This window comes from Mesoplodon densirostris, chromosome 2 (assembly GCF_025265405.1).
Source record: "Mesoplodon densirostris isolate mMesDen1 chromosome 2, mMesDen1 primary haplotype, whole genome shotgun sequence".
In the NCBI taxonomy this organism is placed as follows: domain Eukaryota; kingdom Metazoa; phylum Chordata; class Mammalia; order Artiodactyla; family Ziphiidae; genus Mesoplodon; species Mesoplodon densirostris.
Genome location: NC_082662.1, coordinates 118849694 through 118920522, shown reverse-complemented (window position 1 = coordinate 118920522; position 70829 = coordinate 118849694). Strand labels below are relative to the sequence as shown.

The 70829-nt window shown below is 47.2% G+C and overlaps 3 protein-coding genes and 1 long non-coding RNA gene across 6 annotated transcripts in view; 1 reads left to right on the top strand and 3 right to left on the bottom strand.

The window, feature by feature from the left end:
* The window catches only part of SLAMF8 (SLAM family member 8), an 8291-nt gene extending 2199 nt beyond the window's left edge, over nucleotides 1–6092 (bottom strand). Inside the window, exons 1-3 of one of the 2 annotated variants that reach the window (XM_060088314.1) lie at nucleotides 6053–6092; nucleotides 3138–3464; nucleotides 1–87 (exon numbers count right to left, since the gene is read on the bottom strand). The exon at nucleotides 1–87 is cut by the window's left edge and continues 219 nt beyond it. In XM_060088314.1, coding sequence (XP_059944297.1) covers nucleotides 1–87; nucleotides 3138–3464; nucleotides 6053–6092 — 454 coding nt within the window. The remainder of the gene's footprint in view (nucleotides 88–3137; nucleotides 3465–6052) is intronic. The other variant, XM_060088315.1, reaches the window with a different exon arrangement.
* Nucleotides 6093–14445: 8353 nt separating this feature from the next.
* FCRL6 (Fc receptor like 6) lies at nucleotides 14446–28868 on the bottom strand. The gene is given in 12 exon segments (XM_060120554.1): nucleotides 14446–14571; nucleotides 14648–14679; nucleotides 17246–17311; nucleotides 20552–20607; nucleotides 20651–20780; nucleotides 21190–21383; nucleotides 21424–21489; nucleotides 21562–21774; nucleotides 21776–21833; nucleotides 22365–22598; nucleotides 24234–24254; nucleotides 28838–28868. Coding segments are annotated over 12 exon segments (1227 nt in total).
* An 18805-nt stretch (nucleotides 28869–47673) lies between these two features.
* DUSP23 (dual specificity phosphatase 23) lies at nucleotides 47674–49169 on the bottom strand. The gene is made up of 3 exons (XM_060090793.1): nucleotides 49113–49169; nucleotides 48758–49026; nucleotides 47674–48125 (listed from the first exon to the last, which is right to left on the bottom strand). Exons 2-3 carry the CDS (start codon nucleotides 49022–49024, stop codon nucleotides 47940–47942), a joined length of 453 nt encoding a protein of 150 aa, XP_059946776.1. The 5' UTR covers nucleotides 49025–49026; nucleotides 49113–49169; the 3' UTR covers nucleotides 47674–47939.
* LOC132484338 (uncharacterized) lies at nucleotides 48622–62350 on the top strand. Of its 2 annotated transcripts, none has more exons than XR_009531169.1 (3): nucleotides 48622–48910; nucleotides 49885–49990; nucleotides 59763–62350. It is a non-coding gene; the product is annotated as an uncharacterized LOC132484338 (long non-coding RNA). The 2 variants fall into 2 exon arrangements; XR_009531170.1 differs by having other exon boundaries at nucleotides 48623–48854.
* The last annotated feature ends 8479 nt before the right edge of the window (nucleotides 62351–70829 follow it).

Below are 70829 nucleotides of genomic sequence, written 5' to 3'. Positions count from 1 at the left end.
AGGACAGGAACACTTGGCAGGTCTTGGAGGGCTGAGCATCCCCTGATACAGCAATGAATACTTGCACCATGGGCCTGGGCACTGCATCTGAGCAAGAACATCAGAGCCAGTGTGGGTTATAGGGATGCTGAGCGGAGCCCATAGCTCCAGCTCTGGGATCCATGCAGGGCTAGATGCCACCTCTGGCTAGGCCACTCTGGCTCTAAAGCCTCATCAGTCTCCCATTGCCCACAGGACAGAAGCTGAATTTCTAAGTCTGGTATTCAAAATCCTTCATTAAATGGTTGATGTCAACTTCTCCAGCTGTACCTCCTGCTGACCCACCCCACCCATCTTAATTAATTTCCTGTTCTCCCAAACGTGTCATGCTCTTCTTCATATCTTTCATATGGCTCAGATGTACACATATGCTTTTCTCGTCTCACCCTCCTAGAAAACTCCTACTTATCCTCCAAGGCCCAGCTTGGACACACTGCTTACTGCTCTGATTATGAAGCCTTCTCTGATATTCCAGGTATGGCTCTGAGCCCTCTGAGAACTCTCTGTATCCCTTGTCATCAAATTTCCTTGATACATGATACATCAGTCAGAGAGACAACAAACGTTTGTTAAGGTAAGCACAAAAACAAACACATTCCTGGACTTTTGGAGCTTTTGGAGTTTGGTGAGGAAGACATACTAACAAGTGATTATAAATAACTAAGAAAATTTTTACAAGGATGCAAAATTCTGTGAAGGAGCAGACCAGGGGGTAGGGGCTCTGCCTTGTTATCTCCATAACCCTTGCTCTCAAGGTGCTCAGCTACCTGGGCCATTGGACAAATTGGTGTCCTGGCATCCCAGGCCATGGCTGCCCTTTCCTACTTCGGTTGATGAGTAGATCATGAGTCTCGTGGCAAAGGGGGTCAGTGGGAGAGCATTCTGGCAACAACGGGAGGGCTCAGTCTCTGAGAGCATTCCAAAGTTAAGCTGAGTAAAACCTCATTAATGCCAGCTCAATCTGGTGGGATTTGTGATATGAAAAAAGAAAAGATTTGCTGGGTGCACTAATAGTATAAACAAAGATTACAGGGGAGGGAGATATTTACACTACTTAAGAGGACAAGCTGCTTCCAAACACGATCAGGCACAGTAGAAACACCCATTGACATTTCTAGTAACTGATCTGCTAATTCAAATCATTCTTATCTATTGTCAAAGCAGAGCTCCTAAGGACGGCTGCTTGGCAGCTTTGTGCAATTAGTTCTAATCACGCTACGCATTTGGAAGCAATAAAACAGCAATTTCCTTAAAATCTGTAATTCAGATGCTGAGAACAAGGCATTTTAGAGCTTAGTGGTGTGGGTGCTGCATGTATTATCACATTCAACGTCCTCATTTCACATATGTGGCAGCTGAGACTCAGAACGGGAGAGAGCCTCCCTAGCTGCCTGTATGGTTGTGAAGGCTGTCCACTGTGCAGGGGCACTGGGCTCAGAGGGTAACAGGTGAGAGGGGGGTGCTGAATTCCAGCCAGCACTCTTCTTGCCAACATGGTGCAACATGGATCAGGGTCATGTGCATCCAAAAGGACACACATTTAATTGTACACTGGCAGCCCGTGTGGCTCACCTAAGTGATGAGACAGTTATCTTCCTCTAGGTGTGGGAGGGTCTCTCTCTTTCCAGTTTGCTACTGCCTTTCTCTCCCTCAGTGTTTTGCTCTGCCCAGCTATCACCCCTACTCTCCATTCTTAAATTTGGACCTTTTCCTCCCCCTTATTCTATCTCAATTTCTGAGGTTTTACTGAAATAGGGGTCACTGACATATCTTTTCCAAGTCACTAGATACATGAATAGGAGCTCAAAGGCCATTTTATCTTTACCAGCAGAAATACGGTGGCAGTGGTAGAAGTGTAGGTGGTGATGGTGCTGCAGGTGATGGAGGGCATGGTGGTGGTGGTTGTGGAGGTGCTGGTTGTGACAGAAGTGGAGGTGAAGTTGCTGGAAAGAAAGACCCATCCAGCCTCCAGTGAATTCAGTCACCCCAGCTGAGGTGCTGGGAGCAGCTTTATGAATGACCCTAACAAACCTATGTAGAACAGAGGATCTGCTCAGCTGAGCCCTGCCAAGTCAGACTTGTGAGAAACAAAAACATCTGTTGTTTTTAACCAGTAAGTTTGGGGATGGTTTATTTTGCAATAACAAATAACAGAGGATACCATGAATGATGTAAATTTAAAATCTCTCAATACATCTAAAAGAGCTCTTTTAAGAAACATGACATAGGGCTTCCCTGGTGGTGCAGTGGTTGAGAATCTGCCTGCTAATGCAGGGGACACGGGTTCAAGCCCTGGTCTGGGAGGATCCCACATGCCGCGGAGCAACTAGGTCCATGAGCCACAACTACTGAGCCTGCGCGTCTGGAGCCTGTGCTCCGCAACAAGAGAGGCTGCGATAGTGAGAGGCCCGCGCACCGCGAGGAAGGGTGGCCCCCGCTTGCCACAACTAGAGAAAGCCCTTGCACAGAAACGAAGACCCAACACAGCAAAAATAAATAAATTAATTAATAAACTCCTACCCCCATCTTCAAAAAAATTTAAAAAAATGACATAAAAATTCTATACTTTAGTTACCATGAATTTTTCAATTAAAAACATTGTGTCATAGTTTAATTGCAATATTTATTTTTCTTTTTGGTGGTGCATAAAATAATGGCACGTCTTATAAACTGTTATCTTAGAATTGATGATGTCTAGGCCAGCCTCTATCCCAGATGCTTTCTCAAATGCCACTGATTTACCTTTATCGGGATTTTCATGGTAATATTACTATACTGTTTTTACAAGTGAGAAAGGTCAATATCAGGGAGTAAGTATTGTGTCCAAGGCCACTGAGATAAGAAAAGACCAAACTAGAGTTCAGACCAGGACTGTGGGGCGGAAAAGCCTGGCTGCCCCAGCCAGAAGCTCACCTGCGAGAACCCGAGGAGTTTTCTTACCTGTGGCTGTGGGGAAGCAGCTGTTCCCTGAATCAGCCATGAGGTCAGAGGCCAGAGGTTTCTAGACCCCAACTCTCCCCAGTTTCCAGGACCCAGGATGCCTTTGCGGAGCTTTGTGGGAAGAGGTGGGGCAGAGAGCCTGAGTCAGGCCCACTCACCATACACCTTGAGCTGCAGGGTCTGGGTCCAGGCTCGACCTTCCTTGTCCACCAGCAGCACGGAGAAGTTGCCGCTGTCTCCAGACTCCAGTGGCCGCAGCTCCAAGCTGAGGTTGCTGTGCAGCTGGGCTCGGCCCAGGAAGCGGGAGTGGTACAGCGTCTCCAGAGACCCCCGGAAAAACGTGGCCAGGAGCTCCTCTGAAGGCCAGAGGGATCTCCAGATGGCCTCTCGGATTTGGAAGCCGGGAGGGCGCTCTGCCACCAGCAGCGCCGAGCCCCCCACCTGGCCCTGAACTTGGGCACCGGTGACAATGAAGGGAAGTAGTGCTGAAAGGACAGAACCCCATCACTCTGCCTGCCCCAAACACCCTCATCTCTCTCCTGCATGCAGCTGAGCTGCTGCAGAGCAAGGGAGGGCCCTTCTCTCCACACTCCCTCCACCCAAGCTGAGAGTGCACTGCGCCAGGGACTTGGGAATAAAACAGTGAGGAAGGGAATCCAGTCCCTGTGCTCGTGGAGCTCAGACTCTTCAGACAGCAATTTACCATGACGGCAAAAATGGGTGCCCTGGGAGAACACAGGTAGGCTGATAGGGTGACCTTGCCAGGCCTTGAGGGACTCAGAGAAGAAAAGGTTAAGCTGAGATCGGAAAGAGGAATGGGAATCAGCCAGGCCAAGCAGAGGGCGGCCTGGAGTGAGGATGGGGAAGTGTTAGAGACTGAGTGGGCAGCACACACAAAGGCCCGGACGGTGAGAGAGCTCGGTGCACTGTGGGGAACTGAAAGTAGTTCTCTGCAGAGGGAGTAAGAAATAGCACTGCAGAGTCTGTGGGAGCCAGATCCTGCAGGGCCCTAAAAGCAACCTTGGAGTTTGGGCTTTATCCTTAGAGCGATGGGGGGCCTTGGATAGTCTTTAAGTAAGAGAGCGACGTGATTAGATCCATGGTTAGAAAGACAACTCCAGCAGAGGTGTGCAGGCTGCACAGGAGGTGGGGCAAGACTGAGCCTGCGTCTATTAATCCCAAGGAGAGTGGGATTGTACTTGTCCTGGAAGTACAATGGAAACTTGTACTGAGGAAGGGAGCAGTTGAGACAGGCAGAAGTGGGAGGAATGGAGAGATTGCTGTGTGTAGTCAGGGGGATCTGGTAACAGATTAGATGTGGGGAGTGAGGGAGCCAGGAGTCAAGGAGGGCTCCCAGGTCCTTGGGACCCACTGGATGCCATTCTCTGTGAACCAGAACAGGAGGAGAAACAGAATGGGGTGAGATGCCAAGAGGCTGTTTTGCTGGGAACATATTCAGTGTGACTTGTGTGGGTGACACTTCTGCTTGAAGTGTCCCTCTGACTCCTCTGCTGACTAATTTCTGCTCCTCCTTGAAGCATCACTGCCTCCCCTGGCCTCTGCCATCTGTCACTGCAGGTTACAAACTCTCTCCGTGTTCCCACAGCGGGCTGAAATCACCACTACAAATGCTCCTATCCCTCTATTGTGACCACTTGTTTATGAGTCCCATGAGACCATGAGTTCCTCTTCTCATGTTTGTACTTCCTGTGCCCAAACACAGTTTAGGAGTGGGATGTAGGAGAAGCTCGGCAGATATACTGAATGCATGACGGAATTGGCTGAGGACTTCCCTCGTACCCACCACAGTGGTGGGCACGAGGGTTCAGAGCAGAATAAAAGCAGTTGGAGAACACACCCAAGTGCTGGGAGTTTGGTTAGGGAGCCGTGTTCTGGATGATCACTCAGCCAGCTGCTGGTAACTCCAGTCTCCTGTCCGTCTCACTGCCCTGCCAGCCCCAGTCATCTCAGTCCTAACTGGGGATGGCTTCAGGGTTAAGGCACAGTGGAGACGTCACATAAAGAGAGCGTAGCACTGGATGTCAATCAAGACTCCTGTTCTATCCTGCCCTGGCTCTGCCACGAACAAGCTGTGCAATCTTCAGCCTACCTCTTCCCTCTAAAGGCTTCCGTTGTCCCATTCGTAAAGCAAGGGGGTGCATTCAATCAGTGGTACTCATCGCTTTTACCATTCAGAAAAATTATTTTTGCTTCCCATGTCCACGGATTTGAAAGATTTGTGAACCAAACAGATTCCCTCTTTTTGGCAGGATTTCTTCCCATGTTTAGAAATGATGAAATCTGCAGACTTTTGGAGCCAGGAACTCAGGTGGGGACACCAGACAAAATCATCTTGAAGTCCCTATGAGTTCCTGACACAAACAAAAGAGTCTGAGTATTTGCCACACCCCATGGCTCCCATCCCCTGGCCTAACAGTGCTGGCCCTTGTCATACTGGCCACTTGTTAACCAAGGGAGGGAAGTCAGGCATCGGACAGGAGGGAGGGGTGTCGCCCAGTGTTGAAGAGACCTGATTTGTCTCTTCTGACATCACACCACTATCGACCACCCCAAGTCCACAGGCAATATATTAACTTGCTTTTGTCTCTCCTCCCTCTTCAATGTCCACTTCCACAGACCTGCAGGGAGGAGTCTCAGCTCTCCCACAGGCTGTTGGAAAGACATCCTCAGATTGTAAGAGCCCTGTCCTCCCCTGCTCTCCCCAGACCACATTTAGAATTTGCATGTGTTAACACTGCCAGACCCTCACATTCTCACGACCATCTCTTTCGAAACCAATGGTACCACCAGCCTCAGTTTTAACCTCTTTGGGCCACAAAACAGCTTGTGTCTCAGGGACATGGAGGTTCCTTGTGCTGTCATCCTTCTATCCAAGATCGTGCATCTCTTTGCCTCTGCCTAGCTTTTAAGGTTGCCCAAGAACTTGCTTCAGTCTTCCCTACCCCTCCACAGCTCCTGGGTTCTCACTTGGGTGGGGGAGAGGATCCTGGCCGGATGTCTGGGGAAGGGACTTCAGCTCTCTGAGGCCAGGCCACCCACCTGCCCCACTTACCTTCCCAGAGAAGCAGACTCCACAGGGACCACACGGTCATACTTCAGAGAGGCAGGCAAAGTCGCTCGACAGCCAAATCCAGAGCATCCCAGGTCAAGTGGATGCATGGAAGGAGCTGTGGTCCTTCTGGAAAGTCCCATGGTTAGAAGGAGGAATGTTGACTCAGAACAGGACGCCCTGAAAGTGAAAATATCCAGAGGAAAGTGGAAGTTGGCCTCGGGTCTAGCTGGGCTCTTTCAGGAGCTGATTCTTGTAAGTCAGCCTCTTTCAAATGCCTATGGTTGGCCAATGCAGAGGGCAAGTGCCCCCCCCCCCCCCCCGCCAACACGAGCCCACATCCTCCTCGCTGCCTCCCGCCGGGCATCCCCGCATCCCACTCTGCCCGGCTGCCCCCTGCCTTTCCTGTTGTCACCACAGAGAAACCTCTAAACTGCGATTCCCATCATCACTTCTCTGCTTAAAATTCTTCCGCAACCTCCCACTGCCTTCAGGATAAAGACTAAACTGTTGGCTCAGCATACAAGGTTCTTCTACGTGCAACTCCAGCCTGCTTCTCCAGCCTGCCGTCCTACGTCCATTCCGCTCTCCAGCCACGCCAAGCCAGGACTGCCTCTTCTCAGAACTGCCAATTCCACACTTCCGTTCGTTGTACTTGTTCCATTCATCCTTCTGGATGTGGCATGGCTATGCAGGCTATGCAGCTGGCTGGACTCCCGTTCCAGGCTTCCTGACCACAGGCAGCATGAACCTTCCTTTCTGCGTGCCCAGCACATGCCCGTTCCTGTCATAACTCTTAGCACACTGTTTCACAACAGTTTTCTCATCTCCACAGACTGTTTGTTGCCAAGGTCTCATATTCATTTCTGTGTACCCCTCGGTGCTGGGCATGTCATGGATGCTTAATGGACGTTTGTTAAACCAGGGTGTGAATTCTAGAGATTGATGCATATTTTGCTTCCTGGAAGCCCTACAACTCTCCTCTGAGAGGATCTGATTATCACCCTGTTAGAGATGGGGGAGGTGGAAAACCAGAGTGAGGTTAGCACCTTTCAGAGGTCACAGAGAAGCAGAGCTATGAGCTGAGCTTCAGCCTTCCGAGTGTGGTCCATTTTGCCAGTCGCTCCATCCTAACTCCGTTTCTCTTCTCACTTGCGGTAACTTGGTTTCTTTAGTCAGGGAAGCCTTTGCGAGAAGATAAGGAACATCTCCGAGCTTCCTGAGTGTGGCTTGTGATGTCTAGTCCTGCAGAGCTTCTGACCTGTCAGTCAAACTGAATGCTCTGCTCTGGACCCAGCTGGGAACGAGGCAGATGTGGTGGCAGGTGAGCAGGAGGATTCCAGAACAGGGTTCCTGCCCTCCAGTCACTCACCACCAAATTGTAGGAACAAGATATGCCTGGGAAGGGAAGGCCCACAACAGACAGACACGGCTCTGTGCAGAAGAGCAGCACAGACAGTCAATGCTGCAGGAGGGCATGGGAAGAGGTCTCTGTGGATGTGGGCAGGGGACACTTCCTTAAAAGGTGGAATTTGGGCTTCCCTGGTGGCGCAGTGGTTGAGAGTCTGCCTGCCGATGCAGGGGACGCGGGTTCGTGCCCTGGTCCAGGAGGATCCCACATGCTGCGGAGCGGCTGGGCCCGTGAGCCATGGCCGCTGAGCCCGCGTGTCCGGATCCTGTGCTCCACAACAGGAGAGGCCACAACAGTGAGAGGCCCGCATACCGCAAAAAAAAAAAAAAAAAAAAAAAAGGTGGAATTTGAGCTGCATCTTGAAGATGGACATGATTTGGATAGGCTTAGAATATAGGGAGGGCCAGAGGTTGGGGGTGGACTCTGAGCATGAGGGGAAAGCTTGGCAGTGGGGAGGTCCCATGTGGGCTCTAGAGACAATGAAAGACCAGAGGGAGGAATCCTTTAGGGCTGTCTTGGGTAAAATGGAAAGGGAGGCTGGGGGTCAGATTATGGGGTCCTTGAGTACTGGGTTAAGTTTAGGCTTTTATTCTGGAGGCCAGCAACTCTCACCCGTGCTGAAAACTTGGATTCTCAGGGATTCTGGTTCAGTGGGGCTGGGCTGGGGCTCAGGAACCTGTAGTTTTAACAAGCACTGCACTCCAGGTGATTCTGAGCTAGTGAATGGAGGGAGGGCTCTGAGAAGCACTGCTTGGAGGAAGGGGGCTGCTGTCCATTTTGGGCTAACTTACTAGTGGGAGGACAGTGTGCAGGGATGATTGGGAGAGAAAAAAGAGGCAGGGGGGTCTGGGAAGCAACTATTGTGATTGTCCTGACTGGAGTAGAAAGGAACTCTCTAGAGAGAAAGGGGCAGAGCTGGAGTTGTGACAGAACTTGGACACCACCCGCCTATGGGACACTGAGGCCAAGGGAGAGGACTGATCTATGACTCCACTGTCAATTCCATCATCCATGTGTCAGATATTTATTGAGCATCTACTTACATGTCAGGTGCTGGGGACACAAAGATGAAAGGCATAGCCTCTGCTCTCAAGGAGTCTGCAGTTTAGATGAGAAGACAGACATGTAACCCAGTAATTACAATCAGTGGGGTCAGAGCAATGCCAGCTGCGTGCATGGGATGCTATGGGAGCCCGAGGGTGGATGGGTGAGGGCCAGGTGGGGGTCTAGGAGGCCAGGTGGGCCTCATGGAGGGGGTAGTGTTTGAGGTGAGCCTTAGGATATAAACAGATGAGGGTGAGGGTAGGACTTAAGAACTCAAGCTCTGGGGTCAAGCTTCTTGGGTTCAGGTCTTGGCTGTGAAACCTTCAGCAAAGTGGCTGCTCTGTGTTCGGCGTCTTCATTCACGAAACGGGGCTTAATAACAGTATCTACCTCTTCGTGGTGCCGTAAGGGTGAAACCACTTAAAATAGGGTCTGGTGCATAGTCAGGTAAAATAAAGAATGTGGCCCACCATCCAGTTCTACAAGTTATTGGCTACTGCAGTTGCTGACCTACGATACACCCTGAAAGGAATTCAGGGTGACAATCAGGATGAGGCATTCTGTGCTCTGGAAAAACAGACAGAACAGACCCTCAGATATTTTATGAACCCAATTTCTTGCATCTTCCCATACTCATAAAAGCACTAAAATCATTAACTAAGATAGCTGTGCCTCGTGACAAGCAGTAACCTTCTACCAAAATGTGCACTTAATTGCACGAACTCTTTCTCCAAAATCACGTATATGCTGGCCTCCCCCTAACCTCTTCAGAGCAGTTCCTCAGAGCTATCTGAGAGGCTGTCTCCTGGGTTCTAGTCCTCCGTACGTCCCCAAATAAAAAGGAAACTCACGTTGTGCATTTTAATTTCAGTTGACAATCAGCACTCAAAAAAATTAACCATTGTTACTAAGTGGCCAGAGAGAGAGAAGAAGGGAGAGCTGGGCAAATGCAGGTAAAGAGTGTTGAGGTGCCAGCAGCCCTGCTTCAACTCTCTTCTCCCAGTTCCTGAGGACGGGGATCAGACCCCCTTCATTTCTGCACCCTGTATACTGCCAAGGACAGGATTTCCAAGAGGTGGTACGCTTCAAGCATGTGTTGAAGTGGATTGAATGATTCTGAAATGTCAAGGCCAGGTCTGGGGTGGCCATGGAATGCAGGAGTCTGGCTGGTGTGTGAATGCTGGGAATACAGATGCTGAATTCCTTTGGAGGAGACAGTGGGTAGTCACACTCCCTCTCAGCAGAAAGGGTGGTCCACAGTGGTCCATCCAAGCAGGAAATGAGTTGCAGTCTTCTATGCACCACCCCAGCCCTTTTCCTTTAGGGGAATTTCAGGGAGGCTGAGAAAGTGGGGAGGGGGAGGTTGGGTGAGGACCTGAAAATATCCCACCCACCTCCCCCAAAAGAAAAACTTCCAGCAGGCCTGTGACAGCTGGAGAAGAATGGACTGATGAAGGCACAGGAAGGGTTAAGTCTGCGGTGGCAGGTTCCCCCCCACCCCCCGCCTCCCCCCAGGGCTAATTACTGGTTCAGACCACATTAATTACCCAGCCACAGGGGGAGTACATGGAGTAAATTAGCTAGTAAGTTCAAAGGGGCGACTCCCCACATTCCTTAATTAAGAGAGAAGCTGGCAGCAGGGGCTGTGCTCAGCCTCCCTGGGGCCTTTCTGGGAAGCCGGGCGCCTCTGCCGCAGCCCAGGCAGGTGCAGTAGTAGCCCCATCTGCCAGGCAGAGTGGCCTGCACCTGCCACTAGCCCACCTGCACTGCGGGCTGGGGTGGGGGTAGTGGGGAGCAGGTGTAAAATGTGGCCAAATCAGCATCTGAGCTCAACCCTTAGCCCTGAGAGCAGCGTGGTGCAGAGATTCAGGGCTGGGTGGAATTTGATGGGTGGTCCAAATGATGCCCTGTCCCTGTCCACTCACACTTGTTCTTGTTCCTTGGACTGGCTTGAGGGCAGAATGGGGCCTTGCTTCTCCTGGGATGGGGGGAAGTGGAGAAGGGAAAAGAAAAGGTGAGATGTTTGGGGAGAGAAGGGAGCTGGCAGAGGAAGAGCATCAGGCAGGAAGGAGGGGCCTTCAGTGGGCTTTTGGAAGGCAGGGGTGAGGGAAGAGGGCGGAGTGTTGCTGGAGGGTGGGTGGGCCTCTGGGTGCCACTTCCAGGGGGCTGTGCAGGGTGGGGCTGAGGGAGCAGGTAGAACCCCACCGGAGCCCCGTCTTTGTGTCTACCTTCACCGGCGCGGTTCCCATAGAGTGGACCAGCTGCCTGCACCATCTGCCAGCCGACACCATGCCAGCCCCAAAGGCTGCCCTGGGTGGGGGAGCCCATGTGCACCCTTCCCTTGGCAGCCAGCTCGGGCAGTGGTGCTGCCATGTGGATGAAGACTGGGTTTGAGGCAGTGCGTGCATGTGTGAAATGGATGTACCTTACCTGCCCCGGAGGACACTCTCATGTATGCACAGCCCCGAAGATAACTCCCTCTTCAATATTTGTGCCGGGGGCACTTCTCTTGCCTCACCCTCATCTTAGCCCTGCTGGGAGTAGGTAGAGGGAATGGAACCTTCGTTGGACAAGGGGCATGATGCTCACAGTTGGAAGGGGGGAAACTGAGGAGAGGGGAAATAGAAGGAGCCTATGAGATAGCTCATGGGAGACTGGGTGGGAGGCATCTGAGGCTTTGGTAGGGTCTGTTTTGAGGCAAAGACATACCTTCCCAGAGAGTCAAAGGAAGGCTGCACAAAAAAAGAAACAAAGCCACGACTGTGTTGTGTTGAGGTAGAGAGCCGGAGGCTGGAAACTCATTTCTTCATTCACTCACTTACCCAGCATTTGTTGGAGTCCCATCTTGTGCACACTAATGTACTGAGCAAACGTTTGTTGAACATCTAGCATGTGTAAGCCCCATGAGATCAGGAGCACATGCTGATGATGACGGTGATCACGCTCCTGACCATGAAAGGAACAGTCACTATTCATCTGTACGTCACATGGGAGAGAATTCTGGAAACAAGTACAACATAGGCTCTTCACTCACAGAGAGTGGTGCGTGCTGAGTGAGCAGCCTTAGTGATGCTCCAGGTCTGCTGGGTGCAGCTTCTTCTGGCCGTGTAGACAGAGATATGATATGGGAAAGCCTGGGTCTTTCCCGTGCTGTGCACCTTGTCTGTACTTACCGTCATCACAGTTGATACAAAGATGAAGGACACAGAGCTGTTTAGTGGATGCTTATTTAAATAAAAAGGTAGGAGATCTATTTCCTAGCCAAATTAAAAATAACAAACCTGGAATTGAAAGAAATTCCAGTATGTGCAACCTGCCTCGTTCAGGAAAAGGCCATGCTCCATTTTTATTGTTTGTATCTAAATGGTGTAGCCACATACAAGACAAAGATGGGTTGTCTAATGATATCTTACAAAGAACCAGTCCAATGAACAGATCAGACCACAGTGCAGGCTGGTGCTCAAGTCCCTGACTACCCAAGAGGGCCACCAGAGGGCAGCCTTGAGGCTGCTGGCTGTCCTCTTACTCTCTACCTTAAGGGGGCAGCTCCAGGCTGCCTCTCCATCCTCATCCCAGCTAAGAAGTTCTTTCTTTTCTTCTTACTATGTAAGTGATATGACCACACAGAGCACAGGTCCCTAGATGAGGCACAGCCAACTCACCTCTGCTGGATATGTGTCTGCATTTAGCTCTGACTTGGAGAGAAAAATGTTTCATAGCTCAGAGCCTTGATAAAGTGTGGAGGCAGCTTGTGTGCATTCCTGTGGGGAGCAGCACAGTGGCAGGCTGGGCAATGTGGCATCCTTTTTCTGTGTCTGCAGGGTCTGGCCCTGGAGAACTGTGAGGGTCCCATCCTCCCTTGGCAGTGGCCTGTCCTCCCCTGCCCACCAGCATCCTCTAGGAACAGAAGTAGCTGCCTGCTCTGTGGACTGGAGATGGGATTTAGGGCTGGGTGTGCTGATATCAGGCAAACCAGAGAGAGTCTGGGCTGAAGAGTGTGGGTTTCCTCTGAAAACTCTGTTTTCTTTATGTTCTTTTGGGGATTCTCTTTTCCTTTAATTTTCTTAGTAATTGTCCATTTTGGAAAATTCCAGCTCATTCTTTTATAAATTAAGGGTCTGAGGAGAGAGCAAAGTGTCTGAGAGACCAGGCCAGTAGTGTGTGAGTGAAAGTGTGTGTGTATGTGTGTGTGTGTGTGTAAGATAGGACTTCTCACCTACCTGTGTTGAAGGGCCTGTTTTTCTTTTTTATTTCCAATCCATTGTAGAGCTATACTTTGTAAAATATAATAAAAACACATTACCAAAAAAAAAATTAAAAATTAAAAGAGAGGTACCAAATATGAGCCCTAATTTTTATGATTATATTAAACAAACATAAAATTACTCTGTCAGATTGCTATAAAAGTTTCTAAATTTTTGCTTGCAATTGTTCTATTATCTTGCCTGGACTAGTAAATCCAATTCACAGACAGCCCCCAGTCCATGGACCAGGTGTTGTGTGTCTCGGGTGTAGGGCAGGGAGGAGGGAGGTATGAAAGCTCAGGAAGCAGGTGGTCTGTGGGGATGACTGGAGGGCTGGCTCTTTCCCAGTCTCCATCTTCACGAGCTGTCTTGTCTGTTTTCACTTTTTAGAAGGGGGCGACTCATTTACAGAGGGCGTGGTGGGGGTTTAGGGTCGGGGGTGCTTCCTGATTGACCAGTGAAGACCCTGTGCTTCTAGACGGTGTGTGCCTCTCAGTCATCCCGGCAGAACCAAGGAGGCAAAGGGGAGGGGACCCTGGTGTATTCTGACTGTGGATTTTGACTGGTGATGACAGAGACAGGAGGATGAGGAAGATGAAGGGTTGGGATGGGAGGAGGGGAGGGAGAAAAGGGAGTAGAAGACAAGTGAGAAAAATGGCTCGCAGGGGTTGCCTTATCCACTGTCTTTACCCAGAGCAGAACCACAGGCAATTAAGCTCCCGAAGGCAAGTGGACTGATTTACTTCCATGACATATGTATTTTGGAGGTAGACCAGGCTTTTAAAACTTTCATGTAATAGATAGCTAGTGGGAAGCAGCCACATAGCACAGGGAGATCAGCTCGGTGGTTTGTGACCACCTAGAGGGGTGGGATAGGGAGAGTGAGAGGGAGGGAGAGGCAAGAGGGAGGAGATATGGGGATGTATGTATATGTATAGCTGATTCACTTTGTTATACAGCAGAAACTAACACACCATTGTAAAGCAATTATACTCCAATAAAGATGATTAAAAAAAAACCTTCATGTACATGCAAATCGCCTGGAGATCTTATTGAAATGCAGATTCTGATTCAGCAGATCTTGGCGTCTGCATTTCTAATAAGCTCAAGGGGAAATGCTACATGTTTGCAGCTCTGAGGGGCCAAGAGTGCTCTGAACGAGCAGACTTCTTGCTAGGGGAGGAGGGTACCAGAGTTGCTAACTCGGACCTCACTCTCCGTGATTCCAGTGCAGGGGCCTGCAAGCTGGGGCCAGGGCTTCACAGGCGCGAACATATAATCCTTCACTGAGCACTCTGGCTGTGGACTGGACTGGGACTCCCCTCCCTTCCCACTCCCTGCCCCGGCAACTCTTCCTCTTCCTCACCCTCTCATCTCCCTCATCACCAGTCAGGTCCACAGGGAGTCCATTCTCCTTGAATAAACCAGACCAAATTATCAGGCAACCCACATGATTGCTACTGATGAACAATATGAAACAAATTGATACACCATTATTAACAAATAGATTCTACAACCATGTATCTTTTTAAACATGTAAGGGGTAACAGAGTTTTCTGACGTGCTCCACAAACGGGGGTTCTGGCTGCTGGGCTGGGGAACTGGAGGACCACAGAAGAGGCTGGGGTCCCCTGGTCTCCTGGGGAGCGCTGGGGGCTGCAGATGGCTGTGTGTCTTGGGGGGAGGAGATGCCATCACTAGCAGAGGACCCCCTCGCATTCACCAATGGTATCTTGCTGGGTCCTGCTTCTTCTATTCAGCCCCTTGGCTGGAACCTCACTGAGCTGAGGGCGTCTCACCTCAGCGTAGATGACAGAAATGTCCTGTGGGAGAGTCAGGTCAGGGTGAGGAAGCAGACGTCACACAGAGAATGAGCAAAGAGCAGGGGTGCTATCTCACCTTTTCCTGCTGGGCTGACTGGGCAGGCCTGGCTGTGGGGAAGAGCAGCACTAAGGTTAGGGCACTGGGTTCACGGGGTGTCCCTTTCCCACCTCCTCGTGGCACCTTCCTCCAGAGAGCACGGGCCGGCCAGGGTGGGGGGCTGCTCCCCCTTTTACTTCTCAGGGCTTCCCACCCTCAAGCTGAAGGCAGGTGGGCCTGGGAATCAGGAGACCCCAGCTGTGTGACCGGAGGCCAGTCACTTGGCCTCTGAGTCTCAGCTGCTTCAACCAGGAAAGGGTGGTGGTGTTGACAGTGACTGCCTTGCAGGATTACAGTGTGAAGCAAGGGACAAGAAGGTGCCCAAGATACTTCTAGAATAACTCCTCCATTAGACACCCACTCTGCACCAGGCAACCATTTAGGTGTGAAAATTATATAGCTGACCTATCTAGTACACAGCTAACAGAAGTATAATTCTGTATATCTAATCTCACATCAGTCCTGCCAAGTAGGGGGTATTGATGCCTTCTCACAGTGGGATGAGAAAACTGAGGCTCAGCCAGGTGAATCACTCTCCACAGTCACTTCCATAAGAAGCAGAACCGTAGGCAAATATTGAATCTTTGTGAACGTGAAGCATTCTCCCACTGATAAAAGCTCCAGTATCCCCTCTTCTATGCATCTTGGAACATAATGGCTCTCCTTACTTTGGGTTTCAGATCCCTGCACCCCCGCAACAGGGAAAGCCTGCTCAGAGCTTGAGCTGCAAGCAGACTGTCCCAGACGCCACCCCTGCCCTGAATCATGCCTTCACCCTTGTTGCCTGCTAGGATTAAAAGGATCATATTTTCTTTTTTTCCTTATTTTGCTAATGAAAACCATAGAGTCTGAGGTTGGCTTCTTTTATCCTTTCTTATGTTTAGGTCCTCATTGTGACTCTTCTCAGGAAGGAACTGGGCCCACGTGTGCTTTCCCATCTGCTTGGCAATGCTCTGGCCAGCAACCGGTCAGGTCCTGGGAGAAGTGCCCTGAGTCCAAGAGATTTCTTGGCTGTCCACTTTCCCTAGTGCCCTTTATGGGTGGAAGCAGAGTCCCTAGACTGACTCAGATCCATTTTATAGACCAGGAATTGAAATCTCAGCACAGGTAAGACATAAAACAAGCTTCCTATTTTTGAACACCTATTGCATACCAGACAATCTTTATGGATTCATGTCCTATTCCTAGCCATTTATAATAATCTTACAAAGTAGGCATTATCTACACTTTATAGATTAGGCTCGGAGAGCTTAAATAACTTGTCCACAGGCACACAGTGAGTACATAGAATCAAGTTTTGAACTCAATTCTGACTGACTCCCACACTCCTCCCATGATTCCACGTTGCCTGTTTGTCTCTTAGAGAGTGGACTAGCCTTCCCCGTGCCTGCCATCTTGACTCTGGTATCTGTGGCCGGGGTTCATGGTCTTTATGGCTCCCTCTTAGAGCTGAGACTGTCCTGTTTAGACTTACACTGAGGGTCAAAGACAAACTGTATCATTCTTTTTCTTTTTTTCCTTTGTTGCTCCACAGTGCTCAGAAAAGGGAAAAAAAAATTCCTCCCTAGTTGGGATGGTAACAGTGGAGATGTGGTGGATATGATGTAGATGATGGTGATTATGGTGGACATAGCGCTGTTTGTGGTGATGGTGGTAGTGAAGGAGGAGATGATGGTGGTGGTGGTGAAGGTGGCTGTCATGGTGAGTTGGTGGTCAGGGTGATGGTGGCGGTCATGGTGATGTTGGTGGTCAGGGTGATGATGGTGGTCATGGTGATGTTGGTGGTCAGGGTGATGACAGTTGTCATGGTGATGATGGTGGTAGTGATACCTCACCCTAGGCCCCAAATTTCCCCTTTACATGAGCAAAGATGTCAAGTTTGACCTGAGATCACTCACCTTTCACTCTCCTTTGGGATCGTAGGCGCCACAGCGTAGATAACGCTTTCATTGTTCTCATTCTGGCAATGAACTGAAAGAAGGAACGCAGGTGCAGCTTGAATAGGACCCACCTGCTCTCCCACCTCAGGACCCAGAAACACATATGGAGGGAAGCTAATCAGGGGCTGTTATGGTGATAACTGGCAGTGGGAAGCAGTTATTCATGTGGGATATCCATCTTGGCAGGAGGTGCCTGACCCCTGCAGAAGATTCTAGCAGCTTCCCCAACCCTGACATTGTTTAAACTAGAGGTTGGCAATCTTTTTCTGTAAAAAGGGTAGTGAATATTTTAGGTTTTGAAAATACCTGGCTCTGTAGTGTGATAGCAGCCACACATGACACATATACAATGCTCTTTACAAAAATACTTGGTGGACCAGATTTGACCCATGGTCAAATTTGCTAACCCTTGGTCTAAACCTCCCTCTTGGGGGCTGGGATCCCTTCCTACTTCCCTCTCCCACCACCAGCTCCATGCTCTGGCCCCTTAAGCTCTCCCCAGAAGCCATCTGTTTCCTTCCCCAGATGACTGATTCCTGAGACTCGGGGGCTCGTGAGGCCTTCTTTTTTATGACTTCCCTTAAGAGGCCTTTCTCTGCCTTTATAGACAGATATTGGTGCTACTGCAAGTCCTTACCATTGACATACAGTGGGTGTTCCTCTCCACCTACGGCTGGGGGCAAATTCCGGGGTGGAAGGGGCCCTAGGAGATGCAAAGGCACAATTCACTGAGAGCCCTCAGAGAGCAGACTGGATGGTGGGGACAGAGAGGCTGAGAGAAAGAATGTCAGTTACCTTTAAAAATTGTATAAAAAATTAAAAAATTAAACTAAAAAAAAAAAAAAAAAAAAGAATGCCAGCAGAGGTTGCTAGAGGTCTGAGGCTGGTTTGTTAATGAGGGTTAACTCACAGGTCTGGACACGGTTAACTTTTATGGGATGTTTCCTTTGAAAAATACCCCAGAGGGGAGGGTGGCTCCATGGGAATCACAAACTGGGAGGAAGCAGGGTCAGAAAGGATGGGTCACATCCTTGCATCGAAAGGGCCCAGACCCACCAGTCAGGCTGCTTTTCAGAAGGAGGAAAAGCTAATAACTTTGACAATATACCATGTGCCAGAAACAGGGCCAGGGAATTCAAATACAGCGTCTACTTAATAGCAAACCTCCTAACCCAGGGACAAGCACAGAGCTGGATGTCACTAAAGCCCACCTACCTAAATCTTCGGTGTCTGATATTCTTCACAACCACCTTGCAAATGTTGATACTGTGTTTTCCGTTTTTTAGATGAGGTGACTGAGGTTGGGAGAGGTGACTTCTTCGAGGTCACACAGAAAGTGGTGGAGACAGAATCTTAATCCAGTGTGTACACTTTTTCTCCACTAGCATGCTGCCTCTGTGAAATCAGGCGTTTCCAGAACTTTAAAAATGACCTCTTGGGATAGGAATTGGGTCACAGGTGGATATTAGAACACCTGGTTCCTTGCCTGGTGTCCAAGAAATATTCATTAGCTCTAACAGCAAGAAAGCATCAGAGTTGTCAGGTAGCACCTTTGGACATGGCTCCTCCTGTAAAACCAAGAGGGCATTTGTGGAGACTCAGAGAGGCCTCTAATGCTCATTTGTCAAGGCTGTGTTTCTGAGTCTCCATTCATGAAGAGCTCTGTGAATTTGATGGAACTGTGTTTTATGGGAGGTGTGACAGTGGGAAATGAAATGAATACTTTTAAGCAAACAACCAGAACTTGCACACTTAAGTAACTGCTACTTTGAAGTAGACCTCCTGTATGACCACATCCTTGTCCTAGTGATTCCATAATTGGTCAAAATGTTTTGAACATTGCCTTCAGAGATACAGTCTGTGGAATATCTTCAGTGGTGGCACATTTGTATTTGTTGAGGAATGGATATGCTGTCTGGAAATGGTTAAGGGTCTTCTAAAGCTGGGCATGGAGAAAAAAGCTGTTGGACTGTGTCTCTTGTGTGGCTATGGAATTGGGCCTGAAGGTGGTTTTCTGAGTGACATTCTAAGGAAGGTTGTGTGCCCCTGAGCTTCTGAGATGATAGGCCCACCACCAGGAGTCTTATTTTCATGAGAGACAGGTTCCTTAACAAAATGGAGCCCAGGTGCTCCCAGACTGGCAGTGGGAGTGGGGTAGGGGAGTGGGAATGGGTGGGGAGGCAAAATTGCCACATGAAGAGGGACGCTCCTTTGTTCCCTGTGAAAGGCATCTTCCTCTTGAAGATCTTTCACCAGTGACTGTTCCTCCGCCATCTTGTTTGGGCCTGGTTGGGAGATGGCTGTACTGTGTTGCTTTGCCTTTAACTCTCTGACAGAGGTGAGTGGGCAGAAATACTCATGCTACTGAGACCAGGCTGGCTTTATGACAGGTGCAGAGGTGGTAGAATTCACAGATCTTCAGTTCATGGTCCCCTACTCCAGCTGCTTCCTCATCTAACTCTGGGCCTGCCTCCATCTTTCTCCCACTGCACAGGTATACCTTAGAGCAACTCTGGCTTGCCTTGATGAAATCTAGACTCAAGACTAAAGGAAAGGAGAGATGAGAAGTTAGATGGACAAAGGCTGCTAAATTAAAAAGGGGAGAGGAAGTCGGAGCCTGGCTCAAGCCCTAACTGGGGTGCCTGGTGACGTAGTGGGTCTCGGGCTGGGGAGAGATGCTTTCAGGTATCCTGGCTGATGGTCAGGGAAGACTACTTGGATTGCAGGACTGGGTGGTCTTCCTCAAAGAACAGTCTGGCTTAGCTCTCAGAACTCATCACAAATTCCTTAACTGAGGGAGCTGCAAACTTGAAAAAGCAAATCTAGCTGGAGGTCTATGAGAACAATTACTTTTGCCCTTGGCAAGTGGAAAATAAAAATGTTGCCCCCAGGGAGGAAGAAGTAGGTTGATTTGAACTTCTGTAGGTGGATTTGAAGCCCTAGGAATAAACTGGCACCAAATAGCTTTGGCACTGGGAGCCATTCCCTTCAACATAGCCCCAGGCAAACAAGGGTTAGAGTTGGAATAAACCCGTAGCCACCAAAGGTGATTGCTTTGAAAGCCAACATTCATGCTTCATTATCATAACCATGACAGGAAGAAGAGGAGAGTCTGGAATTTCAAAACCAATAGGTGAGCTAGCAATGCCATTTATCTGATTATTTTCACTTATTTCTCCCTATAGAATTCTCTCCCTATAGAATTTCTCTCATCTGAATTTTAGCTAAACTTTTTATGACTCTGATCAGAGGAATTACAGAATGGATAACAGGGGCAAAGGCAGTTTGGGAACCTGCCGGGGTGATGTGCTCAGGACAGAAGAGAATGTACTGAGCACCCACTCAGTGCCAGGCTAATACATCAGGTATGAGACAGATGTCACCTCATTAACTCAGACCTTACAACATCCCAAGAGGGAGACATTTAGTGAAACCTAAAAGGAACTGGCCCAAGGTCACTGAATTAGTAAATAGCAGTGCTGGGACCGGGCTATTCCCCAGTGCTCTCCACCACACTTCCTTCCTGATGAGTTGACAGACACGGACTCTCACCCAGGGCACAGCACGGCACAGAAGTGTGTATGCATGAGCATGCATGTGCACTGGAGTTCTCATGTCTTCTTTCTCCTCCACTAAGCAGACCAGAGCTCTGCTGACTTTAACGAGAGAACTGGAGGCCTTGGGTTTGTTCAGTATATTCACAGCCACAGGCTGTCTTCCAAACGTGAAGGACACTGATCTACACCTCGTTTGGCTTGAAAGAATTCCTGTTTGTGCCTTTATTCATGCCCCAGTGTGCAGTAGTGTGCTTGTGCGCTCTCTGGGTGGGTGAGTGGGCGTGTGAGACACTGTGTCTGTGTGTGTGAGTTCTGGAAGCTCTAAGTGTCCCCCCTGGGGCCCCTTTGTATGACGTGTGAAGAAAAATCCCTCCTCCTCCCAATACCCAGAAGTAAGCAGTTGGTCCTGTCAGGCTCTGGCTTTCCAATGGCTGGGCTGTGCCTGGCATAGGGATTCGGCAATCAAGAAAGCCAAAAAGAGTTACTGATCAGTTTTTCTCCAGGGTCTGAAATACCCTAGAAGTGCAGCAGCAATGACCGTCATGCCAAGCAGGCTTGCAGGCAGCCAAGGAACCAGCCAGTTGATGCTAGTGGGGGCAGATAAGACCCGAGGACCTGGGGGGTGAGTAGGGGTGACTGTGAGCATTGAGGATGAAATTAACAAATGCACCCCAGACTGCACAGGAGAGGCAGAGTGGTTGGCATTAGCGGGAACCACCTGGCCTGAAGGAGCCTTGCCAGTGGGAATGAGGGACGGATCAAAGGATGTCAACATGGATGGGCAATTCCATGGATGACCATGTGGCCCTCCCTCCACGGTGCCCCTCGCTCTCTGTGGACTTCATTGTTTCCCTGCCAGGTTCAGTGGACAGATTCCCCAAGCGGGCTCCATGCTCAGTCAGTCATGCAGTGCCTGCTCTGGGCCCAGCATTGTGGGAAGCATGGCGGGAGGAACACAGAGGAGTGAGATCTGACCCTGGCCAGCTTGCTGGGGCTCACAGCCCAGTTGGGGGACAAGACCTACCATCCACGGAGAGTGTCTCAGGCTTGCTTGTCTCTTTGGAGACACTGTTCTCAGCCTTGCAGGCGTAGTTCCTAGCATTCTGCTCTGACGTCACCGGGAAGAGGAAGGAGATGGCTCCACCATGGGGAGCCATGTGGTTGCGCAGGGTGTCCCCATTGAGGTAGAATGAGGATCGGAGGGGAGGAGCTCCACAACTCGGCTGGTGGGTCTCAAGGTGAGCAGAGGACAGGGCACAGGAACAGGGGCAGCATACAGTTGGAAGGGTCAGCGGGACCCCCCAGGCTCCTCCCTTGGGGACCCCTCCCCACATTCCCAGGGGACCCCACTGCCCAGGCCCCTGGGGAGGGTCTCCCCATCCTCCCCTTACCCCACACCCTGACCTCCAGCTGGGGACTCTGTTTCTGGACCCAGCCACCCTCAAGGGCCGCGTAGCACCAGTAAAGCCCGGAGTCTCCCTCCTCGGCTGCTGGGATGCAGAGTTCTGGATGGAGGCCCCTGTCCTGCAGGGTGTGGCCCTCCTTGTGGAAGGAGAAGAGGAGCTGCCAGGCTGACCGCGGGCTCCCCTCACCGAGGAGTGGGCTCCGGGCTCCCCCCATGGAGCTCACGAGAGGGGTGGGCTGTCAGCACAGGAGGCAGGAACAGCTCTGGGAAGAGGCCGCCCAGGGCTCAGGAGGGGAGTCCTGGACAGCGAGGCCCCTAGAGTCTGAGGTGAGGTCTGAGCTTCAGCACATCCCAGGCCCTGCCCTGCGCCGTGTGGGAAGTTCCGTCACTGTCTCCCAGCACCTGGCCTCTCATCCCACACACCAGCTCTGAACTGACTCCCACAGCCCTGAGCCCCTCTGGGGTCCCAGAAAGCCAGTGACAGAAGGGCCTTAAAGGTCACCTAGTGCCCAGAGGAGAAGGGTGTGGCTCAGGGTCTCAAGGGGGGAGCAGCAGGGCTAGTTCTTCCCTTTCCCCACAGGGCATCTTCCCCCCCTTCCCTGGCTCCAGACATGCCCCGTGGGGGGGGGCAGGGCATGTGGACAGCATCCTGGACATCTCAGGGCCCTGCAGATTGGTCCAGCATCAGGGGAAGCCAGAGAGAAGGACGCTGCCCAGAGAGCTGCCGACCTGTAAGACCAGACCCCTGAGCAGCACCCTTCCCGCTCCCCCCAGCCCCCCAAGTTGTGACTCACCTTGGACTTGAACCATGACAGTCCTTGAGGTTCGTCTGCCCACATATTGCATGTATGTCACCTGTCCAGTGCAGCTGTACCGGCCGCTGCTGTTCACTGTTGCTGTTCCCATGGACAGAGGCTGGTTGCCCTTAGAGAGATGGAGGAATTTTCCATCCCTCCATCCCCAGCATCGCAAAGTCAGGATATCCCCTTCAAACACGGGGTCTGGCTGCACTTGGAGGCTCAGCCAGGCTGTGAGACACAGGAACAGGGTCACCCTGGAGCTGCAGGTCCCTCAGTCCATTTTCTCCCTCTGTCCCCCAGCCCAATGCCTCCCCCGCAGCCTTCCCCCCAACCCCTCCCCGGGATGGAGGCTCCTGGTCAGCTCCTTCACAGCTGTCACTCTCTCCCAGCCCTTCACGCCAGACCAAGGCAGGGTTTCTGCTTTCCTGCACCCCTCCTTCCTCTCTCCTTCCTCTGCCCTTCTCCTTATTCCCCCCTCCCCTCCTCTCCTCTCCCTGTGCCTTCTCTCTGGCCTCTTTCCCTCCTACCCTCCTTGTCTCCTTTTTTTTTTTTTTTTTTTTGGCTGTGACCAGAGATCTAACCCGTGCCCCCGGCAGTGGAAGCGCGGAGTCTTAACCGCTGGACCTCCAGGGAGGTCCCCCTCCTTGTCTCCTTTTATACTGCATTTTCCTCCGCCACCTTGACAAGCCTGAGTCAAGTTGGATTCCTTCCACCTATTGTTCTGCTTCATTCCTCCTTATTAGATTCTCACTCCCCTAGATTGGTTTCTTTTCCTCTGGTGACTCCAGTGCAGCTCTTTCTTCAGCGTCCACCTCTGATGGTAGCTGCACCCCTGTCCACCAGAGAGGAGCTGGAGGGGTGGGTGTTGTATGTGCCACGGCCTGGGCTCGCTCCCTCCTGCTTCCCTCATCAGGCTTCCCCAGGCCCAGCCTCCATCGGCACTCCCAGCAGTGAGGTTCATTTCCACCACAGTCATGGTGCAGGATCTGTCATTTCTGTCCTCATTTCTAAAATGCATTTTATGTCCTGACATGGACAAGAAAAGGGCTCCTGGGGACCCAGCATCACCGGCAGGGCAATCCCAGGCTGGCCTGGCCCCAGGACATACTTCTTTGATCCCAGACAGCCTCAGGAGCCTGGGAGTAATGATGAGTAATCAGATAGGGAGCCCTGAGGAGAGCCCCAGAACATCCTGCCTTTGCCTGGATCCACCTGGATCCCTAGAACCCATTACCCTCCCCCTAGACTAGGTAACGATGCTCACATCATAGCTGAATAATGGGTCTTTCTTCCTTGGCTGCTCTTTCTAGCATCACTAACTATTGGTTTAGATTTCCCTCCCTGGTATACACAGAACATGTCCTTGGAGGTCAAGATGTTCCTAGGCCAGAGTTTTCACCTACTTGACAGAGGCTCCATGGAGTTCAGTGGGACAGGATGGGCGGGAGGGCAAAGGTAGCCAAGGGAGAAATAAGGCAGATCCACAGAGAAAGATGCCTGCTTCTTTGAACATTAGAGGGATGGAAGGGAGTCCAGAGCCTTGATGAATGGAGATTACAGGAGCTCCAGAGCCACACTGAGAGGAGGAGACTGAAGCCATTGCTACTTGTAAGGGAGCCGGATAGTGGCCTAGAGCCATTCTTCTGGGACTTGAGTCACCCTATAACTATCCTCAGCCCGAGAGAGTAGAGTGCTGGCTTTCTCCTCTTCCTGGGAATTAGTGAAGACTCCTGAGGAAGAAGGCTAGGCAGGTGTTGCTCTGAAGATGTTTCTGGGGGACCCAATGGTCCTGACTTTTCCCTGTCCATTAAGTTTTGGCCCAGAGACACACTTGGAGATGAAAGAGACATAGACAAGACTCACCAGTTTTCCCAACACAGGGAACTGCAAGAGAACAAAGTGATAGAATTCAATTAAGAGCAGAAAAAAACTTTCTGACAAGGAGGAGGACTGTCACCTTATAAATGGGTGCTAACATCCATTCAACCAGTCAACCACCCAGCCCCCTAAGCACATAAATATCTAAGCCACCCAACTGCTCAGTCACCCAGCCACTAAACACCCAGCCACCCAACTATCTAACCACCTAACCACCCAGTCACCCAGACATCCAGCCACCCAGCCACTCAGTCACTCAACTTTTACGGTGGACCTGCTGCCTAGAATCCTTTACCCTATCTCAGTTCAAATGCTACCTCCTTAAACAGGTCTTGCTGGGGGCCCCCAGTCAAAAGAGTTCTCCTCCATCACTATTACAATACCCTATTGTATTATCATCAGAGCACTTATCACCGTTTGAAATTATCTTATCATTAAATTGCCTACTTGTTATCACCTGTCTCCCTCTGTCTAGAATGTAAGCCCCATGATCGCAGGTACTCTGCCTGTCTTGTTTACTGCCGTATTACCTATGCCTAGTGCCTGTGCCTGGATCATGGTCTGTGTTTAACAAGCATGTACTGAATAGGTGCATGAATGCTTTCCTTTGTGCCCACTCATGCGGGGCAGGGAACAAAAATAGAAAACATAGGACTAGATTCTTACACTAATGTGCTGAGGGTCTAATTTATACCTACAGAAGAACTCAGACAGCAAAGGCAGGACCTGATTCCTGTGGTCCATCTGTCCACAGAGCTCTGGGGAATAGAGTACGGGCGTGATCAGAGGAAAGAGGTGAGATTTCCCTGGAAGAGTAATCATTAAAAGGTCCTGGGACATGGACGGGCAGCTCGGACAGATGAGAGAACTATCAGCAGGCCAGCGTGTCACACACCGTGTTGCACTTTGTATGCATTGCACTACTGCTTCTAGAGGAACCAATGTTTGAGGAGAATAGGTGGCCAGGAAAGAGAGGCCAAACCACAAAATGATGACAGATGAAGTGAGGCAGGTGTGATCAGCCCAAGGGATGGAGGACCCTAAACTTAGGGGCACAGTTGGATATAAAGCAGTGGAGCATATTCTGGGCTTTGGGGCAAGGGGTGAAATGATGAATGGTGTAGGGCTGAGTGCAGTCAGTCCAGCCTGTCCCCAGGCATTTACCTGTGCCCTTCATTGTTGGGTGCTGTGCAGAACCCTGAGAAATGCAAGAATGGCCTTGGAGGGGGTGGGTGAAGACCGCCTCAGCAGATGTTTGGCATGTTCATTCACAGGCTGTCATCCTCACTGTTCACATGACCTGGGACACATTCTCTACCTACTCAGGTCAGGGTTAGCTCACCTGCAGGTTCTCAGTGTGTGCAGAATCTCTTTCTTACCATCCCTCCATCCCTCCATCTTCCCCAGGCCTCCATGCTAAACACATCTTCTTCTAGGAGCTTGGTGTAATGGAGAGCATGCAGGCTTTGGAACCAGATGACCTGGACTAGACTCATGAATCCATCTCTTTCTATGTGACCTTGGACAAGTTGTTTAAAGTTAAAGAGCCTCCAGTTCCTGGTTCTGTCTGTATAACAGAAAAGATAATAGTCTTTTTTCCCTTACAGAGTAGTTACATAGATTGTATCAACCCTCTGCCTGGGAAAGTGGTTACCACATTAACTGAAAGCAGAAAGAAGGCCTGACCTCAGAGTGACTAAGTAAGACCTTACTGGGTAGTGATGCCTCCCCTTCCTTTCTCTTCTCCCCTGGAAAATGATTTTGCAGCTACAAAGCAATGAACAGACAGGGTTGAGGGGACTGACGCCTATAACAAGAGAGAAGGCATCCAGGGAGCATAGGCACTTCAAATGAGCTCATGTTCCCAGATCCTGATGACTTGCTGTCCAGGGCACTGCAAGACCTTGGGATTGTGACTGCAGGACCACTGTGTATAATCAAGACAGCCGCCAACTGGAGACAGAGTGGGCGACACCTCCTTACAGCAGTTCCTATAAAGAAGACCCGAGGGCCTCAGTGAGCTGTAGGCTGAAGATGAGGTGACAGTGTGATGAGATAGCTGAGCTATTGTCACGCTAAGTCACACAACAGAATCCCGAATGATTCAGGGAGCAGCTCCACTGAACTCGGCACTCAGGCCACTATGGGAGGGATGAGAAAGCCCAGCTCCTGGCCCACTGACAAAGCCCATCAAGATCAAGCAGACTAGCACAATGAACAGAGTCTAGAAACCATTTCCTATTAGAGGGATTGAAAGACATTTATCTGAGAAAGACGAGAAAGAGTACACAGGGATACACAGTGGCCTTCAAATACTTGATGGGCTAAGCTTAAAGGAAGGGAGAGACTTGTTACTTCATAGGGCAGAAGTGGAACTAATTCACGGAAGTTAGATCAGAGAGGCAGGTTTCAGTTCAACATGAGGAACTATGCCACGGTCGAGTTCTACCACATTGGAACATGCTGCTTTGTCAAGCTGTGGCTGCCATGCAGCTGGGAGGGTCGTGTGTCACAGATGCTGTGTTTGCACATGGGGGGTGGGTTCCAGTATTGAGAGTGAAACTGGCTAATGCCCAGCTCAGAGGAAGATCAAGGTTCATCTCCTAAACTTTAAATACATCTTTAGTGTACAGCCATGTACCAGCATGTCCAATGTCAGGGCTTCTAGCCTCTTGAATCCCTGATAGCCAATAATAATAATAGGCACCATTTATTGTGTGACCATGTCCTGCCAGGCACTTTAAATGAATTTTATTTTCTAGTTTTACCTGATTAGAATCCAACTATACCCAGACTAGAGGTAGTGAGGTAGAATGGAGAAAGCATGGGGTTTGACATCATACGAACTTGGGTTTGCGTTGTTACCAGGGTAACTTTGCTCTTGTTAGCAGCATAATTCTAGGCAAGTTTCTTAAACATTTTTGAACCTCAGTTTCCTCAACTGTTTAATAGGGATAAAAACCCCCTGCCCTATAATGTCCTGAAGGTTAGATGAGATAATGTATGTACTACAAAGTAGGCACTCAGTGTTTTGTTTTCTCTGTCTCTCTGTCCACATCTGAGAGGAAATAGCAGCTCTACCTTTATGGTAACTCTGTTCCTACATATTTAGCCATGGGGTCTGAATCTTAGGCTGGCTTTCTGGGGTTGTGAGCATCAGGTGTGACTCAGTCCTGCCTGGGTTCCCCGTACGCTGTCCACTAGTCAGCCAGTCACTGACTCTCCCTCCCTCTTCCTTTGCTCTCTCCCATCCAGATCCTGGGGTACACGCTGGGAAGCTCTTAGACTTTATCTAGTCAAGTTCAAGGGCTGTTCCTTTCACAAGGAAGTGATTTGCCCTTGGCAACCTCTCCTCTGGAGTGTATCTGGGCATGAGGCCATCCTGTCCCTGCACTAACGTGAGCACTGACCTTCTCACTTGTCCAAACGGCCATTCATAGAACACACAGGGCAACATGGTGATGTCGGGGAAGGAAGAGCCCTAGGTGGAACAGGTATTGTCTTCCCAGGGGATAAACGCCCACAAACGCTGTCTAGGAAGCAAGTGTATTTAGGAATGGTTTTGCTTTTCTGGTTCAATGAAAACAAACAAGCTTCTGGGACCAAGTTTAAAACAAAAAGTAAGTCAACTCAGAAACCGTAAAGCACTATATGCCCAGACTTGTTCCTTTTAAGTGTAGCAGGGGACAGTAGCTGAGCCTGAGCCGAGCTTGAGCCGAGCCTGGGCCGAGCCTGGGCCGAGCCTGAGCCGAGCCTGGGCCGAGCCTTAGCTGAGCCTGGGGGAGCCAAGTAACTCACCCCACAACAATCCTCTGCCTGGAAACCAGTCCCTGCAGTCATTGGCAGGGGTGACTGGTCCGAGGGTGCTCAGAGCAAGGAGACTGGTATAGATTCAGAAGAATGGATTTGAACCTTCATATCGGTCCCCATGGACCAGTCAGACCCAAAGCAGAACACCCCCACCACCCTCCACAATAGACAGAGGATGTAGGCAGAAGAAGAATGGTCAGTTTGAAGAGGGCTTTGGATACTTAGAGCATAAACCTCTTGACCAGGTGTGAAGCCCAGTCATTGTTGACTGGTTCTAAGAAAAAGCTGAGGCTTCATAAAAACATATCTCCTTGTAAAACCCCATGTTTTGCTCCTGTTGCTGACAGAAATGCACGGAACTGCTTTCTTCCCATTTCCCTGATCTCTTCTCTTACATTCTGGCAGCCTCCTTCCCTTCTATAATATCGTTTTCCTTTCAAGATAGCCCTGATGGATATTTTAACCCGATTTCACAGGGTAAAAGTGTCATTGGGTCTCAGCATGTGATTTTCTGCCTCCCTAAATTAGCTCTGATATATCGAAGGGTTACCCTTCCAGGAGCCAGGAAAATGGGATAGGGAACACCAGGACTCCCCTATGTCTCCATGCCCATCACTCTCATCCCCGTCACTCTCAAGCATGCCCATGTGCACGCACTTGTCTCAAGCTCCAGCCATAACCCACTTGAACTAGGAAAGGTGAAATAAGGAACTTTGCGTCTTAGGAACGACTTACAGTCTTTGGTGCTCAGAAGAGGATGCTGGCGCTTGGTGACTTACCGAAGAGCAGTGCAACTGTCCAGAGCAGCATGGGGCCTGGCCTGGCGTGGAGGAGGGAACCTGGGGCAGACTGAAGGCAGGGGTGAGACTGGGAGGGACAGCATCTAGGCCACAGGCACAGGGGTGGGTGGGTGACCCCCTCTGACGTGGGTGGTGTTAGTGCTTGATAATCTAAATACGGGAAGTGGGGAAGAAACTTTAAAAGCTCAAATTGGTATTTCTTCTTTGGTAGAAGGAGTGTTACACCAATGAATTTTCTTGACCTTAAAGCATAAAGGAGTCAGGTAGGCGACTAGCAAGCACTTTTGGATGCTCTCTCTGTGGTTTGAAAAAGCTCATGCTAGGAACTAGGGTGGGACAAGGCTATGGAAAGACACAGAGACTGCCAGGATTTGCTTGGCCTCAGCATCACTTAGCCTGGAAGGTAGCACAGCTCTAGAAACACTAAGATCATCCACTCCCCACCCCGAGTGACGTCTAGCTCTCCAAGGTACCCTCTTCTTCAAGGAGAAATGTGTCTGGACACTGCAATGAAGCAAAGAAGTGGAATCCTGAAAAGAGTTCACAGGACTGTAAGCTCAGGAGAGAATCAGGGATTGATGAGGTTGGGGTAGAATGGGGCTGGAGGATTTGAATCTGAGGCTTTAAGACTGTCAGGTTATTATTTTGAGAAGAACCATTCGTTAAAAGACACCATTAGGAGAGTGAACAGGCAGGCCACAGGGTGGCAAGGTATTTTCAATACATATGGCTGACAAAGGACTCGTATCCAGAATATAAGAATTTCTACAAGTCAGTTAGAAAAATACAGACCACCCATTAGAAAAATGGGCAATATTTTGGATCGGTACTTTACAAAAGCAGATATCCAAGCACCCAATAAACACAGGATAAGGAACTTGACTTCATAAATCACCGTGGAAATGCAAACTTAAACTGCAGTGAGATACCACCACAGCCCCCATAAGAATGGCCAAAACTATAGACAAACAAGTTCTGGTGAGGATGTGAAGCAACTAGAACTCGCGTACACTTCCACAGGGAATATAAATTGGTACAACCACTTTGGAGAACTGTGTGGCAGAATCTACTAAAACTGAACACATAGATGCCTGATGACTGAGCGTTTTCACTCCTACGTATATGCACATGTGTGGGCACCAAAAGACAGGTGCAAGAATGTTCATAGCAGCATCACTTGTAACAGATTAAAAACTGGAAACTACTGGTCTCTCAACAGAGAAGGAGGCCAACTCCCCAACCCACACATCCTCTGAGCACTGAACATGTGAGTTTAAGGTGAAGCATGGAGAGGTGGGTAACATACCAGGAAGCACTTTCTGACAGTAAGCTTGTTCCTGGAAGTCTTTGGGTGAGAAGTTTCATATACTGTAGTCTGGAGTTTTCTGTGCTTACTGCTGAAAGCAGGAACGGACAGGGTGAATTTTCTAAGTTTTCTTGCCCGAGATTCTCTGATCCAGTGGAAATGGGAAACCAATCTGGCACTGCCAGGCAATTCTTTTGAGACTCAGTTGATTGGGAGAGAGGTAAAAGGAGTGAGGAAGTAAAGTAGGAATCGAATATCTTGTTGGCTCAGCTCAAGATGTTAACATTTATACATTTTCCTCTCGTTCTCTTTCCAATGGATCTCCTGACTCTAGCTGTCTTTAACTTTGTTCAGCTGCAGGTCTAGAGGGTAACGTGGGCTACAGCTAAGGTAGGAGACGGGACAACCACAAACGGTCTAGCGTGCAAGCACTTGAGGTGCTTTGCAGGCAGAACCCTTGAAGCCTCAGCCGCTGGCTGCTTCCACTTTCACTGGGTTCCACCAGCTTGAGTGCATGAAGCCCCCCCACTTCTCGCTGTACCCCTGCAGAGTAAGATTTGGTTGCACCTTCAGAGGTGTTAGTGAAGTTGGCTCTCTGAGCTGAACTGGCTGCACATCATTTCTTGGGGACGAAAGTCACCCGAGGGAAGTAGGGCTGCTCCCAGGTTAGGATTCTTCCCAGACCCAGGCTCACCATGAATCAAGACGGGGATGGGCTGGAGGGATTAAAACCCGTAATACTAATACTTTAAGGGAAATAAGGGGCTAAAAGGAGGTGGGGAGGATAACAGAGCGGGGGTTCTCAGCTAGAAGGGGCTTGAAGCCCAGGGGCCCTCATTCCTCAGGGTGAGCTGGCAGGAGAGCAGTGGTAAGGGACAATGGCTTCTGGGGAATGGGAAGATTCAGCCCCACCCCTAGGAGGTAAGAGGGAAGGGTGGGGTAGATAGCAGGGGTTAGGGGCAGCTCTGGGCGTGGAGACAGCATGGTGGGCCCCAGAGCCTCCCACCTGGGCTTAAATCCTTGCTCTGGGTACTAATATGCTGAGAGCTTGGTGAAGGTTTTTTTTTTTTGCCGTACACGGGCCTCTCACTGTTGTGGCCTCTCCCGTTGTGGAGCACAGGCTCTGGACGCGCAGGCTCAGCGGCCATGGCTCACGGGCCCAGCCACTCCGCAGCATGTGGGATCTTCCTGGACCGGGGCATGAACCCGTGTCCCCTGCATCGGCAGGTGGACTCTCAACCACTGCGCCACCAGGGAAGCCCCTAAGAAAGCAGTTTTTAATGATTCTCTATAATATTGGAAAATTTGGCAAGCAAAAAAGAAAGCTTTAGCTTATATTTATAATTTCATTATTTTTTAATTTATCATAAAAGTAGTAGGAGTTTGTTCAAGGTGATGATGGACTGACTGAGCAAATGTATACTCTTAATTAATTTTTAAAAAAGTACTGAACTCTACCTTTCAGCTCAATTTGCTTCATCACTTGGCATTGAAGAGCCCTGTGTTTTTTTTTGTTTGTTTGTTTGTTTGTTTTGCGGTACGCGGGCCTCTCACTGCTGTGGCCTCTCCTGTTGTGGAGCACAGGCTCCGGACATGCAGGCTCAGTGGCCATGGCTCACGGGCCCAGCCGCTCCGCGGCATGTGGGATCTTCCCGGACCGGGGCACGAACCCGTGTCCCCTGCATCGGCAGGCGGACTCTCAACCACTGCGCCACCAGGGAAGCCCTTGGTGAAGTTTTTAACCTCTCTGTACCGCAGAATCCTTAGTTCTAAGGTGGACGAACGATTACTCCTGAGTCATAGGGGTGTTAGGAAGTTTAAAGGAGATAAAACCTTGAGAAACACTTAGACAATGCTGTCTAGAACTTTCTGCGATGGTGGTGATGTTCTCTGGGCTGTCCAGTTCAGTAGTTACTAGCCACATGTAGCTACGTGTGGTTGGCTAGTGAGGCTGAGGAACTGAAATTTTGTTTTTAATTTTACTTAATTTAAATAGCTAGTAAATCAACTATACTCCAATAGAAAATAAAAATTAAATTAAAAAATAAAAATAAATTTATATAGCTACATGTGGCTCGTGGATGCCTTGTTGAATACTGTAAGCTTAGCATAATGACTGGCAAGTGGGAAGTGCTTGATGATTAGCTACTGTTGTAAGGAAAGGAGTGTGGAAGCCTTGAGCTACCAGAGCCTTCCCCTCAACCTTAGTTTGTACTGGAAGGGCCCAAAGAGGTGAAGTAAATTGTGTAAAGGTTCTCAGCCATGAAGCCTGCTGGCATTGGAGCCACATCCCTAGCTGGGACTGGAGGCCCAGGGAACTTGACATCATTTCTCTGAATTAGGTTCGAAAGAGAGAACTGAGGAAATTTATCAAAAGCCTAGAATTTAGGACAGGAGCTGTAAAGACCAGGAGTCCCGTGAAGATGGAGCCAGACTGGGAATGAAGCTCTGGGCCTGGCTGCACTATGAGGCATCTGATCAACCTCTTTCCCTCTCCCTCCTAGAGACCTGGAGAGAACTTGGAAGGGCCAATGGGAAAGTTTGTGTCAGGTCTGCAGCAATCCCCTGTGGCTACATGGACAATGGCCCTAATGAGAGCATCTTTATTAATACCGAAAGGTCATTCTCTGTCCACCTACCCACTTATCCATTAAGCTTTATTTTTTATGTTTTAGCTCTTGCTCAATGCCCAGTCCATCTGTGCCCCTGGGAGCTTAGGAGGAGACAGGCATACACTCAGTGTGGTCTTTGTGCTTTTTAAACCATTTTTTTCATGCCTCCATTATCCTATTTCATCACACTGTATTGTATTTCTCTTATTGTCTTTCTCTAATTCCAGTTTGTGATCTCCCCAAAGCCAAGAGCCAAGTCTAATTTATTTTTGTGTCTCCAGGCCTAGCATAGTAAGAGCTTCAAGGTATGGCAACGTATAATTGTTAGGAGTTCTGGAGTCAAAGAGTTGGGTTCTAATTCTGGCTCTGCTGCCTACTAAGTGGAGGATGGGGGGTGGGAGGGGTCGCTTAACCTCAGATTTTAAATCTCTAACTAGGTAATAATGATCTTGATTTCTAGTATTGTGGAGAGGATTACACTTTTGGGCACACAATATCTTGTACACTCATCCTTCCACCTGAAATTGGGGTCTACACTTATATCTTCTCAGGAGACTTGTACCACCAATGCTACATGAACTTTTCTCTCCCATGAGTACGGTCACACCATCTCAACTGGATCTTTCTGAAAGATGCTCTGAAAGATGCTCAAGTCTCTTTTGTCTTCAAGCCAAACCAAACCAAACCAAACCATTCCAGCAACCCTTCTCTTGACTCCACACTCACCGTAAGCCCCATTTACAGTCACTCTTCTTCAAAGAGTAGAAGATGGCGGCACTTCCCAGTTGGTGTTCTAAGACTCACTGGTGTATCTCAAATGGTTACAGGTGTTATAAGATATTGATCTTCTCAGCCCTCAGGGCAGCTGGGTGGGGCCACACTTCCAGTGGGGAGCAGCCTTGCTCAATTACCCAAAGTTCCATTTAAATATAATTTTCTAGGGCTTTCCTGGTGGCGCAGTGGTTAAGAATCCGCCTGCCAATTCAGGGGACATGGGTTCAAGCCCTGGTCCGGGAAGGTCCCACATGCTGCGGAGCAACTAAGCCCGTGCGCCACAACTACTGAGCCTGTGCTCTAGAGCCTGCGACTGAAGCCCCCGTGCCTAGAGCCCATGCTCTGCAACAAGAGAAGCCACTGCAATGAGAAGCCCACACACCACAACGAAGAGTAGCCCCCGCTCGCTGCAACTAGAGAAAGCCCTCACGCAGCAACAAAGACCCAACACAGCCAAAAATAAATAAATAAAACAAATTTAAAAAATATATAATTTTCTATATGTGCCACAAAGTGAAAGGGTTTGGGAAGCACCGACATGCATTCTGCCATCCCCCAGTCTCCATTTGCTCCCCTCCCAATCACCCCTCAACCTTCTCCAGTTTGGCTTCTGCCTCCTTCATGTCTCCAGCATTTCCAGTGGGTGGGGTTTTGTTCACATTTTGTTTGATTTCATGCTCACATTGTTACTGCTGATTACTCCCTCCTTCCCTGAACACTGGGACACCAGGAAACTTCTCCCGGTTTTCCTCCCCACTCACAGCAGGCTCTGCTCCCTCCTTCAGGGTCTCTGAAAAAGTTCTTTCGACCCCAGTCCCAGGCCCTGTTCTCTGTTCACTTTACAGTCTCTCATTCAATAGTCTCATCTGTGCCCATGGTTTAAATGATCACTTCTAACGCAGACTCCCATATTTGTCATTCTAATGCAGGTCATAACCTTGCATTTAAGATATGAAACTGCTGGGGGAGGGATACATTGGGAGATTGGGATGGACATATACACACTACTATATATAAAATAGATAACCAATAAGGACATACTGTATAGCACAGGGAACTGTACTCAATACTCTGTAATGGCCTATGTGGGAAAAGAAGCTAAAAAGAGGGGATATATGTATAAGTATAATTGATTCACTTTGCTGTACGCCTGAAACTAACACAACATTGTAGATCAACTATACGCCAATAAAATTTTTTTAAAAAGATATGAAACTGCTTACCAGAGAGCTCTGCGTGGAGGTCTCAGAGGCTTCATATGCACAGCTGTCGAGACTGAACCCAGCCCCTGCCTTCGAACCTGGTCCTCTTCTGGTGTTTCCTGTGTTAGCTGGCAGCACCACTCACCACCCTGCTGTGCAAGTCAAACACCTGGGTGTCACGACCCTGATTTGCCCCAAACTTTCCCATACTATGACCCTTTTGGATAACTGGTATCGTGCATGTGTGCATGCTTTGTATTTCTGTTGTTTATCACTTCCCCACTGCCAGTCTGCCTGAATCCCAGTTGTGTCTTAGATTTCAGTTTACATAACCATTCCTATGGAAGCTCTTCCCTGACCACCCCCCATCCCCCAGCCCAGGCTGGCTGAGGGGCACATACATCTGTCTCAGCATTTAGCACACCCATCCGGCATTGTAATCGCCTCTTGTGTGCATTCCCTCCACAGGACTGCAAGCTCTCAGAGGGCATGGGGCAAGTTGGTCTTGTTCTTTGCTGTGCAGTCAGTGCCTGGTTCAACAGACATGTGTGGGATGGAGACTGAGATACAGCAGAGGCTCCCCTCTTACTGGTCCTGCTTATGGCCAGTAACAGCCAGCTAGAGGGCTGCTGAATTGTCACCTGATCTGCCCTTCTTCAGGTCCTCTCACCCCCACTTCCATTCTCTTATTCATGAATAAGTGGGTCTTAGGGTGGGATTGCCCTACCTAAGGTGCTTGGCTGTCTCTGAGTTAGCCTAGTATCCAAATAATTCAGTACCTCTATTCCTTCCTTCCTGGCTAATGGGAGATCATCAATTTCTTTGGTGGGGGGTGGGGCTTCCATTTAATCTATGTTTCTTTGAATCACAGCTGCACCCCATCTGTATTTCCTTACTCTTGATTGTATACATACCCATTACATTCCTCCTTGCATATATTTTCCTAAGTAGCATGTTAAAGTTTTTTTTTTCAGTTGTGGTTCAGATAGGGCAGCCTAGAAGCCTGTGGTCACCAAAAGCAGTCTTAGAATTAGGGAATGGCTCCATAGAAGCGGCTGAAAATGGAAGGAGGTACATTCTTCCCTGGAGATTGAGGAAGAAAAGCATATATAATTAAAGCAATAAATTGGGTTTTTGAGGTTGTCTGTTTACCATTGTCAAATATAATCTATTTCATGCATTTATCCAGAATGCATAAAATAGGTCAGATTTCATTTTCTTCAGTTTGCTTATTTTCTCCTCCAGTTCCCTGCGTAGACACAGAACCCAGATGGAAATGGGAAGACTGTTGACTTGTGTACTTAGAGAAGGTGGTGGTAAAGGATTCAGTGCACTGGATCCTGGGAATTGGATGCCTGTGAGCAAATAAAAACTAAAAAGAGGCAATGAGGTATCTGGGAAAGAGCATGGTGTTCGGAGTCAGACAGATCTGAGTTAGAATCCCGGCTCAGCTGCATTCACTGTGCAGCTTGGATTTCACTCTCGTTCCTGTCTTCCCTGCATTCACTCCGTGCGGTCCTCCCACCACCATATTCTCCCTCCACTGGGTTCTTTTCATCTGCATATGGACATGCGCAAATATCATCTCAAAACAAACAAACCTTGCCCTCTGCCTTCTTCATCTCCTTCAGCTTCCACCCAGGCTTCTTCTCCCTTTACTGCCAAGCTTCTCAAAAGAGTCGCCCACACTCCCCGTCTCCTCTTCTGCAATCCCTACCCACTCCTCAGTCCCCGATGATCTGGCTTCGGCCCCCACTGCACCACTGACCTGCTTCCATCACAGTCACAATGACTCCTGTGTGGCCAGCCCCAAGGACCGTTCCTTACCCTCTGGTCATCTGGCTACTCAGCAGCATTTCCAACAGTCGAGCTGCTTCCCTCTTGAAGCAACTTTTCTTTCTTGGCATCCATCTCATCCCCCTCTCCTGGATCATCCTCCTACCTCTCTGGCCTCTCCTTCTTAGTCTGTTTGCTGGATCCTCCTCTTCAACCTGACACTGAACATAGGGGTCCTCAGAGTTCAGTCCTGGGGTCCCCTCCCTTCCCCTTCCCATCACTTCTCTTCACTGGTTACACTGTCTCCCTAGTCCCACGGCTTTAAATAGTGGACGGCAACACCAAATCCTGACCTGACCCGACCTCTCTGGTAGACTTCGACCCGGAATATACAACCATTGGCTGTCCTCCTCCACTGGGGTAATCCACAAATATCTCAGACTTAACTTATCCAAAATAAAATCCTTCATCCTTCTCCTTGGTGGGAACAAACTACCCTTCCACTGTCCCTGCCCTCCTCCCCATGTTTTCTCATCTCAGTAAGCACCACCACTAGCTACTCAGATAGAAACTTCAGAGTCATTCCTCACAGCTAATCTATTACCCAGTTCTATTGGTTCCTCTCCAAAATATATCTCGAATCCACCTGATTCTCCACATCTTTACTGTCACCATTATAGTGGATCTTCTGATATCTTTTGCCTCCATTACTGTGAAAGCCTCTTAATTCTTTTCCCCGCCTCTGCTCTTGCCCTCCCATGCATTTCACACAGAGATATGACCTACACAGAAGATAAAAAGACCCAGCGTAAACACTCCTTGGCTTAAAACTTCCAATGTCTCTCTTCATTGCACTGAGAATAAAACATAGCCCTTTCTATAATGCCCAGCAGGGGGAGTCCTACCTCTCTTTCCGGCTTCCTTTGAAACCACCCACTTCTCTCACCTTGCTGTGGATGATCCTTCCGCTCTGCTAACGACCACAGCTCCTCCCTCCATGCAGCCTTCCTCTGCTGTTCTCTTTGCCTCAGAGGCTCTGACCCCACCCCACCTCTGCCTTCACTCTCTGTGGTGTGTGTATGTGTGTGTGTGTAATATTAAACACTCAGAAAAGTAAAATTTTATTGTATGTAAATTATACCTCAGTACACCTGATTATCAAGAGAAAGAAAGGAAGCAATGCATAATAGATAACATAAGAAACATCTGAGTACCCACCACTCCACTCTATTTAATTCTAAAATGTCATATTTGCTTCAGATATTGTCTTTCTTAAAGGAATAACGTAGTACACAGTGAAGACACCCCACCTCTGGATTCCTTCCCAATTCTATTTTCCTCCCTTTTTTCCCAGAAGTAACTCCTGAATTTGGTATTTGTTTTTATATTTTCCTTACATGTGTGTGTATCCAACAACAATACATAGCATTGTTTGCGTAGTTACATTTTATGCAAGTAGTTTTATTGTGGGAGGATTCTGTAACTCACCCAGTTCCTCAGCATGCTTTGTGAGATGGATGGATCCACATTCACACAGGTGGCTCTGGCTGTCATGTCCACAGTGGCATAGTATTTCATTGGATACCTACATCTAACCTGATTTATTCTCCTCAAGATCGATAACGGTGCCATTTTCAATTTTTGACCATCATAAACACTGCTGCAAAGAACATCTGTACACGTCTCCTTGGGCACATATTTGAGAGCTTCTCTAAGGTAAAACCTTAAAATCGGAATTTCTGAATAATAGCGTACTTGCCTCTCCAACTGTACTAGATAGCGCCGGATTGCTCTTCAAAGCGGTTGAAGAGTTTCCACTCCCACCGCAGCGGGGGCATTTCCGGAGCTCCTTATTCTCACCTACAGAGGTGCCGAGCTCGGTCTGGCCTCCAGGGGGCGCCGCGCAGCTCGCTGTGATTCTGGGCGGCCGCGCCAAGAGCTGCTGGACGCAGTTCTTTTCGCTAGTTCGCGGTCCCTTGGCCCCGCAGGTAGTCATTGTTGAGGATGAGATCCCAGAGGTGCATTTAGGGCAGGCTCCAGCCCCTGGGTTGCTGGGAGATGTGGCCTTAATCCTCCTCTCCTCCAAACCTTTTCCAAAATTTGAAAGCAGTACAAAACAAAAACTTCTCCATCTTGAATTAAAACCAAAAAAGGACCTAGGTTGCTAAAAGAAACATCTGTATGCTTAACATGCAAAATATAGAATGCTAACATTTTAACCTATATGTTTGCTTCAGATGTTTTCTTTTTAAGAAACAAAACATTCCAGTTACACTTGAAATTCTCCTATTCTTTCACCTCCCTGCCTTCCAGGTGGCAGTTAAGATCCTGAGTTTGGCTGATATCCAAACCATTTATTTGTATAACGTATGTATCCATAAACAATGTATAGTATTGTTTGTTTTTATTTACACAAATGCTATTCTGTACGTAATACTCCTGCAGGTTTCTTTCCTATGCACACAACATTGTTTCCAAGATAAATCTACCTTGATGCCTGTATATCTGGTTCAGTGTTTATCTGTCCTCCTAACAATATATTTTTAGGTTGTTTTCAGCTGTTGGCTATTTAAGCAATGTTGCATACACACATCACAAGAGATTTTTGTTTTGTTCATGCTTACTTTTGAGTCCCTAGAAGTGTGCCTGGCACAAAGAAGTTGCTCAGTAAACCTGTGTTGAGTTAATGAATAAACGAACAGCCTCATACATGTTTCTAGGTTGCTCACATGCAGACTTTGCCCAGAATATACATATAAAGTGAAGTGGCTGAATTTTCAAGTGAGCTCAGCATATTACTCTCCAAGGCTATTGTTCCATTTTATACATCCCCCAGCAAATCTGAGAGTTTTCATTTCCCCTTAGCTTCGCCAACCTTGGTATCTTGAGATTTGGTGTATATGTGCGTCCAACCTGATGTATATCAAATCATATCTTCTTGTGCTAATTTGCATTTCCCTAATTCCTTTCTATCCCCCCACCTCCCGCCACCAATTGACTTCCTTTGTGGCTTCCAGGTTATCAGATTAGCAGAAGTAGGTTGGGGTGGATCTAGGGTCACTCTTAAGCTCTCAAGGGAGCAGCCTGACTCCTGAATGGGTCTGGACCTCTCCATGTATTTCCAGCCTCCTTCCTATCCTGGAAGGTTTTGAATACATGTGCCAGATCCAGGACCTCGGGACTGAAGAGCAAAGTTGGAGACCCAGGGCACCCTCCCCACCCAGTCCCACCTTGAGCTCTGAAGCCTCCTGTGAGGGGTGGGAGAGGGCTCTCCGGGCGCCCATGCGGGTCTGTTATTCTCCAGGTCTCCAGCTGGAGAGTGTCAGCCAGGAGAGCCTGGGACCCAGGGTGCTCTGGCATTTGTAGCAGCCTTGATGCCTCTGAGGACCCTGCATGTTCCCGTGGTGGGAGCTGTCTTTGGCGTCCCTGGCACTACCCCTCCTGCGCACACACCTTGACCTCCACTTAAGGAGAATATGCCATTTGGTCTGTTTGGCTCCTCTGTATTTGACAAATTGAACACTATTTGGAGAAAAGAAGACAAGTTCAAAGGTAAGGGGATAGATGTAATGGGAGAGAGGGCTGGGGAGCAGGGGTGCAACTGAGGAGGAAAGTTTGAACTCACAGGGTACCCCTTGGCCTTGGGACAATAGGGAAAAATACTGGGCCGCTGGGCTGAATGTAGCACTGGGAGTCACCACCCCTGTAGGCCTTTGAACCGGATCAACAGCCCAAGGTGTAAAATGTGGCACCAGTGGATCAGCCAGAACAGTGGGTGTGCAGGAGCCACTGCCAGCTGCCATTGGAAAGGCCCATATTTCTAGCATGTAGGGATGACACGCACTTGAGATCCTTTCCCATTTGAAAAGCATTAAAAAATCATAACCTGCAAGCCCAGAGAATGAGCACTCTGACTTAACAACCCTTTTACTTTCTTTTGCAAAGCATTAAAGTCATTAACTTCCAGCAAGCAGGGACAGGTTCTTACTTAACTCTTCTCTTCTGAAAAGTCTTAAAAATCAGCCGCGGTAAGACCTTGTCTCTCACTGGCAATGTTAAACCATAAAGCACTGTACTGTTGCTAAGTAATGGGGCCAATCTGTCTCTGTGTAACTTAAGAAAAATGGAATCTAGTGACATGTCTTCTGCTCAGAAGCCAGTGGTGACTCCACACTTTGGACCAGATATGATCCCATTGGTGTGAGGTTCTGCTGCCCTTTCACTGCCTTAATCTAACCATGTGTTTTCTGCTACCCACTGGATGAGGTTTTGCCCTCATCCATGCCAGCTGACTCCCTACATCTTTCCCTCTCCCTCACTGCCACCCATTCATCTTGCCCGTCTCTCTCTCTAAGCCCCCCTATGTGGACCTGACGTATAACATTCGTATTTTTAATAACATCCAAATTTGTATATTCCTTTAGGCTATCTGACCACACCCTCCACATCTCATTGAAGGTTCAACTTTGTGAATTCTACCAGATGCACTCCTCTTATCTTTTTAATCACTCCATCATTAAGTATTTATACATTGCATCTTTTCTAATTGTATGTGTCCATCTTTGCATGCACACTTAGGGGTGTACACGTGTAATGTATTCCCCACTATATTATACAACTCCAAAGCTTATTCTTTTCTTCCCATTTCTGCATCTATGTGCAGATACCCAGGCAGGTGACGGCATGTCAATTAGTCAGTTGCCACATGCTTATTGAGCACCCAGGGGCCAAGCATTGTGCTGGATGTTATGGGTATGGGCACAGTCCTTAGACTCTAGTAGGAAAGAGAAAAATTAAACAACTGTGTGAATTATTATAAGTGAGCAGAGAGCTGCAAAGTAGAAGGACAGATGCTTTGGTAATATGTATGAGTATATGTGGAGGTGGTTGGACGCCATTCCCCAGGAAATGATGTTAAACTGAGACCAATAGTAGGGGTAGAAGTTGGGAACTAGGCAGAGCTGGGGAACAAATCACTTCAGGCAAAGGGAATAGTATGGGTCCAGACTGTCATGCAGAGAGAGCATAAAGTACCTGGTAACATGCAGGAAAGGGTTAATTCAGCTGGAGGGGGTTGCCCCAAACTTATACATTCCAAAGGTCTTCAGGACTGCCCCTGGACCTGCTCCTGCAAGATGGCCTCTGAGCTCTTGGAATATCCTGCCTGATAAAAATGCCTTTGTATATCTGAGACCTTGGGCCAGGTCAGATAGTCTATGCTAACAAACAGACATTGTGAATCCTTGTTTTTATATGCTGAGGCTGTTTGGGGCCTTCCATATCAATTTGAACTCTGTTGGGGCTGGAGACTGAGGAGATAAGGTCAGTTATACAGGTGTTGACTACATGATACATGATGATCCTCAACAAAAACCCCGGACACCACAGCCCGGGTGAACTACCCTGGTTGGCAATATTTCTTATGTGTTGTCATACATTGCTGCTGGGAGAATTAAGCACTGTCCATGCAACTCCACTCAGAGAGCGTAACTGGAAGCTTCCACCTGGTTTCTCCTGGACTCTACCCCACGTGCCCTTCTCCTTTGCTGACTGTAATTTGTATCCTTTCACTGCCTTAAACCATAATGGAGAGGATACCAGCTTTTCTGTGAGTCCCTCTAGCAAATCATCACAACCAAGGGTGGTCCCGGGGACTCCCAACACAGGTAGAGCAGAGAGAACAAGGGCTGTGGGGGGAGGGGAACGACTGAGGTGAGGAAAGAGATGGAGAAAGAGACTGGATTCCTCAGAGACTTATAGGTCATGATCGAGAATGACATGGTTCTGCCTGTGGGCTTGATTCCAGAGTGGTTACTTTATTTCATTCTATTCCATGGTCCTAGGCTGCTTCCAGCCCTACAGAAAACATGCCAATCAGTGAATTTGCTTGGTGTGGGGTTGGGGTGAGCCCAAGGGCACATAAAACCTACTGGAGGAGGTGAGCAGTGTCACCCGTCCGGATGGCTGCACCCATTATTTCCTGTATGGCTCACCTTGGGTTTGGAGCAGTTACTACTCAATATATATTGGTAAAGAAGAAACAGTGGTGTGTTTATTATAACAGCTTGGGGGAAAAAAATCCAGAACTGTTTTCCATACTGAATCCCACATAATGAAAACTCAGAGGTGACATCACCAATCTGTTTCATGATCACATATCCATGGTGACAGAATAAGTCAAGGGAAAAATAGGGTGAGAGAGTGGTTGAAGCGAAGTAAGCAATTTGTTGGCACAAAGGACTCAGTTATCAAGGTTGCAAATAAGTCATCAACTTCAGGCATGGACGGGCACCAAAGTGTTTCTCAAATTTCTGCTTGCTTGAACAAGCATGCTGCCTTCTCAAGAGTACGCCTTGAATCCTTAATAGCCGGAGAAAAATTTTAAAGTAATGGAAGAAGTACTTATGTAACTCATTTCTAAATCAACAGGGGACTATACTTTTGATGGTGCAGGAGGCTTGAGGCAGAAGCCTGTTAGGGATGATGCCGGTGCCTGCGGCCCAACACTCCCAGGTCAGAGCGCTGCGCCCGAGGCTTGGGGCAGCAGCAGGGGGTGGGGTAGCCGTGTGATCTCAGAGCCACACTGATGGCCCCATAAGCCAAGTGCCTCGATTCTGGAGAACACAAGATGCTGTTATGCAATTTCTAATTACAACGAACTCTCTTCTTTCTGTTCGCAAGAGGGAAGGCAGTTTATACTTAAACACAAACCGAAGTTTGAACCCTGTTCTAGCTATGTAACTTTGGGTGTTATTTAAACTCTCTGGGCCTCAGTTTATTCATCTGTGCACTGGTCATTATAAGAAGACCTTGTTCATAGGGTTGAAGACTCGATGAGGTAATACCTATACACAGTGCCTGGCATGCATTAAGGGTTCAAACAACAACACCACAACCAGAAAGGACGTTAAGGTGTTTAGTAAGTCCTCAGACATAAAAAGACATTTTCGAGGGCTCGATGCCAGTCACGTGTGCCTCAAGATTGTCAGGCTGGCTGAGGACATCTACATGCTCTGAATTAGATACTAGTGGATGTGACAGACGTGCCCTAAGGAATCGGCTTTACTATGTTGTCCTTCAATGCTTGGGCGGCATTTTAAACAGCAGCCCGTAACTCAGGTGCTGCTGGCTTCAGGGTCAGATGCAGCGTTGTTCTTTGGCTTCCTAAGATGATGAGGAGAATGGATGTCGGAGGCTGTGCTGATAAAATGGCCCTCGAGGTAAGGTTCTGATCATGAAGACAGACCCCCGTGTAACTGGAACTAGGGGGAGGTCTTGGCAGGTGTGATGTCTGGTGGAAGGAGAATGAGTCTGGAGTTACCACTTGGGTTTGATCCCAGCTCCTTTACTACAAGTGTATGAAGCTCCTACACTGCAAGTATGAGGTGTTGGGCAAGTTACTACTGGTCTCTAAACCTCAGTCCCTTCATCTGCACAAAGGGGAAAATCCTTGACTTGCAGAGTGACTCTAAGGATAAATTGATACAGTGCAATGTACGTAAAACACCTGCTATCTGGTAGGCACTTCATAAATGATGATATAAGCAAGCAAAGTACAGTCACAGCAAAGCATGAAATGCATTAGTGGTAACTGATATTGTTTTGCGACAAAGCAATCCTGTGAGACCAAATTAGTTTCTTAGAAAGAACAGCAAGATACAGACAGCAGGGTTGATGTGAAGCTTGGCAGCTGAGGGCAGTTCATTCTGGGAAATGGCTTATGGTTTGGATCAAATCCCTGCCCCGGGTGACATGTTCATCACTGCCCTGGCAAGTATCTGGGGGATCATGGGGGACAGATGGAGAGGGTCTGCACGAGGACCAGACCTCTTAGCCAGTGACGAGCCGTCCTATAAGGATGATGACAAAGCACAGCTCCAAGAGAGGTGCGGGGAGCCGCAGTGAGCGCGCAGGATGTAGCCCTATCTCTGCAGCGGGAAGCTGTGTGCTGGGACACGTGGCCTGGAGGCAGTCATGGAGCTTGCTGCCCAGAGAGCAAGCGGATCCCAGTCCAGGTGCGCTGCTGGTGAAGTGGAGGTGGGGAAACAGGCCAGGGAGGAATGGTCTCAAAGAAGGGGTCCTCCTGTCCTGACACCAGTTGCTTCTGCATCAGAACAGTTTTCAGGGAGAGGGACCCAAGAGGTGACGAGGGCAGAACCCAAGTGATAAGGGGGATGTTTTCCACACAGAAAAGCCTCCATTCAGCAGGGAACTCAGATCACATGTCAGAGAATAAACATGAATGAAACTTTAAAAACACGGGGGTGGAAGCTGACATTACAGCTATGCCCACCAGCAACTCACTGAGAATAAAGCCCTCCTGCGTGTAGAAAGTTAATGGTGTCTATCACCCTCTTGGAAACCCAGCCTGGGGAGAGGAGAGGGACTGGGGACAGGTACCAGACACTGCTTGAAAAGGTAACGGTGTGTGATGGGGTTCGATTGGCCCTTTCTCCCCTATGAGGATGTGTGCGTCCACAGGTGAAATCCCCACGTACGCTCCCACCTCTACTCCCATAGCAAATGAAAGCCTATGGTCGCATGTGGCGCTTGTTGGTCTGATGAAGTGGTTTTCAACTGGGGCCGATTTTGTCCTCCCAGGGGACGTCTGGCAATGTCTGGGGACACTTTTGGTTGTCACATTTTTTGGGGGGGGGCATGCTACTGGCACCTAATGGGTAGATGTCACGGATCCTGCTAACTACCTTACAGAGCACAGAATGGCCCCCCACAGCAAAGAGTTACCCAGACCCTAGTGTCAGTAGTGATGGCGTTGAGCAAACCTGGTCTGATGCGATGTGGAGGTTCTTTGTCAATGGAAGTGGCTTGTTCCTCTCACCTGTCATCTCAGTGTGGGGTAGAATGGGGAAGGGTCACAGCTAGTCTGCAATCCCTCTTTGGTGGCCATATACAGAGGAGGGTGTGGTGCGAAGGCAAAAATTTGGGGGTGGGGTGGGAATGAGCCCAAAGAGAGACTCAGGCTAACCTCTCAAGGTAGATGGAAGGCCAAGGGCAGAGTTTTTCATTTCAAGTCAACTCTTATTTAAAAACCAATTTCCTTAAGCACATAATTGTACGTTTATTTCCCTGAGGAACTCTTGAGGCAGAGGAGACCTGCTGAAATTATGGGGATGGAGGCTGCACACAGGGTTTTAACGGGGTTAGAAAAAATTTTCCTCTCCTTTCAAAGAGGGTTGGGAGAAAGAGAAGGGCAGGTTCCTGTCCTGCAGGGCAGAGGATGTGGGGGGATGGAGTTAAGATAGGAACGGAGGGGCAGACAACGTGAGGAACGGTTGTGTGACCCCAGCGGGTTGGGATCGGAGACAGAACTCCGAGGTGCAGCTTCAAGCCTGCTTCTTCTCTCCCCCAACCCTGGTAATTGGAGGGAAGGGATCAAGGAAGTGGGCTGTTCATACCCTTCCTGCCCCACCACCTTCGCGTGTACACACAAACACGCACGCACACACACACACACACAATCAAAATACTCCTTTGGAAGATGCTCTGGTTTGCATCAGGAAACAGAATGGGTCATGCTGTTGTGGGAGGAGTGGGTGGGTGGGCAGGGCAGAGGGGACTTTGACGAGCAGAGGGTAAGGGCTTCAGTGCTTCCCCTCTTCTGCTACTTCTCACTCCTCTGTTTTAGACTGAATGCTTGGAACTGTAGGCTCTTCTCTTTGAGAGATGTCCTCACCTGGGTAAGCTGGGTGGAGACCAAGGGAACAGAATGAAGGAACTGATTATCCAGATTCGACACACAGAGGAAAGGAGGCAGGGGCGGCGAGGGCACTTTACAGTCTTTCTCTCACTGCTAGATTGGCAAGACTCTGGCTCATACTCCTTTTTTTTTCCTTTTGTGCGGTACACGGGCCTCTCACTGTTGTGGCCTCTCCCAATGCGGAGCACAGGCTCCGGACGCGCAGGCTCAATGGCCATGGCTCACAGGCCCAGCCGCTCCGCGGCATGTGGGATCTTCCCGGACCGGGGCACGAACCCGTGTCCCCTGCATCGGCAGGCGGACTCTCAACCACTGCGCCACCAGGGAAGCCCAGGCTCATACTCCTTTTGTCTAAGAGGGTTGGAGGGGGGTTGAGTTGGGTGGGCGGCAGAGGAAGGAAGATGTAGTGGAGTGGGTGGCCTGGAGCTGGTGGTGGCCTGGGCTAAAAAGGCTGGGGTCTGCAGGGGGGCCCTTGCCTCCTCCCTCCATGTCTCCATTGGATGTGGAATGCATGTCTGCCATGGTACCTATTCTATGTGGTTGGACTCTGTTGGGCTCCCCACCTCCAGCAGGCTGTGAATCATGTCCCCTTCAGCTGGAGGGCCTCTGCATCTAACAAAGCCTGGTATACAGGCACTCAGTACACATTTCATGATGAATTCCTACCTTATCCATCCCGGCCTGCCATTACAGAAGAGAGGACAGGAATTCAGGCAGGAGTTATATCAAAAAGAGTCCACCTGGCTAGTCTATCCCATTCATCCTCTCTCTCGAAGCTGCAGGTGTGGTGGTGGTGCTGGTAGGATGGCATCCAATGGGGAAGTGAAGGTAACATCTGAGAAACATGGCCAAGGTTCACAGCCTTGAATGTCTTCATTTAATCATCAAATATCCTCTGCATACCTGCCCAGAGAGGCTGGGTTCTGGCATTCCTCAGCCTCAGGCTGTGGGGCAGCATAATGGGCTGGAGGTCACAGGTGAGCGGAGCAGCCTGAGGCTGGGGAGAGGCACCCAGCCCCTGGGAGATGGAGACAGTGATTATCTGTGAGCACAGCATCCAGGCCTTCTCTGTCTTAAGAGGGCTAAAGGGATGACACACGTGGGGCATGCGGGCCTGGACTGAGGACACAGGGGTCCTCCTGGCCTGCGAGCATCAGAGACCTTGGGCTGCCAGGGATTTGTTTCCTTTTCATTGACCAGCTCCCCAGAAGACACATCAAGTATTATTAGAGAGCAGATACATAAGAGTTTCAGCATCTTTAAAAGGCTGAAAATATGTGCTGTAGTCTTAGCCCATACTTCCACTTTCCAGAAGTGTAACCTTGCGCCTTTCTGAGCCTTGGCCGCCTCATCCAAAGAAGGGATGGCCCTTCTGTCTTCCTTTATTATGGGGCTATTGTGAGGCGCAAAAAAAGTCGCAAAGTGTGGGAGCACTTTGTAAACTTAAAGTGCTATGCAGTGTGAGCTGGTTCTTTATTTATTCAAGGCAGTGGCAGAGGGACACCCCACATTGGTGCTTCTCCAGCCATCCTCCTACCAGGGCCTGCCTGCAGGGAAGGGCTACTTCTGTCTTTTGAGCCAGCCAAGCGAGCGCTGGAGGGCTTAGCACTTTTAGTTCACTTCCGCGTCTCTGGCCCCATCTAACACACAGGTCAGGGCCGCGGGGGGCCTGGCAGAAGAGTGCTGAGGTCCCTTATTTCCTTCGCTGGTAGAACTGGAAGACCGCCTTCTCTTGCTCATAGGTCTCGATGGAGCCGGGTCGAAGGCGCCGGATCTCAGCGATGGCGTCCCCTGCAGCCAGGCCCCGCTCCTTCACCAGGTAACAAGCCAGCATGGTACCCGTGCGGCCAAAGCCCAGGGCACAGTGCACTCCCACCGCCTGCGAAGGGGGAGCTGGGTGGGGAGGGGCTCAACGCCCTCCCAACACTCTCCTGACCCTCACTTGTAAAATACGGCCAGGTTTTAAAGATGTAGGACAATGAAGAATATAAATATCTGGTTAAGAATTTATTTTATATTGCTTATGTGTTGAAATGATATTTTGGAGTTACTGGGTTAAATTATATTATCAAGATGAATTTCTCCTGCTTCTTGTTGACCTTTTTAAAATGTGGCTCCATTACATTTGGACAGAACCTTGCTCTGGAGACTGCTCAATACCCCCTGACTTCAACCCCCATCTCTCCCAAGTCTGTTCACCCTTTCTCCTTCTCAACTCACAACATCAGCTGGTTCTTCGTTGCCTTTCCTCGAGCCCAATTCACACTGCAGGGCCTCTTCATACTCCTCCCCCTTGAACCCCCGCCCCCCCGCCCCGCCCCCCTTACCCCCGCCTCCGCCCCGCTTTGGCTTTCTGTTCTGGTTGCGATGGTCTCCTGGCCCCGCCGTCTTCCTCCAGTCTCTCTCCCGGAACCCAGCTAAGTTATTCCTGGCCCCGACCTCCCCAGCTCCGCTTGTCCCCGCTGACCCCTCCCAAGTCCCTCCCTCCCGGCGCTAACCCCGCCCACTGACCTCTCCCCGGGCGTTGGCCTCGTCGACAATCTTCACGAAGCGCTCGATCTGCTCTGGGCCCGGCGAGCAGAAGTCTGGGATACGCAGTCGGTGCAGGGTGAGGCCGGGGCAGCTGTCGCTGTGCGGGGGCCCGCGCTCCGTCAGTGACACCAGGTGCCGCACACCCTGGTCCAGCAGGAACTGGTAGTGGGCGGGGAGCCGGGGCAGGGCCAGCCCCGCCAGCCGGCCGGGGAGCACCCACGAGAAGTTGGGGGGCTGCACGCCCATGGCTGACGGAGGGCACAGAACAGCGGGTCACCGGGGGCGAGGCCGGCCCGTCCCGCACCGCCCCCGGGCCGGGTAACCTTCCACCTACCTAGCACTGGCGCCTCCTGGGGCCACGTGGTCTTCGGGACACATCCTGGGTGTCGTCCTGCTCCGCCTCAGGGGATTGGCCGAGCCGCCTGGGGGCGGGGCTAGAACACCCAATTCTTGGCTCCCAGTGACTGTCGGAGCGTTCTGGTCCGGCTCCAAGCAGAACACTCGTTGATTGGTTGGATAGTCAATAATGGGCGGGATTACTGCAGCCGTGTGCACGGGGATTGGTGGACCACGCAAACAGCCAAGACAGAACACCTAGAAGGAATTAAGAATTCTTTTCTGTGGATGAAGCAACCCGGGTCGAGCTCTGCTGCTCCCTGGCGGTCGGTGGGAGTTATTGCATCACTGGCCAACTGCCCCTGCTGCCCAAGGGCCTGGCCTTGTCTTAACTTTCTTCACAATGGATGCCCAAGGATTTAAGAGATGGCAAATCTACATACGCTTTGGGGGAGGAATCTTCTGTACAATAACTCTAAGTCATTATCAGTGACTTTTTGAACTCGTCCAGTAAGTGGGAATCGCCACTGTACAGGGGGACTATTCTTGTTTTTCCACTGCTGGAATTATTAAAAAAGAAAAACAAGGTTTCTGCCATCTGGTGCCCTGAAATCGTACCCGGGAGAGTAATTATGTAATAATAATAGCAATAACAACAACAATATAAGAATTAACAAATTGAGCATTTACTATGTGCCAGGTATTTTTCAAACTGATTTAATTGCCACAATAATCTTATGAGGTGGGTAATCTATTTAACTATTTTATAGATGAGAAAACTGAAGCTCTGGAGAGGTTCAGGAACTTGACCAAGAGATGACTGGTGGCGGGGGATTTGAAACCAAGCAGCCTGGCTCCAGAATCTTTAACAAAACGGTATTGTATTCTAAAGTTAAATAGAAGGTTACTGCCTCTTTACCTAACTATCCTCATGCCCCTCAGCTGGGTTAAACAGTTGCAGGATTTGTTAATTTTTCTTCATATTTCCCAATTCTCAGGTTCTGTGAGTCACCCTTCCCTGGGGAGGCTAGAGTTTCTCTGTGTCATTCATAGCAGGTGAGGAACTAGATCTGAATACAGTGTCATAACTGTGATCTGACTGGTTCATATCCTCATTTGAACAATGTGCTTCTAGTGATCACACTAATTATAATTATGAAAATAGTTAACCCTTATTGAATTTGCTTATGTACCAGGCCCTGTGCCAGGTGCTTTCTGGAAGAGCCACACTGGGAAGGTTTTTTTTTTTTTTTTTTTTTTTTCAGTACGTGGGCCTTTCACTGTTGTGGCCTCTCCTGTTGCAGAGCACAGGCTCCGGACGCGCAGGCCCAGTGGCCATGGCTCACGGGCCTAGCTGCTCCACGGCATGTGGGATCTTCCCGGACCGGGGCATGAACCCGTGTCCCCTGCATCGGCAGGTGGACTCTCAACCACTGTGCCACCAGGGAAGCCCCGGGAAGGTATTTTTATATCTCTTTTGCACATGAGTAATCTGAGGCTTAAAGAAGTTGGTTAACTTAGTCAAGCACACATAGCTAGTAAGTAGCTGGGCTGGTTGAGCCAAGGTCTCTCTCATTCCAAGCCCAGGGTACCTAGTCATGAAGATGTACTTCCCTCCTTCTGTCCCCATCTACCCCTGAAAAACACATTTGGTTCCAGCAAAATGAAAAGGAATTTTTCTTCCTCCAAAGATCAAAGCCTGCTCTGACCCTGTGGAACATGCACTTACCATTTACCCCGGCAACTCTGAAGCATCGCCTCTGCCTACTCCCCCCAGGTTCCAGGAGCTGCCAAATCTACCCTTTCCCTTTCTTCTGTACAATCACAGCCCTGATTAAGCCCTTCCTGTCTGCACTTCCATTTCCCACACAACTACCTATGACTCTTTCTAGCCCATCCCAATGTATTCCTATTGTGCCCTTCAGCCACCAGTCACCCCTTCTCCCCTCGCAGCAACTCCTCTCAATCCCTTGCTCAGGATTTCTGGCTGCACTGCCTCTGGAGACAAGACTCTAGCACTTGCTCCTTTCAGGTTGAACTTTTCTTAGTCCCTTTTCCTTGCTCTCTTTTCTTCGCTCCCTCACTCATAAGGGGAAAACTTCCCACATCTCTCTCCACTACCCTATACCCCTTCCTTGCCTCCTTGAGATCCAGCTCAAAGCCCATCTTCTTCAGAAAGAAGACATTTCTGGGGGGGAGACAGAGATTCCCGCGTGGGTCTCTGCAGAGGTTGGAAGTGCATCCATCAGCCCACCTGGGCTTCCTTTGTAGGAATTCCTCCCTCTTTACTGCTCTGCCTCTGGCTTCCAACAGGCCCCAGGTGAAGGGATCCCTGCCTTGGTCTGTGTCCCATTGTCAAGAATATTATTTAATTTTCTGTCTTGGGCCCAGGGGGCCTCACACTGAAAGAAAAACTCCTTTCTGATGGTTTCCTGGCTAGGATCCCTGCAACTAAACAATGTCAGCTGCCCGCACGTAGCCTCCAACCTCATGCAATACTGAGCTTCTTTTCCTTTCTCTTCTGTGTTACCTGACGTTCAGTAAGATTTAATCTCCATACTCCCATCTCATTTTATATAAATATGTGCTCCTAGGATAGCAGTTAGTTTATTGGATTGGGGTTATCTGTGTCAGAGCCAAGAAGGCATCATTCCATCTTCAGATTTCACACATCTAATACAGAGCCTGATACACAGTGCTCAAAATTGTTAAATGAATGAAAAAATAAGTAGAATGCATAGGCAAGACTGTGAAGGTACATTTCTGGGAGTGTAGGCGAGTCTCCAGGACTATGTGACAATGTGTGTTTATGTGTCTTTTTTTTTTCCACCAGCAAAGTGAGTTTATTCAGGAATAGTAGAGAATTGCAATTCGGGACAAGCAAACTATGGCAAACCATAAACAGGTTCTGGGAACAGAGGAGAGGGGCTTGCTTTTATAGAGGAAAGGAAGAATTGAGGAGGGCTGTGATGGTTCTTCATTGGCTGCAGCCGGTGTCAGCTTGTTGTTGATGGGCCGGAAGGAAATCTTTCTTCCTGCTGGGGTGTTTGTGTGTCTTTTTAATTGCATGAGTTTGAGGACTATTTGAGTGTGGTGTAGCACCTTCTTGAGATGTACTTTGTACATGTGTGTGCTTTTAAGGAGAGAATGACTGTGTCAGTATGATCCTGGCTAAGTCTAATTACTGTTTTGTAAAAAGGGAAAAATAAGCCTTGCTCTTTGCAGAGCCCTGCTCCTGTTGTGTGCATGTATTTGATCTTGTGTGTATGTAAGTGTGTTGAGGGAGATATTTTCCTGGAGAACAATCTGTTGACACTGACGGTGGGCTGAGTGATAAGCTTAATTTCCCTGACTTCAAGGAATTTACAACATGCTGAGGGGGATTTAGACTCAAAAGTAATTGTTGTCATAACATGTAATAAAGTACTAAATTACTCATCAAAGACAATCAGATGATATATATTGAAAAGTTAATTGTGCAGTAAAAATAATAAGCACAAGAGAAATCAGTGGGGGAAAGATAAGCTTGGGTTGGAACCACCAGAAAAGTCTTATGAGGACAGCTGTCTTCGTTCCCTTTTGTTCTCTGCCCATTGTGAAATACTAGAAATAACATTATTTGAAAGATCAACAGAACAGTTTTAGAGCATCCTAGCTCCCCCTTCCCCAGCTGATAAGACTGTTTTGACCTAATTCTCTTTGATGTTGAGGCCCCAGTTCCTTGAGGGCTTGATGCCAGTGGCAGTTGGAGGTGAAACCAGAGACAGAGATTCCTTTCTCCAAGTAGGTCCCTGTGTCCCACCAAGGCAGAGGATTGCTTGGGTTTGGGTTCCTGTGGCCCTTGGGCTGTAGTCAGAGCTCTCAGTGTCTTAAATGTTATGATCTTTTGTCTAAACACATTTCACACCTGGGACCCAATGATCTGGAAATTGAGTTACAGAAGGGATGGTGTGGTAGCCAACCTCAAAGACCATCTCATGTCTTTTCCACATTGATAGGGCTGGTTTAACAGCCCAGCTGCCATATTAGGAGGACACTCAAGGAGTCTAATGAGAGATCCATGTGGGGAGGCTTCATACCAATATCACGTACAAGAACTTGCTATTTTGGAAGTGGATCCTCTGGCCCCATCAAGACTTTAGATGACCTGCCCAACACCTTGACAATAACCTCACAGATTCCCTGAGCCAGAATCACCCAGCTAATCCTCCCTTGAATTTCTTACCCACAGAAACTATGAGATAATAAATATTGATTATTTTAAGCCATCAAATTTCGGGGTAATTTCTTATGCAGCAAATAGGAAACCAATACAGATGGGAATATTCAGATAAAAGGAAAGAAGAGAAATAATTTCTAATAAACTTAAGAAGCGAAATAAAATCAAGTTTATTTTTCAAAGTAAAAGTTATACTATAAGCAGTTGTAGTCTAAGTGTGCCTGTGTGTTTTTGGGGGATAGGGTGTTGAGATAGGTCAGTGCAAATTTTCCACATCTGGAGAACCATGCTGTGTAGAAGAACCAAGCAGAATAGTTTGGGTGTGGGTTTTGGGTGTTAATGGTGTGGGAGGTATGGAGGTTTTATGTGGTATTTGTGTAGTTAGGGACAATATAAAAATTATTTAATAACTGACCATGGCACAGGAGGCAAGCAATCAGAATGGACCCTCTACCAATCAGCACCATTGCCTACAAACAAATGGTGATGCTATCCTGCTGTCTACTGGATGCACATTGGTGTCAAGTGTAGAGGCTTTGACATGATCTGGGGTGTGGTCAGCTTCCCTTGGACATTTTAATATACGTCTTTCCACAAGATGGCACTGAAAGCCTGATAGCTTTTCCTTGTTTCGCTTGCTCTTTCTTTTTTCTTTTGTATTTGTGATTTGTATACTGTTACAGAACATACCATGACTGATAGCTCACAATTTACTAGTTGATTTCTTGTACTTCTGACAATTCTATCACCTTCATGGCATTTAATATTATGTTTTTTCTTTAGACCATTCCAGGGGCACATTGAGACTTCCCGTTGGGATGTTAGGGGGGTGGTGCCTTATACTGGAAGCTATGATTAGGGGAGCTGGAGCTGGAGATGGACTTGGGGGCTTTGGTTTCAGTTAGGTAAGAGACACCTTTGCGATGAGAACAGTTTTGATGAACTATCTCACTTCTAACATTCATGCTGCTACAAACTTTGCTTTGCCTTGGATCCGAAAGGAAGAAATTACTGAAAATCTTGGCATTGCAATTTTCACTGCATAATTGTAAAAATTGGAAAGGACCTCAGAGATCTTCGGGTTTAACCTCTCCATTTCTGGGTGAGGAAACTCACCTCATTGAGTTACTCAGTTGGTCCAGACTGACTCAATCCACACTATCAAATGTCACTGGGTCACTGAACTGTGTGACCTGGACCAAGTTACTTTAAATTTCTAGGTATCCGTTTCAGATGTCTATAGTGATATAGATTATTAAGGATTATTGATATGGTTAAATAAGCTAGGAATATGTAAAGTGTGTAGCAAAGTGCTGGCACGTAATTGGTGCTCACAAATGGAAGCTACTTCTGCTATCACCATCATCATAGGATGATTTAGAGCCAGATGGGAATAAATGAAGAAATTACACTTATGCTGATATATCTCTAATGTGAAGTATTATCATAGGATGCTGTGGTTAGTGGAATTTTTTTTTCACATCTTTATTGGAGTATAATTGCTTCACAATGTTGTGTTAGTTTCTGCTGTACAACAAAATGAACCAGCTATATGTATACATATATCCCCATGTTCCCTCCCTCTTGAGCCTCCCTCCCACCCTCCCTATTCACCCCTGTAGGTCGTCACAAAGTATCAAGCTGATCTCCCTGTGCTATGCAGCCACTTCCCACTAGCCATCCATTTTACATTTGGTAGTGTGTATATGTCAATTCTACTCTCTCACTTCATCCCAGCTTCCCCTTCCCCTCCTGTGTCCTCAAGTGCATTCTCTACATCTGCATCTTTATTCCTGCCCCGCCACTAAGTTCATCAGTACCGTTTTTTTAGATTCCACATATGTGCATTAGTATACGGTATTTGTTTTTCTCTTTCTGACTTACTTCACTCTTAGTGGAATTCTAAGATGGGCCCAAATGACCTATACCCTTCGATGAGAGGCTATCACTCCCATGATTATGTCATGTTACACGGCAAAAGGGGGCCACTCAGTAAGGTGGCCCTGGGAGCGGAGAGTGATTCCCAGTTGACAGCTACTAAGAAAGCAGAAGCGTCAGTCCTACAACTGCAAGGAAGTGAATTCTGCCAAATGAATGAGCTTGGAGGAGGACCTGGGGCCTCCGATGAGAGTTGCAGCCTAGCTGGCATCTTCATTTCAGCCTGATGAGACCCTGAGCAGAGGATCCAGCTAACCTGTAACTGGACTTCTGACCTACAGAACTGTGAGATAGTAAATGGGTATTTTTGTAGCCACTAAGTTTGTGGCAATTGGTTACACAGTAATACACAGTAATAAAAAACTAATACAGATGCCTTATTTACTTGCTTTATTTTCTTATTTTTAATATGCTGGTTGCAATACTAGAGCTTTGAGCTTTCTAAAAGGCGGTCTTATTTCTTGTCTCTTTTCCCCTTTAAGTCTTCCAGTCTTCAAAACTCTAGACCACACAGGTCCGTTTTCCAGGGCAGATGCAACAAATACAGTGAATCCATGGAGCGCAGGAATTGTCACTATCTCATCCCCTCTAGGCACCTCCCCAACCTCCTGGCTTATCCTCCAACCACCTTTAGACCAGTGCTTCTCAAAGTGTGATCCACAGTTGAGCGGCATCGCATCACCTGGGAGCTTGTGAGAAATGCAGAATCTCAGACCCCATCCCAGACCTGTGGGATCCCAGGTGGTTCACATGCACACCTATGCCTGAGAAGTCCTGCTGTAAAAACTTTGTCCTGCAGCTCTGTTTTCCCTTTGCTGGACAGACATTGGTAGCACCTAAAACACAGCCTGATCACAAGAGGTGATGCCTGATATCTCCAGGTGTCTTTGGCTGAGCAGGGCTGTAGGCAGAGGAGCACAGTGAGAAGCCTCAAAGAGACTTAACTGGCCTGGGTAAAAGCCTGAGGTCAATTACAAACACCCAACTGTCCCTGGTTGGAACAATCTACTGCTTTACCTACTGGTTAGGAAGTTATCCAAGAAAAATATGCTTACATGTACGTTGTGAATTTCCTGTTTTTGTTCCGAGAAAGGGCTTGGCTCCCAGATTTCCTTTCTGGAGGAACTCTTGAAACATCACTTTCCACTCTCTCCACCTTTAAAGTACGTTCCAACCATGACTGAAATTACCTGATTTATCATCCTTCAATTTAAGTGTGCCAGCCTCCCTCCAGTTTTGGGAAGAGGAGAAGGAGCCATTGGACCACCTCCCATCACATCCTCTCAACCCCCCAACAGAAATTCCTCCCACCCAGATTCCATCCTTCTGCAATCTCCTTAGGACCCATCACCTCCGTGGCTCTGTGGACTGGCCCCCATTATTCCTGCCATTACACGTTTCCCCTCTGTGCAGTTACGGTGCCTTTCATAGAACACAGACCTTACTTTCCCAGCTCTTCCTATTGCCTTCAAGAAAAAAAAATCCCAACATTTGTAGACTGGCATAAAAAGCCCTCCAGGCTGAGGCCTCTTGCTTCTCTCTTCAGCTTCATCTTACCTCATTCCTCTGCAACAATGTGTGTCTCCATCACACAAAGCAAAGAGTAGAGCCCTCTCTCATGCCTTTGCACATGCTATTCCCTTTACCTGTCCTGTTCTTACCTTTACCCTGCAGCAACTCCTCACCTCCCTCAAGATTCAGTTTGGAACACAGCACTCTCTCTAGGAAGCCTTTCCTGTGCCCTTACAATTTATGTTTTGTATCGTGCTTCTGTAGCATCTCTATGAAAACATTTATTACATCATATAATGAAAATATTTGAAAGCATTTATTGCTTTATTATACAAATATCATATTTTTATTTTAAAAGCATTAACATATATACACACAAAAAGAAAAAAAATGATTACCTATTACCTATTTATATTAGTGTTCAAAGAAGACACTCTATGTTCTTCAAGTATGAAGGGAAGTGATATAAGAAATTAGAGGCTTACACACCTGTTAGATGGACTGTTGTAGCAAAGGTCCCAGGGGATTTTAGCCTATGACATCTAAGTGACAGACTCTCAAAGACCTTGCCTGGAAGCCACTCCACTATAAAGCTCAAGAACTTCTAGAAAATTCCCACCAATTATCTCAGTCTGTAGCACTAATGTGGGGAATCCCAAGGCTGTTCTGAACCTCTCATCTGCTTATGCATTTGTTATCTCTGGAAAAAAATGGCTTCTCTGTTTTGGAAATATTGTTCCCCACATCTCCTCTGTGGTACAGAGGTCTTAATAATGAGGGGCATTGATGCTAAGTTTACAACAGACAATTCACCTAAAGATAACTACATTTGGGTGCACCACCTTTCATACGTATTTGTGTGTGTGTGTGTGTGTGTATAAGTGAATAATATATAATTCACTTAATATATAATTAATATGTATTATATTAATTAATTAATATTAATTATATAATTAATAAATATAATTATTATTTTATATTATTATTCACTTAATATATATAATACATAATTCACAATAATATATAATTCACAGTAATATATAATTCACTGTGCTTCCCTGGTGGCGCAGTGGTTGAGAGTCCTCCTGCCGATGCAGGGGACACGGGTTCGTGCCCCGGTCCGGGAAGATCCCACACGCTGTGGAGCGGCTGGGCCTGTGAGCCATGGCCACTGGGCCTGTGAGTCCGGAGGCTGTGCTCCGCAACGGGAGAGGCCACAACAGTGAGAGGCCCGTGTACTGAAAAAAAAAAATTAAATAAAATTAAATTAAATAAAATTAATTAATTTATATTAATTAATTTTATATTAATATATAATAATAATATAAAACTCTCTCTTTACTATGTGCTATCTTTATACCTATATACATTTCTCCCCTCTGGCTCCTTGAAGCTCCTTGTTTCTCTACTTTTTAGAGCAAGGATTCCCAGCACTGGTTTGATGACACACTGGAGTGTCTTCATTTATCTCAGGGGGTGCCTTGAAATTCACAAAGCAAGATTAATTTAAATTCATTTTCATTTAAAAAAGTAAACAGACATTATATAGTAATTACAGGTACAAGTGTGTGTTGAAATCAAACTAATAAATGCTTGCCTTAGAGAGACATCAAGAAGATGGGAGTGGGGTTGGAAGGGACCAGAAAGGTGGTTTAGTTAGACTCTTTCTGAAAAATCCCCTCTAATACTTCCAGGTTGGTATTTCCCCCAAATTAATCATGTTTCTCAAATTGGAAGTCAGGGCTAAAGCTCCCCGTATGCAGGTCTATATTCTGTGCCTACCATGGAAACTGGCATGTGGTAGATCCTCAGGAAACAGATTTTGATTGACTGTGTGTCCTCAGGACATAGTGTTGGAGGCTGAGGAGGGTGCACGTCTCATAAGGGTTCCAACTCTGTGGGATTGGAGGCCGTGAGATATCTTCAGAGATAGTGGTCTGGGTACCAATCCCATTCAAGTTTCAGGAGAATGTAGATGCCCAGACAGGAAAGGATAAAAGAACCTAGGCTGAGATTCACTGGCCTTATATGACTGGCCAGAAGCTTCTATAATTGCCTTTCTTTTAAGAGCTTGTGCGAATCATCAGAAAGATAGATCAACTAACATCATGCATGTATAAATGTCAGTGACTTGGTGCTGAAGGTACAGTCCCAAGGTCCTAGATACAGGAAGGAATTTTGAGCTCTGCATGAACCAGATTCTTTGAAGCAATAGAGTTGATGGTGGGTTCAAATCCCGACTCATCCAGTTAAAGCTATATGACCCCGAATAAATTGCTTTACACCTCAGTGCCCTCCTCTACAAAGAGATAGTCATAACACCTACCTCATAGAGTTGTGAGGATTAAATGAGTTAATCCATGTAAAGTGCTTTGAACAACGCTTGGCACAGCGAGAGATCAATAAACGTTGGCTCTTGTTGTCATCGTCGTCACAGTAGGCTCTATGTGCTTATCAGGACTAATTGGTAGTAGGTGTTTCAATTGGAGACTAAAAAGGATATCCATTCCTCTCTGCCCTCAGCTTGGAATGCTTTAGTGACCCCATCTGGTCCCAAAGAATAGGCTCAAGAATTCCTCCCGCTGTGCCCTAGATTGGGGTAGGAACATCATTTGCAGTGCTAGGACTGGAAACTTAGGCAGAGGGTTAAATAGTGTAACAAGCCAACAAGCAAACAAATGAAACAGAACAGAAAACCACCACATGCAAATAAAAGTCTCAGTGAATCCTCTTGTCACACTTTGATGGGATATTCTGCTTCATGGGGGAAAAATAGAGCAAACATATCTGGATTCTTAGAATCACAATTGGTAACAAGGGAAGAATGTGTCTTTTAGCACAGAGTATTATGGCCTATCAATCCTTGAAGGCAAGGAATCATTAATCAAGAGAGTTTCAAAATGTGTTCGTCATTACCCACTACTATTATTTTTTTTGCGGTACGCGGGCCTCTCACTGTTATGGCCTCTCCCGTTGCAGAGCACAGGCTCCGGACGCGCAGGCTCAGTGGCCATGGCTCACGGGCCCAGCCATTCCGCGGCATGTGGGATCTTCCTGGACCACAGCACGAACCCGTGTCCCTTGCATCGGCAGGCGGACTCTCAACCACTGCGCCACGAGGGAAGCCCTACCCACTACTATTGATGAAAAATCCCAACCTCTTCTGGAGAAAATGATTGATGGGAAGAGAACTTTTGAGGCCATTAAAACACGTTCCTGATTCTCTTTATTTTAGTAAAAAACTAAATATACCTATATCCCCTCAGATGAGAAAGACAAGTCAAGTTTCATGTCTGATCTAAGGAAAATTCAAATACTGGGTTTGAAATGCCAATAATTCTATTCAATTTCTTTTCTCTTGTGCAAACACTGAGGAATATACACTATGTGATTATTCTGATGTTCACACAGTTGTTTAAGATCAGAAAATTTTCAGATACATATATAATTTATTTCTGGGATTGCTTATAAACCATAATAGAAACAAGATTAATCAGTGAGCTTTATTTATTTGAAATTCATGACACTCTAAAGACCGTCTTTGGGCAGAAATATATTTGATTCACAAGAATGTGGAAAGATGGTGGGAAGAAATTTCTTTTAGTGGTTAGCTTTGTTTTATAGTATTTTGATCTCCAAGGATATAGTAGTCTTAGCCTTTCTGGTCCTTTTGTTTCCAAAACTCTGTGCCTCTTCCATTCAGTTAAACAAATATATACCAGATATGCCTAGGTAAACAAAATATACTGGGCTATACACTTGAATGAAGATACAGAGAAAAACCCCAAACTTACATTTTAGTGCTGTAGAAGATTGTTATAACCATGACCCCAATGAGTCATACCTACCAGTATCCACACCCTTATACATTCTTCTGTCACATTGACATTGGGCTCAGCCACGTGACTTGCTTTGGCCAATGGACATAAACAAATGTGATGGAGGCAGAGATTTGATAAGCACTTGCACATTGAGGCTTGTCCTCCTAGAACCCTGAGACCACCATGCAATGAAGAAGCCCAGCATTAAATACTATGTGGTAGGAGAGGCCAGTTAAGTCCAATAATCAAGGGCAACCCTCCCAGCTGAGTGCAGTTGCATCAGTGACGCAAGACATGACCAGCAGAAGAATGATCCAGCTAACATGGAATAGTGATAATCATGAGGTCAAGTAAGTTTTGGAAGAGTTTGCTACCGAGATGGAAAACTGATATAAAAATTGATATGCAGAAGTGGCACGTTGCTGTATTAAAAACCTAAACTATGTAGCATTGGCTTTGGGACTGAGGGTCTGGCAGAGGTTATAGGGACAGCAATTAGAGTGCTGGTGGAGACCAGAACACCTGAGAGGAAACTGTTACTGGAGGCTGATAAAGGGCACCCCATAGTATATAATAGTGACACAACTGGCAACACTGTTACCTCCAGTAATTGGAAGACAGAGAATGTACTTAATCAAGTTGTGGGTGTGGCTTAAGATTTCCACTTAGAATGCTGAGGGGGTCAATTAACTTTTTAAAAGTTATATATAATAGAATATGAGGAGAGAGAAACTAAAGAACTGCTCCATTTGTAAGCAGAATTTAAAGTACATATGGAGGGTCCAGGATATGCTGAGCTGGGAACTAAAACCATTTCACATTTCCAGTCTCTTCAACCTGCAAAAAATTCTCAAAGTAAGAAATGACCTCAGGATACAGATCAAATCAAGAGTGTGGCTATAAGACTCTGTGAAGACCACAGTAAGATTTTACATGGTGTCTACCAGACTCTCTTAGCTAGATAAAAGGGCTTCCAAGAATCTTAAGGGCATTTTTCCCGTAGCACCTTGACATGCTGAGCAAAGTAGAGGCCCATCTTAAAAATAATTGTTAGTATAGCTTTTGTCTAATGAAATGAACTATAACCTGGTGTGTGGAAAGTCCACAAAGTTTATAAAGGAACTGGGCCAGTTTAGACCAAAGCATGCAGGAAGCAAGCTGAGAAAGTTACTCAGCTGCAAACAAAGGCTATTTCTTATTGAAAAAGAAGACCGCTTCAGAGGGCAGAGCTAACCACTTCCAGCGAATAAAACTAGGCTCTAGCAAAGAACCATTTCCCATACTCAGAGTAGGAGGCTCTGCAACATTTGTCTGGCTGGATTTCAGAATTGCTATGGACCAGTGGCTGCTATGTGGCTCCCTGTTCCTCCCCCTTATAAATGGCAGTGCCTATTGGGTATTCCATTCTCACAGTTGTATGCTGGGTATGTGTAGAGCAGATAAGTTGTTTTTTCTGTCCATGAGTCCCTGAATGGTGAGAAACCACACCTGAGAAGCTACATGAGGAATTGCCCTTGAGGAGCCTCAACCACATCTGGACCTGAGCCAGATCAGGAGATCCTGGACTTGTAGTTTGATGCCATGATTGGATGAGCTCTTGATAGTTTCAAATAAGAGGGATGTGAATCACTAGGTCCAGGGAGAAGACTGTGGTACCTTGTTATAGTAATAACCCTCAATATATTATGCCCTATGGTATCCATGCCCCTGGCTATACAATGACTCTATGCTTGGCTATAAGACTTGCTTTGGGGCCTCCCTGGTGGCGCAAGTGGTTGAGAGTCCGCCTGCCGATGCAGGGGATACGGGTTCGTGCCCCGGTCTGGGAGGATCCCATATGCCGCGGAGCGGCTGGGCCCGTGAGCCATGGCCGCTGAGCCTGCGCGTCCGGAGCCTGCGCGTCCGGAGCCTGTGCTCCGCAACGGGGGAGGCCACAACAGTGAGAGGCCCGCATACCGCAAAAAAAAAAAAAAGACTTGCTTTGGTCAATGGGACATCAGCACATGTGATGCAAGTAGAGGCTTGAAAAGTGCTTTTGCACTGGGCCTTGTCCTCTTGGAAGCTGCCCTGAGATCACCATGCTGTGAAGAAGTCTGATGAAAGACCACATGCAGAGAGTGGCCCTGTCACCTCAAATTGTCCCAATTTAACCCTGTACCCAACCAATCCATCAGCTAAATATGGCTTCATCAGTGGGCCCAGGCAAGACTAATAAAGAATGGTCCCAATATTCGTAGAATCATGTGATACAATAAATTGTTGTTTTAAGCCACTAATTTGGGGATTTTTTTTTTTTTTTTTGGTATGCGGGCCTCTCACTGTTGTGGCCTTTCCCATTGCAGAGCACAGGCTTCAGATGCACAGGCTCAGCGGCCATGGCTCACGGGCCCAGCTGCTCTGCGGCATGTGGGATCTTCCCGGACTGGGGCACGAACCCGTGTCCCCTGCATCAGCAGGCAGACTCTCAAACACTGCGCCACCAGGGAAGCCCCAAGGGATGGTTTATTATGCAGCAATAGATGGCCAGTACAGGTGTCTGTTACTAAGCATCCAGTTATATCTAGTAAATTGTAGAAAGGGAGGATGACATTGTATTACATGGATTTCTGAAAGTTATTGATGCTCTCTTGATAGCTTTGTGTACAACTTGAAGAACTGATGATGGAATGAAGATAATGTGTTATAGATATGTAACACATTATCTTCTCACCTGTATGTAAAGATGCTGAATAATGGATGAAGTCCTTGATGAACATGTGGTAGAATAGAGAAATGAGATTGGGTTCTGAAACAGGGAGATTTGGTGCAATTGCAGTTCTAAAACTGAACTTTGGGCAAGTTACCTAACTTCTCAGAGTCTTTGTTTCTGTACCTGTGGAATAGGATTATATTGTCTATTTTATGCTATTACTATCAGGATTAACTGAGATAATATGTATAAAAATATGCTATGCAATGCCTGGCACATGGTAGGTATTCATTATATGTTGATTCCTTTCTACTTGAGTTCACTCTGTTCACCATGCAGCATTTCACTGAGGAATTCACTGGGACCTTGGCCTTGGGATCATGGAACAGCAACTCCAGGGTTAGGAAAACTGGGAAAATTGGGTCTATGATTGCAGGGTTAGGGATCTGTAAGCCAACTCCAGTGATAGGACAGAATTTCTGAATTGATCTGTCTTCAGGGTTCTTTCATATGTGCTTTCATTGATTTTTGTAACACATTGTGCACTGGCTCAGTCTCTGGAATACTCTTCCTCTCTCACTTGTCAAAATAATCTGTTCTTACTCCCATTTCCCAGGATTCTGCTGAAGTACCTCTTTGTCTTACAAATTGCTCTTAAAATATGAATTCCATCCAGAAGTAGAGTCAGTAACCTGTCTCTGACATAACCCAAGACATACAAAGGAAGATATGCTTTTTGTGAGAAAATGATGATCTTGCTTTTGGGTCAAGGATGTTGTCAACCCAGGCAAAGGCAATGTTTCATCACTCAGATGGTAATGGTCTCAAAAAATGAAGAAGAGAACCCAGTTGGGCGCTACATTTAGGACATTTCTAAAACAAGGTACCAGGGCCTCCCTGGTGGCGCAAGTGGTTGAGAGTCCGCCTGCCGATGCAGGGGATACAGGTTCGTGCCCCGGTCTGGGAGGATCCCATATGCCGCGGAGCGGCTGGGCCCGTGAGCCATGGCCGCTGAGCCTGCGCGTCCGGAGCCTGTGCTCCGCAACGGGGGAGGCCACAACAGTGAGAGGCCCGCATACCGCAAAAAAAATAAAAAATAAAAAATAAAACAAGGTACCAGAGGAACTCTTGGGCAATTGGAAGGGCACCACAACTACTAGTGAGTTGCCTACTTCAGTCTAGTACCCATTTGATCCTGCTGGCCTCCAGGATAGTTTGTGATAGCAAGAAATGATCACTATGGTACACTGGGAAAAAAAAGTTAGTTAACCTCGAAACATAAAATGGTGGAAGAAGAAAAAAGGTAGAAGCTCTTTCAGGATGGGGAATGAGAATAGTCCTTAGGTGACTATTCCCTACAGTCCCTTTGAGAAGGGAATTCATCTATTACAAAGGTCCTCAAAATATTCATGATACATGGGAGACTGGGGGTGGGTGGGTGGATACATTATCAACAACCTATTTCTTCCCATTTTTATTTTTTTTTTTCCTGATCCACTTGCTGATTTTCAGGCTGATCTTGGGTTATAAGTCTTTGGTTTCCTTTTGTTGGTTTTGTCTTTGAATTTCCATTTGTTGAGCAACTTTAATGCATCAGACGCTGTGCTAGGTACTTAATATGTATTTTTCTATATGGTCGTCCCAACTACCCTACAATGGAGATACTGTTTTCCCTACTTTATAAATGATTTGACTTGGAAAGGTTTGAAGGCAGTTCTGCCTGATTGTGAGGATTTTGTTCATTCACTGCACCATGGTGGTGGTGGGTAGGGCAGCTGCAAGGTCTTTAACTCAAGAATGATTGCACTAATCTTTGGGAGAGCAAGTCTCTTCACCATTTAGATTCTGGTTATACTTCCTCATGTAGTACTTACTTACAAAGTGGTTTCTGAAGACTTTTCACTACCAGAACTGCTCAAATTCTGCTGTGATTGGGAGCTAATTTGTTTACTCTCATTAATTTTATCTGGTTGAAGTCTTCCTTCCCCTGCTTTTTAAAAAAAGACAGTATTTCTCTATCAAATCATAAAGCAGTTATTTTGGTGGGCTTTTCATATAAATGTTGTGCTCGTTTTGTCTTTCATAAATTATAGTTCTGGATTTTTTTCTGACTAATATTTTCTATGAAGAACAGGTTGGGCTTAGGTAAAATATTCCATCATTAACCATGCTATCATGTGTTGGAAAAATCTTCAAGAATAGATTTAAGATGGCTTATAAATGTAATTGATCTTGTTTTGGTCTTTGTCCATAAAAACTAGTAATGGACTGGTGTATCAGTCACGGCTTGTAAGGAAAGAGATGTCCATACAAACTGAATAACTAAAGAGAAGTTGAGAAAGGAACTATATACAAAGGTATGGGCAAGGTTGAGGAAAACCTACAAAGGTTGGTATAGTACCTTGGAAACATTGCAACTCACAAGCCTGAATGATCAAAGGAAGTGAGGGCTTACTGGAATTTGAAGAGTACAGCTATATGGAGAGGGGTGCCTGACATTAGGTATAGCCTTTGTTTAGGGAATGAAACCAACCCATGGTGGCCAGGCAGGGAAGAAACTAGGGGGACAGATAGTCTAACCTTTCTATCTTCTTATCCTCTCATCTCCTGCTAATGCCTCTCATTGACTGAACTCCTCTAGAAGTGAGAGGGAAAGGGAGCTTGTTGATGCCGCCCATACAGTTCAGCCTTCTGGCAGCACAGAGCAGTAGGGAGAAGTGTGGAGAGGGGATGGAGAAGGCCAAACAGAAGACATTCAACACAGCTGGGATGCAAGATCTGATAACTAATGTTCGTGTTCAACCTGAACTTTCGACCACAGCAAATAGTCATGAGAAGAGTCTCCTAAAAGATCAGATAATAATTTCAGTCTTTAAAAAATGAGACTGTGTTCTGCTTCTGCTTCTTCCAACCTTTCTTTTTAATTTGTTTCTTAATGATTTGAAACAATTTGTGCATGTTCTAGCTGCATATACCCCTATTATGAAAAGTATAAAAGTAACTATTCTCTATGCTGGTGATATAATTTTATTGTCACTAACCAGAAATGGCCTCTCTATCTTATTGGAAAACAGAGTGGCTTGAATTCAACTTTTCTAAATCCCAAATCATCACTTTTGGCAGATAGTATATTCAATCTAAATGCCTTATATCTAATGTTTGTATATCGCCAGCCAACTTTCTCAGCTACTTAAGGGTCATTTTGCAACCATTTTTCTCCAGTGGTCTCACTAGAAAATTATGCTACTTAAAAGTAGATATTTCTCGACTGCATTACTGATATTTGTTTCTGGGGCCCAGGAGATTGGCGAAATCTATTTTGAAATTGTTTTCAGATACAAGGTGTAGCATCCATGCCTGTTCAGTAAATTCTGGTTGAATGAAAGAGTGAGGTAATTAACTTTGTAACTTTGATTTTTATCTTTCTTTCCCACTGTTTTTAGGAAACAGTTTTTAGAAAACATCTTGAGGAAAATTTTAGTCCTGCTGGTAGATCCTTCACTGAAAATCCCCACATGGAGGTTGGGGTAGCCAGCTATTTGGGTCTTGGTTAGGAGTCTTCATTTACTTTAAAGGAAGTGAAATATCTCCTGCCCTGTTGATTGTTAAGGTGTATGGGACTCTCCTTCACTAGCATTACAGATTTCATGCAGCTCATACTCTTGTCAAATGTTAAAATTTGGACATTTCTGTTGCCCAATGCCTACCAAGAGCTTAATTAGATGGGTGAGCAGTTCTGATAGACAGCTAAAGAATATACAGTTCTTTCATTATTCTAGATCAACACTGTCCAATAGAACTTTCTGCAATGATGGAAATGTTCTATCATTGTGCTGTACAATGTAATAGTCACTAGCCATGTGTGGCTATTAAAATTTAAAATACAGCTGTCAAGACTGAAGAATGTCATTTAAAAATTTTAATTTAATTTGAATTAATTTAAATTTAAAATCAACTATACCTTGGGAATTCCCTGGCAGTCCACTGGTTAGGACTCTGTGTGCTTTCACTGCTGAGGGTGTGGGTTCAATCCCCGGTTGGGGAACTAAGTTCCTGCAAACGTGCGGTGTGGCCAAAATAAATAAATAAATAAATAAATAAATAAATAAAAGAAAATAAACTATACTTCGATTTAAGAAAGTATCCTAAGGGGAACAACATAAAATTAAAACTGAAAAAAAAAAAGAATTTACAATGTGCCAGGCTCTGCTCTATCTCAATTAATCCTCATAATAATCCTCTTAAAGAAGTACTACAATCAGCATTTACAAATAATTTGTTTTTCATTAATCATGGCTAAAATTGACAAGAGTAAAATTACACCAAATGTTTTGAGTAACTGATTTCAGAAATGATTTTAGCACTTCTTAAACGCTTTGCTGCTCAGTTTTTGCTTTCTTTCTATTTCAACTTCCAGATGTATTTTTTGAGAAAATCAAAAAATTCAAAATAAACTTAATGACCCACTAAAATAAATAAATAAATAAATAATTCAATCTATTTATTTATTTATTTAAATAGCCATTCAGGCCAGGGGCTACCATCTTGGGCAGCACCACTCTACATATTCTAGATTTTATCCCTGGGTCATGTCTGACTATCCTTTGGCTTTCAAAAGGATAGCATTTATCGAATTACAAATTTCTATTTTGTCATTAATGGTGGTTTTAAAACATGTTTTCATATTCTTGGACATTCCTCCAAGAACATGGATACAAATTACCCTTCCCTTGAATGTGGGCCAGCTTTGGTGACTTGCTTCTGGCCAATAGAATGTGGAAGAACTGATAATACATGACTTTTGAGGCTGGTTTATGATAGGTGATACACCCTGCCTGGCTCTTTCCTTCTCAGCCTGAGCTCCCACATAAGGATTCTGGCTGCTCTCATGCTACCATCCTGAAGTCACATGGAGAGACCACCTACAGATATCTGAAGAGGACTAGCTATTCCAGCCCCCAGCTTAGAGAACTGCTTAGCCGACTCCAGTCAGTCCCCAGTGAGACAGTAATAAATGATCACTATCGTTTTAAGTCACTATTTTGAGGTTGTTGTGCAGCAAGAGATAACTGGAACAGTCTTGGTAGGAAACAGTGCAACAGAAAACTGTTCTATTAAACTCCTTACACAATTCATTGTTGGGTTGTTTTGAGGACAAAGTCTACGACATCAAATTCTTGTGGATTTTTTTTTTTTTGTCTCGTGGATCTTAATATCAGGAAGAGCTGCACCTTCTTGAACAACTAAAATCTTTTACTTTAATACCTTTTTGCTTTGGTTGCTAGGAAACTCAAAGCTGAATTCATGCCCCACCTTTGTAACTAAATAGGACTGTACTTTTCCTTTGGCCCCATCCTACTATTCCCTTACCTTTTTTTCTTTTTAAAACCCCAATTCAGTATATACATTATCAAACCACTCCAAAAAAATGAGTGTTAGTAATGTTGGGCCTTTGCTGAATCAATGTGAGCTACAAGATCATCCAGTAGATTGATAATGATGGCTGGGAGAGCGCTGGAATTGTGTGACTCTCAAATGGCCTTATTTTCAGGAAGGAAATAAGGCCCTGAGAAGTAAAGTAACTTCTGGCTCTGAGGGATACAGAACTAGTGAGTAGCAAAATTTCAGCCCAGGTGAAGGTGCATCTTACCGTCCATTCTCCCACATGGCACCCATTGGTCAGATGTTGGTTCTTTACTCTGGGGATGGGATAGTGGTACAAAGATAAGTAAGACCTTGCTCAGGGGTTGACTCTCAAGATATGCCAGGTGGGGATAGTACATGTGTTTAAACATAAAGTGATATACCGCTGGGGACTTCCCTGGTGGTCCAGTGGTTAGGGCTCTGCACTTCCACTGCAGGTGGCACAGGTTCAATCTCTGATTGGGGAATTAAGATCCTGCAAGCCATGTGGTGCAGCCAAAATAAATAAATAAATAAAATAAAGTAAAAAACAGTTGACCCTTGAACAACTGGGGATTAGGGTTGCAGGCTCTCTGCACAGCAAAAAAATCCACTTATAATTTATAGTCAGCCCACCACATCCACAGTCCCTTATATCCACAGTTCCACATTCATGTATTCAACCAACTGTGGATCGTGTAGTACTGTAGTATTTACTATTGAAAAAAATTCACATACAAGTGGACCCATGCAGTTCAAACCTATGTTGTTCAAGGGTCAGCTGTACATCATAAAAGAGGTACAAATTAAACTTTGTAAATGTTCAGAGGAATGAGACATCACTTCCAAGTGGAGGTTCATAGAAGGTGTCACGAAAGAGTGATAATAAGTTAGGCCTGGAGAGACGGATGTGATTCACATGTGCAGACATTGGAGCGAGGATGGGGTGGAAGATGGAGCAGTCTAGCAGCAGTGAGTTCAATGCTGGGAATTCTAGTCTCTGTGGCATTTGGTGGGGAAGATATTTTTGGAAGGGGGCTGTGACACATCTCAAATTATACTATGTGAGTACTTGCTTACTCTTCTGTTTGTGGTACCAGCCCTGTCCAGGGGCATGTGACCTGTACGTGTGGATGGGATCAACTCAGGAAGAGAGACTAATGCTGATGTAAGTTTCCACGTAGCTGACTGCTTAGAAAACTCAACACTTGGGACTACGTTCTGAGGTAACTGCTTAAAACCTTTTAACAACAAATTGCTTTTAGACTTCAGTATGGAAAAGAAAATACTGGAAGAGATTCTACAGCATTGCTCAGCCCTGCAAACAGGGGCATTTCAGGACACTTGGGAGGAACCCAGAAACATGCTCAGCTTCTTCTTAGACTGCCTTACATTTCTTGCAGCCTCGTATGATCATAGGAGCCTGGTATTCTGTGGACAGTAAGCCCAGCAAAGCTACAGAGTGGATCTCTGTAGGGACAGAGCTGCAGTTCTTTCCAGAGTTTGATTGATTTGTTACAATTAGTAACAGGCAGCTCTCCTGAAATTCCACAATTGCCTCTTGAAATAGGAAAATCCCAGGAGACATGGGTAGGAAATTGCTAATGGAGTGAAAACTTTTCCAGACCATTAAAACAAGATCCTGCCACTTGCCTGTAAGTGAAAGTTTAAACAAACCTCTTTTCTTTTTTTTTTTTTTAATTTACTTATTTTATTTATTTATTTTTGGCTGCGCTGGGTCTTCATTGCTGCGCGCGGGCTTTCTCTAGCTGCGGCGAGCGAGGGCTACTCTTTGTTGTTTCGGTGGCTTCTCTTGCTGTGGAGCATGGACACTAGGTGAGCGGGATCCAGTAGTTGTGGCATGTGGGCTCAGTAGTTTGGCTCGTGGGCTCTAGAGCACAGGGTCAGTAGTTGTGGCTCATGGGCCTAGCTGCTCTGCGGCATGTGGGATATTCCCGGGCCAGGGCTCGAATCCGTGTCACCTGCATTGGCAGGCAGATTCTTAACCACTGTGCCACCAGGGAAGCCCCAAACCTCTTTTCTTGATTAGGAAAACCAAAGTCAATATCTGATTACAGCAAAATTCAATGCCATTCTGCTGGATTCTTCCGGGTCTATAAAACCCAAAAGGAC

Excerpts from the sequence above, each read along its gene's own strand:
- DUSP23 (XM_060090793.1), bottom strand. The coding sequence starts at position 49,024 with ATGGGCGTGCAGCCCCCCAACTTCTCGTGGGTGCTCCCCGGCCGGCTG. Across the intron at positions 48,126-48,757 it reads AGGCCAACGCCCGGGGAGAG|GCGGTGGGAGTGCACTGTGC; the intron begins GTCAGTGGGCGG and ends CCCCCTTCGCAG.